The sequence below is a fragment of the Macadamia integrifolia genome, chromosome 5 (assembly GCF_013358625.1).
Source record: "Macadamia integrifolia cultivar HAES 741 chromosome 5, SCU_Mint_v3, whole genome shotgun sequence".
In the NCBI taxonomy this organism is placed as follows: Eukaryota; Viridiplantae; Streptophyta; class Magnoliopsida; order Proteales; family Proteaceae; genus Macadamia; species Macadamia integrifolia.
The window spans coordinates 43,741,973-43,805,961 of NC_056561.1; the positions used below are offsets into that span (position 1 = coordinate 43,741,973).

Here is a 63,989-nt window from a genome sequence, read left to right on the forward strand (position 1 = left end):
GTTTTCGTATAAGTTTGTATAAATAATTTGATTATATATTTTTGGTAGATTTAGTAGTTAATTCAGGTCAAACCCTTAAAGCATATCAGTTTGAAGATTTCCTCGTATCTAATCTCTGGGATCCACCACCGCCCAGATGAGACTTGCAGGGATGGGATCAATGGAGACATGAAACAAGATCTTTCTTTCTTAAGAAAGTGTTTTCTCTCACCTTTCACACATGAAACTTCGATCAAGTACCCAATGATTAGGTTTATATACATCAATAAGTGGGTGTGAATCATGAATCCATTTCACATGCATAAATAAATCTTACATCCTCCTTAATTTCCGCGTAGTTCTTGGACTCTCTCTCTCTCTCTCTCTCTCTCTCTCTCTCTTCTGTGTGAAGTCTTAAAGGTGATTATCCACAGATCAACAAAGTTGTGGATTCCTTTGTTTATGCCAACTTTGTTATACATGAAGTCTATTGACTTTGATCTCTAGAACATTTTCAACTTTGATTATATAGGCCCAGTTAAAACTCATTAACATATAAAAAAAGAAGGAAATATGAGACTGAGACAATCCTCAATTCCAAACCTGAGGGCCCACACACATGTCCATCCTCTTTTCTCTCTACACCCATCTACATTCTCTCTCTCTCTCTCTAAAACTATTTTGCTCACGACGAACACTTTAGTAGTGGAAGGCATGAGAGGATAAGTCTATCTCCAACAAAAGCATATCAAGAATGTAGCTGGTCAGGAGGAGAAACCAGAGAACACTAGAACCCCCCCCCAAAAATTCATGTTTATACATAAACCCATAATTCTTTTTGTTGATGTGAACAAAGAAATCCATTAAGAAATGAGGTGTTTGAGAGTTGAATTGCTTATCTTGGGTTTAAGGAATTGATAATAAGCACTGTAACAAATCTAGAAATGATATAGGAAATGGTTGACCTCCATATTAATATCTTCAAATAACCAAAAAAAAAAAAAAGAGAGAGAGAGAGAGAGAGAAGAAGACGTGGGGTTGTGACAAAGCATGACTTCAATAATAAACCCATTAAATATATCAATAATCAATAATCAATAATCGAGATAAAACCTACACCGTCGATTTGGTATTATATCAGACGGTGAACACTGGACTAACAAGTAGCAGCGATTTCTAATATCTGGTAACGGATTCAATCTGATATCGATCTGGATTGATCAAAATCGGCCTTTGATTAGATAGATTTATCTCTTTTTTATCCTTAATTCATACCAATCTAGATTATCGATACTGATACTGATACCGATACTAATTCAGTTCGGATCCGATTTTTTAAACCAAGAGTAGCACCCTACCGACCCATCCTTTTTGCATGGCATGTTGATGGCTTGATACCTTTACGTATGTTATATGCGATGTTTATGGATGCACATGCATGGCTTTTGTTTATGTTGGTTGTGGGGTATATGTGATTGACACGTGTGGTTGTGGTTGGAGGGAACAGGTAGAGATAAGATGTAGAGGGCAACAACTGCCACCATTGTTGACATTACAACACGTGAGGGATAACATTTGGAGTAGCACTTCTTCCTCTTCTACTTCTCCTTCAAGGGACGTCGCCGCCGCCGTGACTTTGCTTCCGGACTCCTCAACCACCACCACCACCACCACCCCTACCACCGATCACTTTGTAATGATTCTGCACTACGGTAGGACCGCTTAACCTTTGAAAAACTTTATTAACTTTAAAAGTAAGTAGGTATGTTGACAATTAAATTCCTACTTATTTATTTTATTTCAATACCCCCATGTTGTACAATTTAATTTGTAACCCTCCCTCCTCGATTCCTTTTTCTTTTTCTTTTCATTTTTTTGGGGTTTCATTCTTATTTTTGCCCCTTCATTTTTTTTTTTTAATTCCCCTCACCCCCTCCCTCTCAAAATTGTTGACAATTTTGCTTTGGAATACAGCAAAATTAGCTGATCCTAGGATTAATAACATTCGGTTCAAATGTATTAATTGATACTTTTTAATTCAACTACTTTTCTCGTGGAGATTAATTGTATTAAGTATACTATTCATTAACAAAAAAATTTAATTACATAAGTGTACTATCCTCATCGGGGAATTATTTGAGAATAGAACCATAAGAGCTTATTAAAATAGAAGAAAAATAAAATTGGATTTGATTCAATATGTCATGTGGTAGATAAATTAATCACCATGGATAGAGAAGCCTAGGAAGACCATATGAAATAATTACACGTTACTATGCCTAATGATGTGTTACGTTGTTCAACCATGAGGCATATAGTGAAACTAATGCATGATGAAATGTAGGAGTATAGCATCGAAAAACTACAACTTATCATCTACTCCCAAAATCTTATTAGAGAGGGGACCTGATAAAGGGACCCAAAATGGGGTTATCTCTAACGGGAAGGATACATTCGGAGATATCCCTATTATAGATGACTCAAAATGCAAATTCCTTTTTCTTTTTCGTTTTTTTCGGGTGGGAGGGAAAGGAACTGTGCATGTGGATTTCTTTTCAGATCTCTATCAATCAAATCAGTCAAAGGTGGGTGTCGGTTGGGTGGTTGTGCTGTGCTTGTAGAATCTACTCCCAGCATATTGACACCTCTTTTCAATTTCATGGGTGCCAAAGTATCCCAACCACAAAATTCTTTTTTTTTGGTAGAACAACCACTAAATTCAGGTCTTAGCAAGACTGCTCATAATTTCTTAATCAAGACTATGAAATAACCCAATGACTAAGAAGTTTCCCTTCACCAAACACCCATGAATTTACAATTTTATTATTCTCCTTATTTGTATGAAGTTTAAAATGCCCTTCATTATTCCTTAACACTCATCCAAGCACAATGATGGTCATCCATAAAAAAATTCACGATTCATTGCTCAAGGAAAATTTGTTTCAACAATTAAAAAATAAATAAATAAATCACCCAAAAACAAAACAATTTTCAGTGGGAATAAGTGTTTTTAAGAAATCTTGGAGAGAGAGAGAAGATCTGAGCATATTGAAATATCATGAAAGAATTGTGAACTACAAATAAACATTGAACGTAAAGGTCATGACATGCTCATAAGTTCTCACAACTCATACTTTTATCATTTTCTTTATCTTTCTAAGCAAACGAAAATGAAAGTGCCCTAATCACACGACCCTATACCTATACACGGGGTAAAATGACTACTTACCCCTATTGATGCCCATGTAAACCCTCTCCTTGACCCCCACATTTAGGGACAATGTGGTCAAAGAGCATTCTTCTCTTCTTTATACTAATCTACATGGAGAAATAGACACAAAGTAGATACCATGAATCATCATGATGTCAATAATGAAAAATGTTCCTCCCCTGCAGGTCACAACCCGTCAACCCCACCTCATCTCACACCATCCTTAGGATGTGGTCCCCACAAGCCATGGACCGTGTGAGATGTGATTGGATGGTTACCTGTAGGGAGGGGGATCCAGACTCGTCAATAATTTCTTAAAAAAAAAAAAACGTAATATACATTTTGTTTTCTTAATCCACCATTTAACGAATCAGCATGCTCAAAACCACGGTTGTATTAAGGTCACTACGTTAATTAAGTTTATCGTAACCTCAGCAAATCCCAATATAATGCTTCATCATTTTTTTTTTAGGTTAAAACAAAACGAGTATAAGATCATTTGTAACGTAATGTCACCGATATCCTTTGTTGGTGATAATTTCACTACCGTTCCAACTGAGTGGCTCTGGATTTGCATTACCTTCAGCATCATAAAGTGACTCTTACCCGAGTTGATACCAGATGTTCACCTTAAGAAGCACATGGTTCTGAGTTTGACTCGTCTTATTTCCTTGAGGCTACTCACACAGGGGGCGTATAATACTCTCCACTACTTTCAATGAAAGTCGAATGATTCTCAATCAACCCTAATACAACCCAATCCATGTAGTTGTAGAATCAATTTGAACCCAAAGGACTAATGGCCGAAAGTCGAATGATTCTCAATCAACCCTGATATAACCCAATCCATCTGATTGTAGAATCATTATGAACCCAAAGGATTAATGGCCTTGATACCCATCGTTAACAAAATCAAAAAGCAAAAAAATGACTGCCCTTAAGACTCAAAACCCAGGCATTTGCCCTAGCAACCCGAATATTTTACAGTGCTCCAAGCAATGGATCATGCATGTCAAATACACTACCACGACCGTCCAAAAAAATGAAAGGAAAAAAAACGAAGTGACTCCAAGCAAAGGATCATGTCATACATTACCACACCCTTACCTGAAAGGGTGTAACCTTACCGATCCATTACAGGTTCAGCAGTAAAACTACATGCTTTAACCAACCCCATTGTTGTCCTTGATCACAGGTTCAAGGCTTTCTATGCCTGCCTCAGCTATCCGCACTGAATTAAGGTTCCCCAAAACCCAATAGGGCAAGGGTATGGGTAAGGCCATTACACAACCCAACCTTCCTGTTGGCCAATCCTGATGAAATTATTCTCCTCAAGATACAGTGCTTCCCACCACAAAATCCAGGACAATTCTACCTTCGGTCATCGGAAATCATGATTTAACAGCCAAGGAAAACTATACAGGAATGGCCAAACACAAACAATTAACTTCTGAGCTATCGAGAGCACAAATTCAAGCAGTAAAGGAACCTAATTCGCGAATCCATCAACCATTGGATGGCAGGTGAGCAAGTTAAAGAGGGTCACCTAAAAGAAACAAAAACTGATGGGAAAGCATGAGATCTTGTAGTAATGAAAAGCGAATTAAGCAAATGAAAATCATAATAAAATACATCTGCATCCAATTCAACTGAAAGCAATACAGAGGCTACACTACTAATTGTTTGTCACACTACCTTCCTCGCGTATGTTCAAGACCCAATTCATTTGAGAAATCCTTCATCAGTGGTTGTGAATGAATGTTTCAATCTTTTCAACCTTGTTCTGTAGGAGCAAGTCAGAAAGATAGAGAAACAGATTTAATTCATTCTCAATAGCTTATTTCGAGTTCAAACATTTGTACAGGTAGGCCTAATGAGGCCGTAGGCAACCATCTAGAAAAAAATAATTTTACTACAGGCCTCCAGCAGGATAAGAACTAAGAATTTATAACATATCAGCATGAAAAATAAGATTTAACAGAAACATAATGAGAATTACCTGGTTGGTATGTCATAGTTGACGACCTATTGATTCTAACAACTGATTGCAGAGTTGATCATTCGGACCTTTCAATTCATAGATATGGATCTCGGACCTATGCCTTAGACAAAAAGAGAAGTGACATGGACAAATCTTCTTTGTCGATAACCTCAGACCAATCAATCGAATATTGATTAATAAGTAATCAATAACTGTTCAAAAACCAAACTGATCACTTCCAATGATCTTTATTAGTGAGAATACCACCTAGACTTCATTTCACACTGCCAGCTTTAGACCTGCTTGGTTGAAAATGACAAAAATGATTAAAAATGTCCCAAAACTATACATGCAACCAGAAACCCTTCACACCCATACTTGGACAGGACAGAGCAAAATAGCTGTGATAAAATTAAAACGTTGTGAAAATATAATCCAATTTGTAACCATGTATGACATGCAACGAGAAATTGTGATTCAACCAAGCAATGTGGAGCAGGTGTCATTATGCAGGTAGAATTGTCCCTGATTAGTCACACACTCAATTTATATTTCTAGTAAGCTACATGTGCATAAATGTTAATGATGCAATTGATTAATTCAACAAGGGTACCTGCAAATGTTAATTAAAAGATCGGCTAGAATTTACACTCTTTGCTTCCAGGTGCAAGGGATGTTGAAGTTAGACGCCCAACTTTCTGTATTGACTTGACTAGCAAATTGTCCTTTTCTATGGCTCTTGAAACATAGGAGTTGAATTATGTAGATGAAAAGGCTGAGTATGCAATGATTAAGAAATGCATGTGAGCAATTAGTCAGAGACATGAGGTTGTATGTTAACAAATGGGAAAAGTTCACTTACCATTTAAGGAAGTCAAAAGGGAAAATAGGATGAGCTGCAGAAGAGTTGGAACAGTTTCTAAAAATAGGATGAGCTGCAGAAGAGTTAGAACAGTTTCTGGAGTTGAATTATGTAGATGAAAAGGCTGAGTATGCAATGATTAAGAAATGCATGTGAGCAATTAGTCAGAGACATGAGGTTGTATGTTAACAAATGGGAAAAGTTCACTTACCATTTAAGGAAGTCAAAAGGGAAAATAGGATGAGCTGCAGAAGAGTTGGAACAGTTTCTAAAAATAGGATGAGCTGCAGAAGAGTTAGAACAGTTTCTGGAGTTGAATTATGTAGATGAAAAGGCTGAGTATGCAATGATTAAGAAATGCATGTGAGCAATTAGTCAGAGACATGAGGTTGTATGTTAACAAATGGGAAAAGTTCACTTACCATTTAAGGAAGTCAAAAGGGAAAATAGGATGAGCTGCAGAAGAGTTGGAACAGTTTCTAAAAATAGGATGAGCTGCAGAAGAGTTAGAACAGTTTCTAACTTTGGATACAATTTTCATTGTACAGATTCTTTGCAATCTACAGATTTCTATACGCCATGGCCATGCATGATTCACATAAGGGAGTAGCACCTTCTAATTGGATGATATAAAATTTTCATCATCAAATAACGGCATCACCCACTATGCTTCAATATTTCATGTGAAATAAGCCATAAAAATGACAGTAAACTCTAGTTTTTGAGTGCCACAATCTTCTTTTGCTTCAACTAAGGATTAAAATGACAAACTAATGAATCCAAGGGAATTCAGTTACAGCCTCAGTGGGTAGCAGAATAGAAGAGAGAGCTGAACAGGTTCAGTCACATGCAACAGGCCAATACACAAGAACAATGGTACCAGTGAGCGATGTAGTGCAAGGCCCTAAAAGGAAATAGGACCAGAAGAACATGGACGGAGTAGTCCGACAAGTTAGCAAGACATCAAATCTTAGGGCTTCACACAAAAGTAATATGGACCTTTGTTAACCGGAGTAGGGGGGATAAAATTAGCGAAGCTAACCCAAACTGCAACTGCTAACACTTCTAGTAATTGCACAATCAAAAGATGAAAATTTCAACACACTCCAAAATGTTTGTTACAAAATGAATGATCAAAATTATAGCAATGACTGATAATCACAATAACTTCATCTGCAAATATTTTCTCCTATTATCCAACTAGTGCTACTTACCTCCCACCTCTCCCCAAAAAAAACTCTACAGCAACTAGAACTGTCACAATCACTCTGTTATCCTCTCATATAACAAGGTTTTCACTTTCACATTTACTCCAAACAGAAACACGACTGTCTACTCCCTTCTGTCACTTATCCTGTGCGTGCATTGGCACCTATCTTCTGGTTTAACAAATAATGAAGTACTGAGAACATTTTCATTAGAATAACCAATCAAATAATCTGAATTCTAAAGCCTAGTCCCAGACTCCCCACAGTTCCACATTTGGCCAGTCAATCACCCTGTTCTTAGCTGGTACTGGCCTTCAAACAAAAGCTACATTTATGGGCAGACTGGAGGATATATCCCCAGCTTCTCTGAATATGCTATAATACGAATTCATCCAATGAAATCTACTGTACAAGACAAAAAAAAAAATTAAAAAAAACAGGGGATTTCCTCTAGGTGTATAAAGCCAATGTTCTGCAGATGAATTCCTCATCCAAACTCAACATTTGGAGAGTCACCCACTCACATCACACGGACACATCCTTCACTAATCAACAGGTACACCCCACCTTTAGATCCATAAATTCTGCCCTTATTGAGTCACCTCCTCCAATAAGTGAAAAACACCAAAAAAGAAAACATTGATAAATCTAAGTAACACTTAACACCTCCTATACCTGATGAGATTGGCTTCCAAAAGATCACCCACTCAGTGCACTCACATACAATTTTGCAAACCCTTCAGGAAATCAGAAGTTTCCAATCCCTAAAATCTGACATCTAGGAGTACCCTTTAAACAACTCCACGGCATGTTCTTGACTTTATCAACAACCTCATCATTCACAGAAATATTGGACATGAAAAGACCCTGGCAGTTTGCATTTCCATAAAGGAATTAAGCAATACAACTCTCCACAAATTTCTCCCTTCTTGCCAAATGGAGCCCAAAGTCAATTCAATGCCAGAACTTCCCCAGTTTACAAGGTAACCTAGGTGAGCCCCTAAGGGGTAGGGTCTGTGCTCTTTGGATTCCACATCCAGCTCTATTTGGTTAACGTTCATACAAACACAAACCAATAGGGGCTCAATAAATGGTCACTATCATCTACTTGGGGTAACTTCAGGCCAAAAACACCATGCATTATGGCAAAAAAAAACTCGTTCAGGAGGCTATCTTATGACTAGAAACCTTAAAATGTAAATGACAAAACTGAATACAGAAAGGCTAAATAAATGGCAAGCCATAGAGTTGAGGTGGCAAAAAAAATTGGCACATGGCCAATCAAGAAAGTCTCCTCGCATTTAATACCACTCAGGTTGTCCACCTCACTCTTCTCTCTCTGAGGTTGTCTATGTAATGGCATTGCCCTTCCTTGACCTTGTGATTTACAATACCATATTATAACAGAGAAGGTATAGCCTAAATACAACTACGGTTGGTGAATGTTGCATAGTTCACAAGTTGCCACAGGGCAGTAAGAGGAAGATATAGATGTGTCCATGTTATAGAGGATCCCAAGCCCATCTCACTAGTCAATTTTCACCCAATAAGAGTATGTTGACACATTAAGGAGAGAGAAAAAACAATGGTAAATTTTTCAGGTTCAGGAAAAATACAGAGCAACATACATTCAGGTAAAATTTAGAACAAAAATATGATCATTGAAAAATGCATGAAAATCACAGCATACATATAAATTATTAATTTTTCTTACACATTATTACTGCAAATAAGGCAGAAGATCTCCTGGTCTGCCAGTCCATGAAAAGAATCCACGGTCGCACGCATGGTTCTGCTATGTGGCAGATGGGATCAGGCTGAAATTTGTCGACTGAAAGTTGTCGACAGATAGACCCATATGTATTGCAAGAAAGAGGTATTTCACTGAACAGGTAGCCGGCGAATGCAACTAAAATAGGGAGAATCAAACAATATTGGTGGAAGGTAAAGTAGGAGTATCAGCAGAGCCAAAAAAAAAAGCTGATCTATGACCACCCTGGGCTACATAAGCTGATGATTTAACGAAGCCCCTTGGGCTACAAGTGTGAAGGTAGGGAGGGTACCATTGCTTTTTCTTTGCTTTTAAACCAGTGCCTGGAAGATCTCCTTCCCAGTTGGAGGAATCTAGGCAATTTGATGGTCGTTGCGGATTTTTTCACAAGGAAAAGAAAGCAAGAACTTACTAGTAGCTTTACTAGCAAGAGGTAAGCATCCCAAAATATAACCCTAAAATAGCCGGACAATCATAGCAACTGTATCCAAGCTACAAAGCAGTAGCAAGAGCACCAAAAGAAGTATCTGAAGCCTTCATAGAGCAGATCTACATCCAAGCTCTTGCTTTACGATTGAAATAGCTAAGGAAGATGACCATACGTATAACAGTATTCCCCCATTAATAGGGGAATCTCCTTTTTCAGCTTCTTGAGATTCTCGGAATTTCCCTAGGCCGATTGACACCCAAATGTACTTATCAAGGTTTTAGAGTGGGGATCAGGGTTTCAAAGCAAATCTCCCTCTAAATCTTTAACCCTTTTCCTGGAATAAAGGGTGCACCATAAACAAGGAAGGATTTCTATGTTTTCGAGATTCAATCACATATTGTTTATATACAAAATGAAAAGCCCTATGTTCTTCGTTCGTCGCCCGGCTGCACATCTCAAGTTTCAGCCCAAAAAGAGTTCGCAATGTGCCAAAACAAGTCATGGAAAAAACTAGGAGTTTGGCATGGGTGCATAGAACCATGGTTCAAGATTTCCACCGAAACCGTTGCAATTTCCCACATTTCGACAGTATCCCATGACTCCGATACCAAATACCATGTGACTTTTAAAAGTCCGTGGTTCGACCAGTATTGACCAAAATTCCCACATTTCGACTGAAATGTGAGAATTTTCGAGTGGACCAATGGGTTCGACCTTTTGGGTTGAACCAACCTTTATAAAACCTTCTTAAATGGGAAACCAAGCCTTCTTATTTCGAAATTTTGATCATCTCCCCTATTTCTTCTCTATGAAGCGGGAAACTTTGGAAAACACTTAAGATTTTTCCCTTGTGTCATCATATCTTCATTTTAAGCTTGGATCTTGCACATTCATAGTAAATCTACCTAAGGAAGGGACTAGAACCACTTAGGCATTCAGAGGAGTGGCTACGACATCTATAGTGGTACGCAGCTCGTGGACCAGAACTGCCTAGACACTCTCATTGAAATTGACTGTTGAGTGTTGATTGTTAAGTGTTGAGTGTTGAATGTTGAATGTTGAACGTTAAGTATTGAGTGTTGAGACTTGAGACTTGAGACTTGATGAGAGATAACTCACAATTATGCAATATTATTATTTAATTTGGATCATTTACATTATGTTTTGTTTGTTTTAAACTTTTAATTATATGTTTCACATTTTTAGTCAGTAACTTATATATGTACTTACGTAGTATAGTTTCAATGACTCAATGTACATCAACAAATTTTGGTCAACACCACAAGTATGACTTGGGGTATTTTTTTCCATAAAACTAATTATGTAAATGAGTTATGTCTAAAATAGGATGGACACAAAAAATTAGGCAAAAAAAAACACATTTTGGGGGTCAAAACTAAATTTTCCACCAAACCGGAAAATTTTCCCAGGCTTCCTTTAAATTTTCCAGATTTCGACTTAAATTTTGGTCTCCCGAAGGGTCGAAACCATATATTTTGAACCTTAGTAGCGACGCCCCATTAAGAAGGAGTGATAGGAGAGCTACGGGCAGACCTAAAATGACCATGGGAGAAGTTGTGAGGAATGATATGTGCAATTTAGGCCTTGTCCAAGTATGATATCGGATAGAGCCTATTGGAGAGCACGGATCCATGTGGCCGACCCTATTTACCTGAGATTCTTCTGTCTTGCTGGTTGTGTTCTCTCTCCTCTTACTTTGCTACTTTCCTTTTTCACCTCTCACTCTCCATATTGCTTTTTTCATCATTTATCTATCATTGTTATCAATGTGTCTGGATCCATATAGCCGACCTCATTAAGTTGGGATGAAGCTCACTTTGTTGTGGTTGTAATGCCACAAAACCAAGTTGGAAATGAAAATCCTTCCAATTTGCATCTGATTGATTTGCCAACACATTGTCCAATCAGATAAACCACCAAAAATACATCCAGATTTTAAAATATGAACTGCTAGTACCAAGGCACTTTTCCAAAATCTCTTAACAAATCATGAACTCGCACAAAAGCAATGAGCCAACCTTGTGAAAATATAAAGAATATAAATGCCCCAATATTCAGCTGCAGCCCATATCACTATTAAGTCAATGCTTCAATGAAAAGTGAAGCTTCCAAGAAAGCATCATTCATTTCCATATACAGTTGTCACCACTGGTTTTAAAGGGTATGGCATTTCACCAACCATATCACTTATAGCCAATGCACTCCAAATCATTTTCACTGCAAGTCCAATGACTCCATTTCAGAGAACTTGGTTGTGAGGAATGACATATAGTCTAGGCCTTGCCCCAAGTATGGCCTCAGATAGAGCCTATTGGAGGGCAAGATCCATGTAGCCGATCCCATTTAGAGAAATGTTTCCTATTCTGCTAGGTTGTGCCTCTTTCCTCTTACTTTCACCTCTCTGTCATTTATCTGTATCTTTTCTTTTTTTTCTTGTTTTCTTCATTTCTTTTCATGTTTGGACCTCAGTTTTCCCTTCTTTGCTTTGCATGAATCTGTAGCCGACACTATTAAGTTGGGATAAAGCTGAGTTTGTTGTTTGTTGTTGACTCTCCATTTCAGTGAACTTATAACCTACAATTCTCATCTGCACTTCAGATCGTTCTAACTTCTGAGTCACTGCTCCAAGGAAGACTTCAGCTATGCAAAAAACATCATCCACACAAATACCCAGAACAGATCAATACCTCCAAATAGTATTGCTATTTCACCAGATTGTACCAAGCCTTCGTAGCAAGGGCCCTATGTTTCTTCAAATTGACCACCAAGTAATTACTAATTTCCCAATAAGTGGTCTTTTCTTCTTTTTTGGGGGGTGGAGGGGGGGAGGGTGATGCAGAATTGAGGCTGAACCGAGTTGACCCTTCAGGCAATCTCAACTGAGATGATCTGAATCTAATTGGATTTTTGGATTTAGGATCTTTAGGATTTTATTTTATTTGGGAAATATTTGCAATCTTCTATTTTTGGGTGGTTGTTAGTCAATTAGCGAGTTATCAATTTGAGTTTATTTTATTTCTAATTTCATTAGTTAGAATTCATGAAGTAATTAAAGGTTGCTAATTTTAGTCTTAAATTTTTATTAGGCAAGTTTTAATTTCAATTTATTATATAAAGGCATGTAACCCAAGTAATTAGACAGATTTTGAATCACGAATTGAATTAAACGTTTTTAGTGCCGGGTATAGCGCAAGACGTGTGACCCCTTCCCCCCCGCTTTGTGCTATTCTTCTCTTCTCCTCTACAACTCTAAGTTCGCTCAGGGATTTCTTCCCTTTCTCTATAGGCCCTCCATCAGGGGGGGTTACAATCCATAAGTGTTTCACATGGCAACTTAACATCACTTAGGCTCTGTACTGTAACGATTCTGTTTTTTTAACATGATTTTAGGGCTAACACACTTTTTTGCATTTTTATTTTTTTGGAGTGATTCTGCATCTTAAATGTTGTATGGTAATCGCAAAAAAAAAATTGATTTTGTAACCTGAAAGAAACATAAACATGTATGGTTCGTACTTAACAGAATCGTTTCTGTTAGAAACCAATATTTACATAAAGTGCCATCTTCACCATGGGTGTCAAAGTTGTGATTTTTAAATAAAATCTAAGGATAGTCAATGGTTTTTTAATAAATTCTAAGTTATGAAAATCATTATTACCCAAATAACTTAAATTGAATGAGACAAATAAGAATATCTCCACACACAGCATTGCAACATAGAAGACATGCATCACCTCATGTAGAGGAACTGAGGAGAGTCTAGGATCAAGGATCTTTAGGACTCCTTCCTTGTTTGAATCAGTCATCTTTCTCACCCACTGCACAATGTCTACCCCATCCCCAAACTCACCCACTGGTTTTCTACCACTCACCAACTCCAACAGAACCACCCCAAAGCTGTACACATCACTTTTCTCATCAACCTTCAGTGTGTAGGCATACTCTGCACAACCCCACATCAGTTTTTAAATAAATCATCAACCAAACCTCATAAAATTTCAACCTCCATAATCTAAAGGAACATAATTATGTCAAAATTAGTAAACTCAAAATAAATTCTAGAACCCACTCCCTGTAAGAACTTAACAGAGCAAATGCTCAGAATGAATCATGAGACGATCCTCGGCTCATCACCGGCAGCCTTTTCACGGCAACCTGGTCGCCATTAGGCATGATGCCCTTGTACACAATACCAGCACCTCCCTTCCCTATGATGTTGTCTTCCTTCAAGCTTTCCAAGACGTCGTCACAAGTGAAATCCAAACGCTGGAAAGCCGTTAGTTTCCACGCCCTGGACTCATTAGCTTTCTTCAGTGACCGAGCTTTGAAGATGGCAGCGACTGCAAATGCTATCGAGCAGACAAGAAGGCCAATGACTAGGAGGAGCTTTATCGAAGCAAAGAGTGGGCCTTTCACATGGGTTTGTTGGTCGCCGTCACCAGATTTGCAAGGCCGCAAGTATGGACCACAGAGTTCGGGGTTGCCAACGAAGGAAGTGGAATTGAAGTAACTGAACTGACCGGTGCCTGAAACCAAACCAGACAGATTGTTGTAGGAGAAATCCACTGAAGTCAAGCTTTGCATTGTTGAGATTGACGGAGGAATGCCCCCAACGAGATGATTGCTTGAGAGATTCAGGTAGTTTAAGATCCGCATACTCTCGTCTCCTTCTCGCCTCTCGCCTCCTGCAAGTGAAAATGGGGTTAGGGTTCCTTGAAACATAACTTTGTTATGTTTTGAGGGTAATTTCCCCATTTACCCTTCATAACTTATAAGTGATACCTATTTCAACGCCTTTTGCTCAGAATGAATTCTAAAAGTGAAAAGCAAGTATTTTATGCTCCAAAAAATGGATTCAAAAGTCTCATAAGTGTCCGGTTCATTTCAAAAAAACAAGAAATTGAACCGGGCTTTCCATACAGGTTTTACCTCATTTCTATTTCAAAAAAATAAAAAAATATCAGAACCCATTTTTTAGAATGTTACAGTACAGAGCCTTATTAACTAAAAAACCTAGGGTTTGCTACTAAAGACATGCTACTGTATGTATCAAGTGTAGCAGTGGGCACCAGTACTATGCAGTTAACATTCATTAAAAATCCAGATCCATAATTAGATGACACTGATTCATTCATCACACTTTCCTATGCTAGACTATTAGATGAACCAAAGATCCTAGAAAAATGAGGCCAACTACTTGGGGTCGACCACATGATCTTACTACACCATTCCAGCATTCCACGCTATTGAGGACCAAATAATTCAGTATCATCAATTAAAACCATTGAGACCTTCCACACACACCAATATATATATATATATATATTTCAAGCTGAGATGTTTTTTTTTTCCCTTACTTCGTATCACCTATACAACAAAAAATCAACAACTTATGTCATCAAATCCAATTTATCACACATCAACCAAGCAACTGACCTTGGAGGGGGAAGGGGGGTGTTAGGCTGATTGTCTCAATTATCACCCCAAGGCTGAGTTCTCTCTGGAAAATGATGTGATCAGTGGAATCTCCATGGAATCTGATCACCTGGAGCTCTAAACCTTAATCTGTAAAACCATGAAGTCATAAACCATTAAACCTTAACTGTGGACCTAAAATCTAAACCTTACTCTCAAATGAATGAACCCAGTGAATGGAGAACTTAAAACAGTAAAACTGTCTGCTGAAAAGAGGAAGATTGCTAGAATCTCCACCTTCCGCCTGGGTAAAATGACAAATTTACCTGATGCATATCGTAGAAGAGGAAAAGGGTCTGGTTCCTTATTGAACCACTTTTTACTGATACCAGGCTAGATAAGTGATCGGAATTCATTGTAATTTTAATTATCTTTTTATGAGAGATTTAGATAAGAGTTAGATATGAGTCTTACTTCAGTTTCCTTGTTTGATGTTATTTCCAATTTTATGTATCATTGTTGGAGTTGATTTCTATTTTATACTGGGCTCTTTAGTTTTATAAATATATTCGTAAACTTGCTACAAACATAAAATTGAATGGAATAGAAATTTGATTTGAAAGTTGCCTGCATGGCCAGAACAGCCTGTTGTCTGAGTGTGCTTCTCTCTGTTCCGCATATCCGAGATTCCCTCTTCATTGAGTTCTCTTCCTTTCCTCTGTTCATCAGCCTCTTCTCGCCCCTCCTTGTCCCTCTTGTTCTTCTATTCTTTTTCTTTCTGTTCTCATGATACTGCTGAACCAGTAGGGTTGGGAGGGATTTGTTCGATCTCCCTTATCCCTAATTCTTCCACTTCCTTACTTTATATGCTGATATACATCCCAGGGGCGATCCTACATGTGAAACTTGCTGGAAAGGTGAGACAGTCCCATGAGATCAGAACTGCTCTATTTTCTGGCTTCAATGCAAGTGACCTGTTCTAGTATTTCAAATCCTTTTTTTTTTAGATAATGGCTGGCTTTGGACTGGTTGTTAGGGCTAGGTGATTACATACCAGAAGTTGCACCTCCATTCGATCTTCCCTTGAGCAGCTACAGCTCCTTCGGTTGCCGCTGGTCTCTTCCTCCCATCATGAGGAAGAAGATAGGTTCTTTGCAGTACTTACAATTAAACCTATTTGCTATTATTATCCTTTAATAATTTGTTCCCATCTAATCCTCTCCTAAGTAATTCATCGAGATGCAATTCATCCCATTGAATTTACAGGCGAAAGATTTATCATCTCTATGGGATTAGATCCCGAGTTATTGCGAAGGCCCCTTCTTATGCTATTGTTTCCACTCAAGTCCTAAGCTATTTCCTCCTTCCAAATGACCCAACACTGTTCACATTAATTTTGCCACTCAACCAGTAATTGGGATATTTGACAACTGGGTGGGCCCATAGCGAACCCAAACAGGGTTTTCAAACCCCATTATTCCTTAATTCTAGGCTAGGTGACAACTACTTTGGTCAGCCTGCCTGGGTGACAACCAGGTTTTCCCTTTTTTCATAGGCTAGTGACACCAGAAAATATGAAGACACGTGTTACTTTTGCAAACCAAATCAGTGACAAAAGCACTTGCAATAAAACACATTCATTTCTGCAACAAGTTTTTAACATACTGCTGAGTATACACAGCTTGCAAGACAGCATCTAGATGGATGAATTGCATATCTTACAGAATTTTAGGATGCTTATGCATGTTTGTCACTCTTTTGCTCAGCAGCTATATTGAAAATATACAACAGTTTGGGGGAATGTTGTTTATATTGGGTGGTCATAAATAAGCAGCAAAAAGAGTGTAGAAAATCATATATCAATTCTGTACATCGGAGACCGTCATGGAAATAACAGGAATGTTTTATCCATTAGAAACTAAAAAGTACATGATAATTACTATAATCCATCAACCAAAGCATGAAAATATAAGCTGCAGAGATAAGCCAACCTGATACAGCTCATGAATTGCATTTCAAGCTATTCCAGTTCAGGGAACCAAAAGATGCCTGCTAAAAGAGAATTAGAAATAGCCAAATCATTACAACTACAAAGCTATCCTCGAGCAGAAACAGAGCTTCTTCACGATTTTTATAAGATAAAATAAAAAAAAGGGGGAGGGGGGGCAGGAAGAAAAAGGATTTCAGAAAGTAGTTTTACTACAACGGGTCTCCACTGAATACATACCTCTGTGCACTAGTTATGGTTGAGTTTTCTTGGTTTACAAAACGGGAGGTCCCAAGGAATACCTTATTTATGAAGATACTGTTTTCATGGAATAAACCAGAGGAGGTAAGTGCCATGTTACAACCATAACTGGAAGATTTTACAATTAATTCTAATTACAATAAGGTGTAGGACTGATGATGAACAGATACCTCTAAGTGACCACTCCTATTATGGTAATATCTTGGTTCAATCATACATGTGAAGAGGGAGATCATAAAGGATGTTGCACATACACCTAGAATAAGGCCAACAAAACAGAGACGCTCTTTGGATTCCTGTGAGATCAGAGATTCATTCAAAGTAAAGGGGAAAGAAATCACCTCCAATGCATAAGAGACTAACATAATGCATGGAACAGTTGTCATAACATAAGCCACAAAGTGAAAGAAAAAGCTTGTCACATGAGAAACATGTTTCAATGGTTAGCATATGCTCCAGTAAAATATCCAATGAATGTCAACAATAGTTCAATGCATAACAGATAATGAGGAGATGATTAGGAACAGACATAAAAACAAATTTTTCTTTCCAAATTTGGATTATCTTTTACTGTTTCAAATTAACTTGTGCTAACACCACCAAAATGAGTCTTGGTCGACACTTAAGAGGACTGCTTCAGCAAGGCGAAGAGTACATCTATCATTTTACCCAAAAAAATGTACAAAAGATTGTATTAAGAGAAGGAAATGTAAGCTCCAAAACAGTAAGTAACCACTAAAAATATAAGATAGAACCAGGAGCTCAAAACCATCCCAGACATGTATTCTCAAATATGCCATCGCCTGGGTTTTCAGCAATTACATCCACAACATTATAGATTTGAGACTCAAGAAAAGCCCTTTCCGAGCTTCTGTATTGCACAGTACATTTTTCTCCTAGAACCAACGGCATTTATCCCCATATCTTTGAGGTCCTCCAGCGTCAAGAGCGGTAAAACTTCATCATCCACCTCATGAATCTCGAAGACAGGTGCATAGCGACCTAAACCCAATCCATTGAGCCACATCCGCACACCATCTTCCAGAGACCGAGACCGAAACCTCTCCCTCTCCCTCTCCCTCTCCCTCTCGCCTATCCCGTTCCCATCCGCACTAGTGCCGCACTTCCAATCCCTAGCATCAGTATCCGATGGGCCATCCAATTCGACGGCATCATGATCTCTGCTTTCCGAAACCCTAGCCCGATGCAGTCTTCTCGGCCCGGGAAATTGCACCTCCCTTTCATTCCCATGCCCCCTATCAGAAGTTTGTCGCAAATCAACAGCCATATTTTCCAGTGACTGAATCGGGCTTTGTTCTTTCAGGGGGCTTTCCGAACCCTCCGGATCGAAATCTCTGTATCCTTCGCCCCCATCATCTCCACCGCTAAACTTGTCTTCTCCTTCCGTACCATCGTCAACCTTGGAGACCCAATTGGATCTGACCCTCTTCGTGCCTCCTCCCCCAGTCCCGCCTCCCCCTCTCCTCGCTTTCAAATCCTTCCCTTTACGGTTCCCAATCGCCAGCAAATCCAAATTGCCATCCCCGGAGAGATTCTTGTCTTCACCATCTAGGGTTTCATGGCAATCACCGCCATTAACCAAGTTGGTTAGAGGTCGAGTCTTGGAAGTCTTGGCAGCGGTACTCGCGTCCTTCAGAGAGGGGTTCCGATACTTGAACTCGTTGTTTTCGCCTGGAAGCCTCCACTGCTTGGTTCGCCGGACGTACGAATCGTAAGAAAGCGTCGCTGGCTGGTCGCCGATGTCACCTAATCGAACGCTGGGTCGACGTTGCCTCTTGGAGCCCAAAAAAGGGCCCATATTTTCCGATGAAACTCCTACGGTTGCTCCAACAGCTGCTCCGCCGTTCATCGGACCTTCTGCGGGCTGCAACTCTGCCATTGCAAGTGAAAACTAAGAGCGAGAGAGAGAAATAGAGAGATTAAAAGTGGCAGAAGAGAAGGGCTCGTAGGACAAGGAAGTGATCGATGATATGTTGTTGATAGTTGGTAGTTTTAAGTGAGATTTGCTTCGAGGACAAAGTACCAACAGATTAGTGTCACACCACTCTTTCCATTATTATCTCTCACTAAAACTACAATAGTGAAGAGAGAGAGAGAGGAAACGAGGAAGGAAATATTAATTGATGGGAGAAGCCTTGGTTGCTTTTTCTGTAGCACGGGAAGGGAAGAAAGAGTAAACGAGAGAGAGAGGAGAGAGTGACTGAGCGAAAAGAAAAGAGAGAAATGTAAACCTAATACTGCTTTTTTCGCCAAGCCCCTTTGATTAATCACCCCTACTTAGCTATAATTAATGACCACAATAGCCGGGCTTTTGGGTTTTCCGTGGAGAGGGTAGAGAGTCCGACCCGAAGTGAAAACGAAAAATTGCTTTCTCAGTTTCTCGTGTGTTCTGTTGACGGCACGTGTCCTACACAGAAGGATCCGATATTGACATGTGAACTTTGCAAAGAAAAGCACGATAAAATGGTGAACAGCTTGCGTCACACGAGTGCTCATATATTTTTCAACACGTGGGAAAAATCACGGTAACTTGGGATTGGGATTGGGCTTGGGCTTGGGCTTGGGCTTGGGCTTGGGGCCGTGGGCCTTGAAGTCATCTACACCCAGAGTCTAATTTTAGGGTCACAAGACACAACATCATTGGAGAATTGGGGTTAAAGGAAAATTAAATCCTTGTTTTTTACCCTCTAGATTTGAGGTTTGGTTTGCTGAATGATATTTATAGGACTAAATTTTCCTTCAGCATATAGAGAAGGAAGATGTCACGATATCATACATAAATCATATGGGAGGCTGATTCCACATCAGTTAGAAAAGGGATTTGATATGAGTTAACATGATCTTGGACTCTCTCACCTTATGGGGATGAGTTTTTTACAAAGGTTCATGTTAATTGAACTACATCTGGGTCCTGACTTAGTTCCTTCATGGGTCGCCCACTTGGAGTAATCATAGACCCATTAGGATTAAGAATCCTAACTGGCCAATTCTCGCCTCAATCCTTTGTTTGTCACTGTTCGTGCGGATCAACGTATGGTGCAACCCAATCCATTTCGCTGCAAGGAAAACGACATTGAAGTAATCCCCGTTCCTCCATTTGCTTTCCTTATTGACAATTCGCACCAAAAGAACGACATGGTGCCAAAGTGAAACCCCTAGACAAGGGGTACCAGCCACCATCCATGGATCTTGGAGTAAAGTAGAACCACTTAGAAATAGCTATCTAATCCAGTCGGTTGCTGTGGATGTTGATGAGCCGATTTGTGGGGTCAAATTCTTTACATGTTCATATTAGATCACCTCCTATCGATGAATTTGAAACTATCCCTTCCCATGCCAATCTCATGATACCGATGGTCATGGTAAGGGGAATCCTCTTTCACCATAGGTGAAGAGAATCTCGGTCCTTATTTTATATACTAGATGTCTGAGTCAATGTTGATACACCGATTCCTCCATGATCACATTGTAGGATTCAGAGCTCTGTTGGTTGAACTTTAACCGAACCTTGATTGATGGCAGACGTGATGGGCAATGGTTCTGTAACTTCTGTTAATAATAAAGAGCTCGGACAAGAAAAAAAAAAGCACAGGTTGGGAGTTAGGAATTGGGACAGATTGGTTCAGGTGGCTGTGTTTTCGGCCCAAATATGAAATACCATCGCCCCATGATTGAACGCTCCCCCCCTCTAGACCAATTTCTCAAGAAATCAATCACCGACTTCAGGAAAGGAGAGAGAACCAAATGGTTATTGTTTCAGCGGCACAACCAATCCAGGAACAGTAAAAATTTTAACAATAAGTATGCTACTGTGACATCAAGGATAATCCAACTAGGCAAGAATAGCAGTAAAGGCTCGATTACAATTTACAACAATCTTGTAGCAGTACAATGACATGTCAAGTATTTCGGTTTGACACTTTGGGGACCAAAGAAAAGAAGCTAGTTACAATGAAGCAAAATTCATAGGTGGAGATTTGGTTATTTCCCATGCATCATACAGTAGCTTTCCTAGAATGGTAGGAGCACTACTAATGGGTGGAATGGAAGCTCACCGGGCTGAATGACTCAAACTGTTAGGAATGACCAAGTTGATGATGAATGCTTTAGCGTGAGTACAGAATGCTTCACTGGGCAGATACATCTCTCAGTCCGGAACATTCCAAATATCTCTTGTACAGAGCATACCATGTCCAGGACTATGTTCCATGGGGTACATGGTTGTTCCTTTCACATATTTCTGATGCTCCATAGCAGCCTTTCTGAGGCTAAATATCTTCTTGGTCTTTCCCTCGCGCCACTGGGTGATCAAACATGCCCCTAGTGGGTCTCTTGATCCTGCCCCAGCCATCCTTCCCAAAAAAAGAAAAGAAAAGGATTTCAAGATATGCCCAAGAACTCTCTCCCCACCATTTTATCATTTCCTTGCCAAAATTAAAATACTTGGAATATGTCAAATAGAAGGTAGATAGTATTGCATAAAAAATCAGGAATATTTTGTAGTGGATAGAGTGACATTACAAGTAAGCTTCCATTCATCATTCATAATTTAAAGTGGTCATGCACACCACGCGTAAAATTACATTTTCATCTGAATCAACAAAAAAGGGGCTGGTGTGCAGCTTAGTAAAACCATTCCACAATATTTAGAATGAGTCTGATTGACCATGGTTTTCCCTTTTCCCTGTGTGTGTGTGTGTGTGTGTGTGTGTGTGTGTGTGTGTGTGTGTGTGTGTGTGTGTGTGTGTTGTGTTGTGTGTGTGTGTGTGTGTGTGTGTGTGTGTGTGTGTGTGTGTGTGTGTGTGTGTGTTTGTGTCTGTGTCTGTGTGTGTGTGTGTGTCTTGTGTGTGTGTGTGTGTGTTTTAGGTGACTGGGGGGAGGAAGGGTTGTTTAAATTAGCAGTCACTGACTAATAACATAAAAACCACACAGTAAACAGGAACCATACCCTCTCCCCCCAATTACATCACCAGTGTCTTCCAAGCCCCATCAGAATGTAAGAACCTCCATTGAGTCAAAAATATTTTCCCACCATTTACAACAACAAAGTCTTATCCCAACTTAATGGGGTAGGCTACATGGATCCAAGAAATGACTGAAAAGAGAAAAGGTAAAAGTGAAGGGACACTAAAGACAAAAATAGTAACGAAGTAGAACACAGCTAGATGGGGTCCGCTACATGGATCCTAGCCATCCAAGGCCATACTTGAAACAAGACCTAATTTGAGCATATCTTTCCTCACAACTTCCCCCAATGGTCATTTTTGGCCTACCCCTAGCTCTTTTAGACCCTTCTATCTGGATCAGATCACTCCTCCTTACTAGGGCATCCATAGGCCTCCGATGGACATGGCCACCACCTCAAACAACTTTTCAAAGCTTAAAACCAGGTAGCCCACAAAGATGTTCTAATAATTTCATACCCTTAAGTGGCTCAGCAGAAGGAATCTAGGTATGTCTGCTTAAAAGATCTCTGAAAATATTAAGGTTCTCTGATAACAGAAAATAGACTTGGCCGCACTGCCCTTCATAGCCCTAATACAAATTAAATTGCCCTTTCTTAGACCACTCACTTTGCTATTCTGGCACGTCAAAAAGGAAGAACAAAAGAGAAGAGGAACAACTGAACAAGGATGCTAACTGGGTATTTTAAGATTTTCAAAGATCTAGGTGAGTTTAGCATAAGATCCACGGTGGACCGCTTAACAGAACAATCACCAGGATCTCTGCCACAGGGTCTAGTACAGTGGAAGGATGATCTAATGGAACACAGATAGTCTACCTGATGATTTCCCTCAACTAGGTTAGTGCCGAGACTCGAACTGTGCACCAGGATGCCTACACAAAAAAGGATAATAGTGCTATTTCTAAAATTGGCAGTCCTAACCATCCTAACTATATCACTTTTATTCCATCAACACTTCAAGATTAAAGAGGGGTCAGGTGCTAGAACTAGTTACCTCAACTGTTTCTCCGATGCAATTCTTGCTGCAGTTAGCGTACTACGGCTGGGTGCCCACTTCACTACACGGTTAGGATCAGTCCGCATCGGGGAGTGGATTTTGACAAGCTTAAGAAAGACCATAAAAAATCCATAAGTACATAATTAGGAGTTAGCTCACGTCGGAGAGTGAATTCTGTGAAACCTAAAACATATCTACATCAGGAATGGCTAAGGAGAGGTAAGAACTCATGTCAAGAAGGGAGAATAGGATCATTGAGACCCTATTTTTGCCATACATGTGGCCACCATGCAAGGGAATGAACCCAATGTTCACTGCATCTCACCTACGTAATCTTCCAGCTAAGATACTTTATTAGATTAGATAATCTAATCAACGGTTAAGTTGCACTATTGCAACATGTTGGTCACAGACCCTACAGTAGCGGGAGCCTCGTGCACTGGGTTGCTCTGAATCTCACCAACCTGATCATGGACAGTTTGAAAATGAATATGAAAGACCATCCTGCAAATGAAGCGACATCAAAAGGGTATGGATAATTGAATCGACTTCTTTTTTTTTTGCCCAGTGTGATCTTCTAACAGAGAAATTGGTGGGTTCTCATCCCTGCACATGCACCACATGTATGGCTAGGTGAGGAGGAAAGCTCCTGGCTGTCCCTTCCTGTGGAACATTTCATAAATACAGAAGGTTCAGGAATGAAATAGATCTCCCAGAACACTTACTCCCAAACATTCCATCATCTGGTAGTATGCCCTGCCATGCAATGGAGTATGCCCCTGACGAGACTCAGAGAAATATCTAGTCCTGAAAGAAAACACAAGGTTCATGATCAGGCAAACATATTAAATAATACTAGCATTTTTTCAGGAGGAAATAAATGCTTGAATGGTCATTTACCATTCTTTATAACCCGGATCCACTGTGAAACCATACATATCAACGGATTCACAAACGGAGAGAGCAAATTCGAGAGCCTTGAGACCTGTTCCTTTTGCAGCTGAACCAAAAGATGTACCTAACATGAGATATACGGGGTTGCGTATTGGAACCTCCTGCAGAACGCATAATAATCAATAAGTTGCTAAAAGAAAGAGCATAAGGTGGAAATATATTGAAATGAAAAATCATCCCAAGAAATTCATGATTTATCTTTTTCACTCTATAACTCGTTAGTTTGTCAACAATCAAAGGTGATAAAGAATAGAAGGCAAATGGAAGTAATCAAAGTTAGCAAAACAAGATGGGAGGCACAACTTCAAGCTTGATATTAGCCAAGATGGGAAGCACAACTTCAAGCTTCACATATATAGCCATTTAAGTACGGGAAACCAGAAGTAAAACTGATGTATTAGTGAGCAAACTCTATGTAACGGACAGAAACCATAACCTACCCATGATGTTTCATCTGCAACTTAAGGACTCGATACAAACAAGACTTGCGTTGCTAATTTCTTAACCAGAACAAGGGCAAACAGAACAAAAATTAGACATTCAGCTATTTTTTGAGCTGTAAGAAATTTTTCTGAACCTATGTCAAAGTCTTAAGGTCATAAAAGTGTGTTAGATTCCAAAATAGAGAAAACTAACACATCTTCCGCAGGTAAACCCACTAATGGCAACAAAAAGAGCTATATAATGATAAATAAACAAAACATAAAACCATGCAAGTATAAAACCATTCAGATAAGGAATAAACCCTAATATCCTGTAAAACCAAGCAAGTAGAATAAAACGAGATACAAACCCGAATCATTTTGCTCATGATGTCGTGAATTGTGGTTTTAATGATCAAGACCTCCTTCCCAGTTTCTGTAAAACACAATCTTTAGCATGCCTCTACTAGTGTACGATGGGTCAAAGAACTGTTTAAGTGTTAGTTCCTACCATCTAACTCTGCAACTTTATCAAGTGCCTTGGCAGATCCCCTATTAAGAAGGCGAAATGTGCTTTTCCTACCTACATACTCTGTATAATTCTGTAATACAAGAAAGCACACAAAAGTACAAATGTATAATTCAATAGCACAAGAAGGCAGAGAAAGTATGTAAAATAGTTGAGAAGCGAGTAAAATAGCAGGAAATATCTAAGTAATGGAAATGAAACCTGGACTGGAGCTCCATTTTCTCTGACAACAGCATCATAAGCATCTATCTCCTTGCCAAACTTTGTTTTCAGAAGATCTCCAGAGTTGCCAACCACAGCACATCGACGGAATTGCCTTGGAACAAATGGCGGTGTTTCAGGGAGTACCAAAGCAAGTTTCTCCATGCATAGTGTCCTATTCTCACAGTGATTGCTGGATTTTTTTTTTCCCCATTGGTGGGGAGGGGAGGGGGAAGAGAGAGAGGTCAGACCATATACGACTTTAAAATATCTCCATAGCAAAAAAAATCCAAGTCTTTATAAGTACCTCAACATTGCCTTCCTACTATATCCCAAGACTATCCCACAAATACAGATGTCAAGGTCGCATGAAAACTAAACAATACTTGACAAGATCTTTAACGCACAATAGATATAATTCCTTGACAGATTACTTACTAATTCTTGGACAGGTTTTGAGGTTTTCATATATCTTTTGAAGTGATTGGAAAGTGCCACAAGGTTTTCGGAGAAAAACTGATAGAACTAGCTCTTTCTCTATTTAATTTTCGGTTACTAAATAATTCTGTCTATGTTTTACTATTTTTAAAAATTTTATAACACCAAATCATAAATACTTACAGAAGATTGCCCTTATTGATCCTACGCCACGCATATTCCTCCCATCCATTTGGTAGAGCATTAATAAATTCCCTTGTCAGTATTGTTGTACTATTCCTGACCTGCACAATTCAGAGTAGACCACAGCAATAAGCAACAAACTGAATCCAGACCATAAGCAGTACCTTCAGGTGGGGAGGAGGGGGTTACCAACACTCAAATGGGGGGAAATAATCTTAAAGAATGTGATACTAATCAAATTTAAGACCAAAGAAACAAACAAAAAAGAAAAAAAAAAGAAAAACATTAACCTTGTTAGTGAATTGTGAAACAATATCTTACCCGTTCCCATGTAGCAACAGCTTCGCAGAGATTAAAATTGAATGACAAGCCTTCAAGTTCTCCTGATTTAGGATCCCTCTGCGGATATAATGTGTACAAAAACAAATGAGGTGAATGAGAGGATACTATGTCCTAAAATTAATCGTGGGAGAGAGAATCCTATAACAAGATAATTTTCTTCGTAATGGTTTCACTATGATAACCTTCCGTTTGGCTTCCCAGGCCTGTCATGTTGGACAACCTACGTTTGTCCAAAACAATGACAAGCTTTTCCCTGTACAAACCACATAAGAACCATGCAACAAAAATATTTAATTTTTCAAAATTTTACCATGTTGGATACCAATCAGACTTCTGTTTCCTGTGTAAGACCATATAATTTTCCCATAAGGTGCCATGTTGAACAGCAATCATGCTTGTGTCCATGTCCATGTTAACTAGGAAAGTGTTCATGATCCATAAACAAACTAAAGTACCTACCCACTTGGGAATAGTGTCATCAGGAAACTGGATTGTAACTTGGCAATAATCTCTACCATCCAAAGCTTGTAATCCCAAGCCATTTGCACTCTGCAGCATTAGGTCACGATGTAAATCCATTGAAGCATTTTCTTGTCCAGAATAAAACAATAAGAATCATAACGAAGAGCACAAGTTACTGTCTTAAATAAATAGATGAAATAAATAATGAAAATGAGAAGAAAAAAAAAAGCTCACTACTGACTGATACTACTACTAGCCATATTACCCTAAGTCCCAAGTTTATATATTCAAAAAGGCTACCAGAAATTGACCACCAGGGGATAGGATTACAGACCATCAGCCTATTCTCCTGGGTTGACCCTCCACTAGCAACACTCCTAATAAATATTTAATGTAAAATGCAATTGTGACAAACCCAAGATCTGTAACCCATAACTGCAAGAGAGAGATTGATGGAGAAGAATCGAAGGGACTGCCAAAGAGACTAACAGCCGATGGCTTGGCAGTCCCCCTTATTGAGTATTTATGATAATCAAAACCAATAACATTACAAATAGAGACCTTGTGGAATTAAGAAATAGGAATCCTAATCTAACTAATTCAGGAAACAAAGTACTAGCCTAAGTGTAGCCCAACAAGGAAATGATAAACTAAAAGTAAGAGATAATCCAGCCACGGTAGGGACACTCCCCCTATGCTGGTATACATCAAACACCCCTTGGTTTATATCTTTATCAGCAGTATAAGTATTGGACTCCACTGATCCAATCCAAGTTTGGCTTAATTTGCAAGGAGTAGAATGGATTCAGCTGATCCAGGCATCCAGCCAATTCGATCCCAATATTTAAAACCTAATTTTCAGGTACATCTGACCATTATCTTCAGCTTGAGAGAAGGACTCTAGCAGAAAGACAGCCGCACTAGTAGTGGCCCAACACAAGCTGACTGCTGTGCTTGAACAGTTTTTGTTTTGAACCCCCTAATTTCTTCCTTCAAAGGAACACCGCACAAAACATCAAAGAACAGTGGGATGCTTAGCACTGTGGAAAGCATCACCATGGAAATGATGAAGAATAAATCTCCTGCACAACCTAAAGGCTCCCATGAATTATTAGTTTTGCACATGGCATGCAGTATGCTTGTTTTTGTTTGTTATGGATTGAACCCTTAAATAGCTAATTTGGATGCTGTCGGCTGCTAGCTGATATATATATATATATATATATACACACACACACATAGCTTGTAGCTATTTGGCCCCGATTACTACACATATGCAAGTCAAATGAGGGCTTTACGCTACAATTACTTAGATTTCAAATGTACCTCTCAAGGCAGAAGCAGGAGAGAATGAATGGTGCACTCCAAAATCAAAGCTCAAGCAACCGAAGGTACAGATAGTATATCTTCTGTGAGGTGCAATTTTAAAGACTGAATACATGTGACTATTCATTTCCATTTAGTGGTCTTCCATACCTGCATCTGGATGGTGCACTTGGTGTGCATAGAGTATAATGGATCTCAGCCACTAATTGTCATAAAAAATTGAAAGTCACTCTCTCTTTAAAGATGCAGAATATGCAAATCAGATGAGGAGCGTTCTAGACAACATAGTAACTCAAATTTGAAATGCATGTTTCAATGGAAGAGAAAGAGAACAGACAGAGCCTCCAAAGCCTCAGATCATGTACATGGCATGTACAAATAGAATATTGCATTTCTTCTAGTGTTATTAATTTATTAGAGTTTTATTTGGAATCCAATCCACCTGACTAGCATCTGCAATTTGTCTAAACATTGCGCTTGATTTACATAGATAAGAGAGAACCTTACAACGATTGAATATAAATTTTTTTTAAAAAAAAATTACAACACAACATGGTGTGACACAATGCAAATTACAACAAAACATAATTTGAAAAGGCTGAGCAACAATTCATGAGTATCAATAGTAATACTCACCACACACTTCTTGAACCCGCTCTGCAAGGCTAGCAATGCACTCAAATCTTCATCCGATATGCTAGATTTCTCATCTGTAGAAAAAGAAATCCGCCATTAAGATAGAGGTTTAATAAATGGGAAAAAAAAGGATAAAGAAACATCAAATCTTGCCTGTGATGTTGAAAACGAGTCTAGAAATTCTATAGAAATCAAAAGGCCAACCGCAAAGGTTTAAGTCTACCGAAGCTTAACCAAGAATATGCAAGATTTAAAAGTAAGGCAAATGGAGAAGTTACAGAAAGACTTTACCAAACAAATTCGAGACTCCTGCAATGTAGATGAGAGTCGCCCCTAAACCTGACGTCAAAGCAATTGCGAGACCCAACTGTAAGATCCTCATCTATTGAAGTCTGGGAAATGGAACGACTATACCAAAAGCTTCTCACTCGAGAAACCCTAATTACGTTCCAGAATCTGAATAAGCAGACGCTGAACAATGGATTTCTACTTTGAATCTTTGATCGAGCTCTACGACTGAAGCTTGATCTGCTCGAAGTCTGTAATACTTCGCGGGCAATTTCTGTCACTCCGCTATAGTCATCTTATATTTACTCAAATTCTCCTACTAGAAGTTCTTTTCAAGATTCCCCTACAAAACCAAAGTTTTACCTCTCCTTCACCCCTCACCCTGATATTTCAAAATTTCCAAATTATACCCCTCAGACTTTCTACTCCGTATTTATAAGGCAGCTCTTTCTAGTAAGAGTTCTTTGTTTTTGTCTTTACCTTTTATATCCTCTTACAAAGTGGAAGTGATTTTTTTTTTTTTTTATTTAGATAAAGAGTGGAAATAGATAACAAACTCCAGACCTCCTACCTCCTAGTGAGCATATAGACTTTTTTACCCACCATAACTCTCAACTACACCAGGCAAATTTGGAAAGCTAAGAAGTACTCATTTATTTTCTATCATACTAACTTGTCTCTTCTTAGCATCAGTAGGGTTTTTGTAGGAATAGGAATACCCCGAAAATCGCTATTTCTTTACGCTCTCCCCTTCCTTCTCGATCTCCTCTTCATCTCATCGTCTTTTGAGATGGTGCTTGGAATTCTAACCCTTTTCATGGTGGCAGAGGAGTAATGACAAGGAAACACAATGGTTGTTGCTACAAAGTGTAAGCATAACTATGCATTTTTGCATATGTGATGGAAGCCAAAGCAATTAGAGATGGGCTATTGTTAGCCTAAAGTATTCAAATCAAGAACATCTGTGTCCTTCTAATTGCAAAGCTCTTGTAGCTTTGATCAACTCTTCTATTAGTTCTATTGATATACAAATCCTTATGGGTTAAGGTTGAGTTAGATCGGATCGATGTACAAACCTTTCTAGGTTAGGGTTGAACTAAGCCGGATTGTTGTATAAACCATTCTAGGTTGGGGTTGAACTGAACCAGATGTACAAATCTCTCCGGATTGGTGAATTGGATTGGATTGATGCACGAATCTATCAAAGTCAAGTTGAATTGGACCGAATCAATGTACAAGTCTCCCAAGTTGGTATGAATCTCTATGGATTGGTTGAACTGGACCTGAATTGATGTACGAATCTCTTCAAGTTGAATGAGCTAGACCTAACCAATATACAAATATATATGGGTTTGATGAGCTAGATAGGTTCCTCCAAGGGATGCGATCGTTTTCTTTCACGATAGATTTAGTATTTGGTCAAGAAGTCACTAGGATTCTCCATAACTATTTCACGGACCTCCTTTTGTTCTAAATTTCGAATTTCACTCTACTGTCAAAACTAGGGGTGCAACAGGGCCAGGTTGGGCCAGGCTTCTTAAAACACTATCCCAACTCTAAGTCCCCTTAGCTGGGCCCAAACCCACCTTGACCTTAACTCAGGGCCACAAAACTTCAATCCAAGCCCAACCCGTACCTGCCCTTATTGGCCCTAATTTTTCAGGGCCTGGCCGAACCGAGATTACCCTGTTGGCCCTGTCCCTGACCTTGACCTTGGTTTACCATCAAGGGCCGAGATGACCCTGATTGATCCTGACCCTCATTTGCCATCAAGAGTTGTGTATATCCTAACCCTATAAAATATGAAATAACTAAAAAATAAAAAATATTAATAATAAAGACGAGATAAAAAAACAGTCACAAATTACTTGTCATGAGGAGAATATTCTAAAGCAAACCTTCAAATAATACAAATAACTCTAACTATTATGGTAAAAAAAGAGGAAATCATCTTAAGAAAGCAAACAATTCAAAAGATTTCAACTATTTATCATAATAAACAAAGAGATCATTCTAATAAGGCAAACAATTCAAAGATCTCAAATTACATGTTATGTTAAACAAAGAGGAGAACATTACGGATGATTTCTCGAACGATGCAGTGATGTCTGTTAAGGGACGAAGGAATGACACAATGTGCACTCATGTGGTGGGATATTGAAACTCTAACGTCCGAGAGTGATCAGTGAAGCGATTATTAAACGTAGAACTTTTGCAGCAAAAGGAAAGCGAGAGAGATTGGTGAGAGGACATATTAGGGTTTTTTTATATGTCAATGTCAAAAAATATCTAAAATTAGGTTAAAATCAGGATTAACATCAGGGTCACAACCAGGGTCAACATCAGGGCCAAAAACCAGGGTCGGGCTCAAGGCGGGTTGGCGGGCCAAAGACATCAACTCTTACCCGCCCTGACCCTGACTCAAGGCCAAATTTTCAGGGTCGGTCTGACCTCAGGGCCAAATTATTCGGGTCAGTCCTTATTCCGGATCAGGGCAGGTTCGGGCCGTCAAGGCCAAGCTTGCACCCCTAGTCAAAACAAAAAATATTTGAATGAAATTTCGAGTCATTTTATTTCATTTATGTGAAATTCCTACAAAATTTTAAACCTTAGTCGTGACATGTACCCAAGCTGACACCAAAAAAAAAAAAAGAGACAAGTATCCAAGCCTACGAGGGAGCCCTTTGAATCAATGTGGAGCTATTAAACGTTTTTATTTTTTATTAAAATCTCAAAAAATACAGCAACATCACTTTATCTCAACTTAATGACGTCACTACATCCTACATGGACCCAAACAAGGACAAGAATAAAAAAGAAAGTAAAAGGAAAAGAAATAGATCATTAAAATAATAACAACGTAGAACACAGCTGATGAGATCTAATACCTATATCCTGGCCCTCGAATTTGTTGTATTAGAAGAAAAACAATGAAAGGAATAAGAGAAAGCTGAAGAAGCATATGGGTACGGATTCTTTGCCTAGACTCAAATGATATAAAACCTAATTCAACCTGGACTAGTCCAACTGACCTTACACTGAAAAGCTTGGGATTTCTCAACTAAAGCATTGTCCCATATGTTAGAAATCCTAGCCCAAGCCCCCCCCCCCCAAAAAAAAGGTATCCCCCGCCCCTTTTTTTTCAAGCTCAAACTAACACCACTAAAGCCTAGTATTCCTCGAACAGATGTAAATTGGTCAATCATGCTCATGTATGATGGAAATAGAATTTTTATTAGCTCAAACCCATTTGAAATATTATTATTATTATTATTATTATTATTATTATTATTATTATTATTATTATTATTATTTTGGTAAAAGAAGAATTATATATTAACTCTAGTAACAAAATAAGGATGAATTGTACATATTAAGTTAAACACGGAAAAGAGGAAATAAGAGGGGGAGGCCGATTCTACCACAAAATAGAAAGTCAATTATGAGTTCTGAACGCAACGAGAGCATTAGTGATCAAATTTCATTGTCTATATACATGATGGGAAGAGAAAGTTGAGGCTGACCATACATGAAAATTGGTTGCCAAGCTTTGATGATTAAACCTACAATTTCAAAACTAGGCTTAAAATGAAATGGAATGATTATGTAGCCTCACAAAACACCTGTGAAGGTGACAAATCTTTCAAGCAATAAGATATTTTTCCTAAATTATTTTTGGAGATGGTTGGGCATGGCTCCAGCTTTCATTATGTTTAACAGTATACATTAATCACAAGGCTGAACATAGGAGGGAAAGAGAATCTTTTCCGAAAAAGAAAGAAGAAAGGATGACACATAAGTTGGGCATCTGACGTAAAACCTTAAGCAACATAGCTCAAATAAACATAGCACTTTTCACCCAAGAAAAAGGGATTAATATAGCATTCTCTTATATTATTTGCCCCCTAAAGCTTCAAATCGAATCAGATCAATCGATTAGGAATCGACTTGAGGCTGATCCTAACTTCTCTTGATCTGACAATTGATTTCAAAAAAAAAAAAAAAAAACCTAAATGCCTTAGAATATACCAATTTCGAGGTCAGTTCGAACCAATCTAATCTAAATTAGAATCGACTGGACTGATCTGATCCCAATGCCAAGTTTCTTAACTCTACCCTTAATCTAGCTTCTTTCATTAATAAAGCAATTGAAATCCATGTAGGCGTGTCAAAAGTTAGCCCACACTTATTTGAACTGGTCAGTTGATCAAGCTCAACATTGGTCCAGTTGATTGCTTAAATGTGTCAAGTTCAAGCATCAAAAAATTAATAATTGTATAGTCCAGATACAAGGGTGGCCCGATCAGGACCGATCAATAATCAAATATTGTCAAATGTTTATAGCATAATTAACCAGTTTAAGCTGATTATACCCGTTTAAGGACCATTTATTCCCAATCAATAAATTCATCCATTTAAATCCTAATTAGTCCAATTACAGACAAGAAACCGACCGACTAAATAGAAACATATCCATGCCCTGGCCTACGAGGCCTAATTACCTAAATAGACGTAAATTGATGAAAATAATGCAGATTTACTGTTGGAATAAAATTAACCATTATTCAATGAAGAGAAATTACAAGTAGAAATTCTCTTATCCTATTAGGAAGGATCTCAATTCATAATTATCCATGACTGTTTATGTCTCTGATATGATCACTTAATGAATTGCAGAGGGAAGTGAAACTGGTGTGGACCGATTAAGACTAACCAAAAACTGGTCCGGCCGACCGGTTGACACCCTACATCCATGAACGGCAACATCACAATTCTATTTCTTAGCATACAAGCAATAACAAATCAACATTCTCCTTTTTATTCCATTAAATAAACAATACTAGTTATGTTTGGAAGGCAAGAATTGAAAAGAATAGAAAAACATAATAAGGAAGAAAAAAAATTTTAATGGCAGCCATTGAAGAACTAGCTTGGATAGATAAGGGCTCTAAGAGGAAGGAGGCCGCCGCTTCAATGGACCTTCATTATTATTATTGATTAGAAATAACAGAAGTTGTTGGAGCCAGATGATGATTGATTTATAAGCATTTGCTTCTGGTCCTCTATATCCCCAGTGAATAGATCTTCATTATCCTGAAAAATGAAGATGATATTCTATTTAAGATATTGGTTTTGTTAATCTTATATATCTTTCACTCTAAAAATCTTGGGAAATTACTGGGTTTATTCTGATCATTTATACCTTGCAGAAGACAATGGGCCTCTGCCCTTGTTGCAGCTGTGTCAAGCAAACTGAACTGTCCATAGTAGGGTAGTTATGTAATATGGTGGTGAAGGTAGTTGCTGCTTCAGGTAAACTACCCAGTTTCTGGAATTGCATAATTATGGAAGTTAATTATCATAATTAATGGTCCAAAGGAAAAGAATATGGAAAAGGATTTCATGACATTACCATGAAATGAGCCAAGTCCTCCTCAAATCCATATGACATGTGATTCACAGAAGAAAGCTTCATAGAGAGGGTCTGCAAGAAGGAATTGAAACACCATTAATGATTTCCTTACTTCTCATTTATTTAAACAAAAATAACTAAGAAAATAGTTGAATTATGGAATTATAACCTCAACTTGATTCTGTAGGGACTGGACATAGTTGATTATTGAATCCAATACAAAGGCCTTGCTGTTTATCTATTAGCAATCAAACCACATTAATGATCAAAACATCAAAAAGAAAAGAAAAGAAAAAAAAGCTTCCTAGGTGTCACTTTACCTATTTAATACCCTTCACTATTTGCCACTTTGCAATATGTGGATTAGTCATTATGATAGAGGACCCCGCATACATTTCAATGATCAAATTTTAGTCCACAGTAAATGAGGAAAGTTTCTCAAACTCTAATTCAAAGTTTTAGTAAAATTACCAAAATTTCATCAAATGGAAATGAAACATAAAATACAAAATGGCATCTTTTGTAATTTTAGCTACCTCTTCCAGAGAGTGGATTAAGTCATCGTACGGTCTGGTCCATATAAATAGAACCCATTCAAAGACAAACTCTGAGGTGGATTCCATCAGTTTGGATCAAAACGTACATGAATGGTTCGAACTTATACGAGAACTTGATCTCAATCCCTCTTCTACTCATTTTAAGTTGAAATTGTACCAATGACATGTTTGTCCGGTTCACCAATCCATGTTTTGCCATGTGGCAAATAGTGAAATTATACTTAGGGAAAGAAAACCGAAAAATAATCCCCCTCAAGCTTGAAGAGAAAGAAAACTGAAATCTCAACCTGTTCACAACCAGGAACAAGAGCTTGCAACTGCTTCATCTTCTTACTAATTTTCTCTCTTCTTACCTGAAAACCCAGAAAAGAAAAATCATTATAAAGCTCTCATAGTGTGGAGGCTCAGTGGGGTATATGAATTTATTGTTTTTATTAATTACCCTTTCTGCAAGGCTGTGGCGGTCTGTTGCTTGCCCTCTCCTCGCTCTTACATGAACATAGTCTGTAGGGGACCCCTCATTATCTTTCTTCTCATTCGTACGATCACATTTCTTTCTTTTCTTGTCTTTACCTTGTGTCACATCCTAATCAAGCAAATCTTAGAAATGAAACTACTAAAGCAAAAAATTAAGACTACTCAGAAAGGAAGAACAATAACAACTTACTTTGGAGTGGCCCTTCTTCCCCTTATCCATTTGGGTTTTCTTCAGAGTTACTAGATCACAAGTTTGAGGCTCAATCACTGAAGGTTCTTTATCAACATTACAGAAAATTCTGTCTTTGTTTTCCAAGCAACTTTCTTCATGAACTGTTACATCAAGAGCAACATTTTGATGAGGATGAGACGAGTAACATGAGAAAAAACTATCCTCGATGTCTCCAAAGTCTGATAAGTTTGGTGGGATCCAAATGGGAGATTTTGGAAACCAATAGGAGTGGAGAAGAGAAGAAGAGCATTGGTCTGAAAAGTCTTCCATTGTTCTTGAGAACGAAAGATAATAAAGACTAGATAGACAGAGAACTGGAGAAGTAGCAGTCAAGGAAGATGTGGGGTGAGACAAATAAGACGAGCCCAGGTTTATATAATAAAGACCTCTAGAGAGAGACAGAGAGAGAGAGAGAGAGTTTGTTGCTAGATTCTTTGCATTCATGGTCTTATCAGTGAGTCTCTCCGCCCTTTCTCTCAGTCAAGCTTTGTTTTGGACTGGAATGTTGCCCTTGTTTTATTTCCTTTGCTTTGTCTCTTTTCAATTTTAGAAGTTGTGAAAGGATAAAATGTAGTTTGGCTCCCCAGAAAAGAAACGTGAAATGTTTGGCATACCGTGGGAAGATTTCCATTAATTATAAGGAAACTAGATAAATGGTTGTATATATCCTTCTAGGCAACCAGAACCAGATAGATTTGAGGAAACCTTGTTCAACGTACGCAACTCTCTCTTTCTGTAGCTTTGCCAGCCAACAGATCAACCATGGCCTACTGAATAGATGGCCCACACAAGCAACACGTGTTTTTAAAAAAAATTGAATCAGGCTCGGAATCGAATTTTGATATCAATATGGATCCCTGAAACTTTTCTCATAGTTGTTAGAATGTTTATCAAAATTAGCAAGTTGATTATGTTGCCTGGAACTTGAGCTTGACACCTAAACATGAAATTTTTGCTCACCACAACTCACCAGTTGCGCACGCTAGGCAATTGTTAAAAAACATGAAGCAAGAATGATTACATTTAAAACGGTATATCTTGCCTTCTTCACGCCTTTGAACCCGGACTTCATACGTGTAACCATATTAATACCAATTAATTAAGGATAGAAGGTAAAAGAATAGCTCTATCCCCTATGGGTTTGGCGCCCCTTGGATGTTTAGTGATAGTAGTGTGGTAAGAAGGTTGAAGCACGGCTCTTATCCCATATGGGTAGGCCCTAGCTAGCTTGGCCATTTTGTGGCAGAAGGCAGAAGTCGCCAGTTATACTATGCTATTTATGGCATTCAAGGCAGCATGGAATAGTGGAAAGCAGATAAAAGAAGCTTCATCAAATTATATACCGTTTTGGCTATCAATTGAAATAAGATGCTGGACAGGACTTTCACATGATCGCTATCCTTGAGAATCCAATGTCCAGTAAGGCATCCCCCCGGCCCCACTCTTTTCTCTCTCCCCAAGTATGGTATGAGGAATCGGACCTGTCAGAATGGATTGGATTAGTATTGCCTTTGTTCGATCCCAATTCTCAGCTGATAATGTATCATTGGATCGATATGGACAAAGGGTAATAAGGTAAAAAAAAAAATAATGAAAATTATAGGTGTTATAGCAAACACCAACAAATACGAAAATAAATCAAGATAGATTCGCACAACACAGATTTAACGAAATTCACACACCAATGTAGTGTGCTGCGTCCTTGGGCGAAGAAGATGTTTCACTATGTAGAAGAGAGTTTACACCCAAACAATGGCGAGAAAACTCGCTCTGAAATTCTAGCTCGAAAAACCCCTCAAATTACAATGACTTGCTTAACCAGACGATAGTACAGTATATATTCCTCCAAGTCACAGATAGATCCATCAGGTCACAATCGATCAGGTTGAACCGTATCGCCCCCCGCACCCCATACAAGATCAGTGTTGGGCTCCGAGCTTGGGCCTATCGGCCCAACCCCTCTGCTTCCATCACAGATCTTAACAAATTTCCTGTTCGGATCACCACCAAAATATGTGGAAATGGATCAAGAATTCGAGACAAACTTAAAAATAAGCAATTTTGTCTAACTTAGGCCAATCTATGTGCCCGTTTGATAACGTTTCTGCCGTTTCTGTTTCAAGAAACGACAGAAACATAAATTTCCGTTTCTAAAAACAAAAATGGAATTGAAGGTGTTTGATAAGTCATGTTTCTGGAAGTCGATAGTAGCCAGCGAAAGAATGGCCACGAGTCGTTTCCAAAAATGACGAAACAAGTTTTACTTGTTTCTCCTGGGTCATTTCTTGAACCATAAATAGGTAGAAATTTCAATTTCTATTTTTGAAAACAAGTAAAACGAAACAGTTTTATCAAACGTTTTTTGTTTCGTGTCTGCCTTTTCTGTATTTTCTGCCATTTCTGAATACAGAAACACGTTTCTTGAAACGTTATCAAACGGGCCCTATATCGACCCTATCCCATCAATGGGTACTTTCGTTGAATGATCATCATAATAAAATGACTCGTGAAGCATATGCAATTATGTCTACAGCCATAAATGGATATATGGACGGACGAATTGAGGTAGCAACAACAAGTAGCTTTCGGGCTTGTCATAGCCAGTTTTGCATTCATACCTCCCCTTGGTGAATTGATATGAATCTTCCTTTTTCAATGATCCTAATTGGAAAATCAGGTTTTTACTTGGTAGAATGAGTGAAAAAATTGACAAAACATGATCAAGTTGATTCTTTCAGTATGAATCATAATTAGAAAATCAAGTTTTCTGCAATCAAGGGGAAAGCCATCACGATCTCTACCAATATGCCGTTGTGCCTGATACACCAGGTTTTGATGATACGCCGAGTTGGAAACCTAATTTTTTCAATTATGTTTATGACAAATAGAAAATTGAGCTTCTTTCCGCCATGGTGAAGGAAAATCCCCTAACCGCAGCCTACGGATGGGCAAGAGAGGGTATCACGCAACAAGGGGAGGGTTCCACTTCATCCAATAGTGGCAATGCATGTTTTAGGAACTGAGGATGATGGCTGATTACACCAACAGGTGTACCAAAACTTTCTCTAGAAAGAGTGTATATAGATTCGAACAAAAGGAAAATTAAGTTTTGATTTCCTCCCAAACATAATGGAATTTGCAATGCCGAAAAATGCTTTTGTATAGCAATCCTAACCCCTATGGGATGTTTATTGGTTGTTCATAACCTTAACAAAATCGAACAAAGCTCAAGCAAACAAAGTGGAATCTAGTCATACGTAAAGTGACATGTATTTCCACTTTTACGGACACTTTTGGATCAACTCCTAGTATGGGAACCATTATCGTACAATGTTTGATCCACACTTGGAATCCGCTTTATGTGAAAACCTATTATAAGAAAAAAAATATTGAGTGAATTCCATGTGTAGATCAAACGACCTGATCTAAAATCTGCCATTAATAGTGCATAGACTTTAGAGAGACAATTTCTGGAAACAAAATAACATATATATGTCTTTTTTTTTGGTGGAAATAACATGTCATCATGGAAACTATACACAAAGCCTTCAAGTATGGATAGATAAACCATATGGACCACATTAGGTAGGTCAATAAATAATCATAATCTCCTGAACTTTTGGTAGAGAAAAACTTATGAAATAGTATTCGTACTAGGGCTATTGCTTGTGTTTGGATACGAAGTCTTGTATCCTTTTTTTTTTCCTAGTTGAAACGATGTCTTATATTCTATTGTTTGTGCGCAAAGGTGGGATTATTCTTAATTTCAATTTTATCTAAGAAGTACTGGTGATTTTTCTCAAATTATGACAATTTTGGGTAAATTGGTTGGAAGCCTTGCCCCCACTTTTTTTTTTTTTGGGGGGGGGATTTGGGATTAGGGTTTTCAGTAAATTTTATGTATAGGGTTCGGTCTGCTATACATTTTTAGTGATGATTCTTTCTCTATAAACAATCTTAGATAGATTTGAGAATGAACGGTTGTAAGTCTATTCTCCATTGATAGTGAAGTATGATCTCATCTCATAGTGGACAGAGTCAATCTTGCCGAATTATGTAAATCTTACAGTTCTTTGTGTGATCATTGTTTGTAATTTTCATTTATTTTCTGCATCGTTTTAGGATTTTGTTTCTACAATTACTAAGTCGTTTAGCCTTGTTTGTGGGACCAATGAAAGGGTAGTGTGGTTTCTTAACCACCCCATATGTCTAGGGTAGAGGAGAATGAAGTATGAAGTCTGTTTACCAAAAAACAAAAGTATGAAGTCTGAAACTGTGTAAAGTTTGTGGTGCCATGGATGTCGATGAATGCACATTGAATGCGAGACAGAGGAGTTTGCTTCCTTGCTACGTGCATATGGAAAACGTTTGCAAATTAATGACCGACCAGGTACATCTTAGAACAGGTAGAGAGCATATGCCTCCAAAGTCTAAAGTTGATGGTGGACCAATCAACCGTCTTTTCCCATTATAATAACTTCGATGGATCATATCATGTGATGAAAACAACATTGATACGTCTCCCAATATGTACAAATGATATGGCCCATCAATATTAAAGATCTACCATGAGTAGATAGACGGATTTACATAATTTGATATTGCCACGTTCTGATTTCTCTTTTTTTTTTTTTTTTTTTTTTTTTTTTTTTTTTTTTTTTTTGAAAATTAATGTTCTTTGATCACTTTTTTTTGGTAAAGAATGTTCTTTCATCACGCAACTCTTATGCCTAGAGTCTGGACACAATGGGTGACAAAGTCAAACCCCCACCATCTAAAACCCTAAAAATTCATCACTCTTGATGTCCATGTGTGCCCTAATTAACCTCCGTATTAACTTAGGACACTGCGGAATGTCTCCTACCCACTCTTTCTTTGGGTGTAATGTTTTCCTCCATTTTTTTTTTCTTTTTGTCTCCTTGCATAGTTTTCGGTATCAGTCAATTCCTATCGACATCAACTGACATTAATACAATGATATCTAATCAATATTGGATAGATAAATAATATGAACATGAGGATATAATTACCAAATACCCCTAAATGTATGTATCCTTGAGCGTAAAACTATCCAGTACAAATCAATACTATCCCTGTATCAAAAACTATTTAGTACAAATCAATACTATCCCCGTATCAATCTAATACCAATACCTAATATTTAGACCATGTCTCCAGGACCATGATCCCACCTATTTCTTGGCCTTTTCAAACCACAAGTTGGGTTAGGATTGAGATTTCGCGTTCAAGGTAGACAAGATCTGGTTTGAGGTAGATAACAATATCATACCGTCAGTTGAAAAAAAGAGGACTAGCCCAACCTTGCGTGGCCTTGAAATGACAAAAAAATAGGGTTAGACCATCTTGACCCAATGAAGGTCAATCATGGCTATGCTGGGTTGGGCTGGATTGAGCGTGATAGGGCTGGGCCCCAACTGCGATACCCCAGCCTGATCTCGAGTTGGGTTGGCTTAAGTTGTGTTAAGGGGATCTATGGTTGGCTTGGGGTTTTACAAAATCTGACCCAGATTATCCCCTGATTCATACTGTCATTGACCGATATAATACCCGATACCATGTTTTATAACCCTCTCTATTCTTGGATTTCAAGGATCCACATATATCACCGTCGGAATTCTGTGGTACAATTTTCAAGCATCACTGTTTGCCGATTGGGTTCCGCAGAGTTTGATCCAACTATGATACTAGGATCTAGAATTGTTTCTTCGGCCCATTAATATTACAATTGCCATGGAAGGGCCCTGGGCTGAACCAGGTAAGCTCAAACCTGGCTCTAATGGTAAGTTAGGGTAAGATCCCAGTTAGTGAGTACACAACTATGAGGAGGTTTGGCGAAGAGGGGCGATCCGAACCAAACTGGCTTAATTGAAAAGGAAGTGGTGCAATGCATGGTCCAATGGTTCAATTGAGTACAGAGCAGATCAGGTTTTCATACGGGACTGATCAACACAGATGGAATCCATCCAAAGAAAAATCCTATGGTGGATTCCATCTTTATGGATCAGACCGTACGAGAACCTGATCCACACTCAACTAACTATAGGGCTCCAAAGCACTTAGGCCAGATACTCAAAGAGTCAAAGTCAAGTCCGCCACATGGCAAATTAATATATTGAAAGAAAAAAAAAATTGATAAAGAAGATATTGAAAATTCAGGACTACCAAATGATGTATAGACCATGAGAAAGTGTATCGACGTATATAGGAGGGTAAGCCATTACGTAAGGCATAATATTTTAAAAACAACAGGCATAGATGCAATTTGAGTTGGGCCAACAAATCAAGATCCCATGTCTCTTTCTGAAATTTAAGTCAGATTGGATTGGGTTCGAGTGGATCGGGATCCTCTCTAGTGCCTAGTGCATCCAACACGCATTGAATGGCTGGCAGTATCTAAACATGCATCCTTGGCCATCGAATACGCACTGATGCACTTGAAAGAATCTGATTCCAATTTGAGTTCACTTGATCCCTGGTCTGGTAACCATAGGGGAAGGCCCATATCAATTGATCCAACTAGAGGCCTTGTATCAATTTTTTTTTTTTTTTTTGGTGCGAGGTAATCACTAAGAGTTTATAGTGCCCCACAAGGAGGCAAGAAGCCTCACAGGACGAATTTCAAAATGCCCTTTTCTATCTGTTTGAGGAGTTTAGGAATGTCAAAATAGAGGCCACACGAGATGAATGAAACAATCAGACCTAACTCCTATTCAATTAGTGGGGGTGTCAAATTCCAGTTCAGACCGACTGGGCCAACCAAATATGATTGGTCAACCCAAAGTGAACCGAATAAGTTCTTGTTTGAACTATATAAAAATCAATAAAAATGAACTGACCAGATCAAATGGACCAATCGAAAATGAAAAATCAAATCGAACGATAAAAACCAATAGAGCAATAAAATTGTTGTTTATTATAATTCTATGTGAAATATCAAAGCCGAACCTGACTAAAACGAAATCGGATCAATGTGAGCTTGTTAAGGGAACCGAAACAAACTACATAACCTGATCAAAAAATGAAACGGAAACTATTAGATCGAAATGGATTTAACTCAACCGATAACTTGATAAAAATTAAATTTTTAGTACTTTTTCTTTTTAAATTTATGAAAAACACGACCGAGTAGGTAATAAAAATAGCAAGGGACCAATTAGAATGTTAAAGAACCAAAACCGACCGAATCGATAACTATCAGTCTGAAATCAAACCAAACCAATATTTGTTAAATTGCAGAAAAGAATATGTGACCGAACCGAACCGGCCGTTGACACCCTATGAGCCGAGGAGGCAAGGAGTCTCAGACTCTCACTCCCATCATCCCATCTAGGGGTGTCAACCGGTCGGGCCGGTCCGGTTTCGATTGGGTTTAATCGGGCTTGAAGACTTTCAAAGGCTATACCGTGTCCGCCCATTTAACTAATCGGGCTTAGTTATTGAGAGCATGGTACACTTTATATTCGGTCGGTCGGTCTCGGGCTATAATCGGGCTACTTTAATCGGGCTTTAGTCGGACCTTAATTGGGCTACGGACATGTTTAATGTTAAACGGACCCTCTTTAAAATGTGCACTTATATTCCGGCCCATTCATGCAAGCCCAAAAAAATGAAAATGAATCAATAAATGATACCAAATATAACCATTATTTAAAATGTGAACATGTCTTTACTTTTTACTTTTTATTCTTTAATTTGGGGGGGTAAAATAGGTATTCTACAATCATTAAATGGTCGGGCCAAGTTGGTGCACAATAGGCTGGTCTCGGTCGGGCGTTATTCGGTCTGTCTTGATCAGGCGCCCGACGGTCTAAATTGCAAAACCGAGACCGACCATTTATAAACGAGCCGGGCTCAAGCCCGACACATTTAATAAATGGTCTGAGCCAGGCTGGTCTATAAACGGTCGGTCCCGATCAATTTAGTCGGGTCGGGCCACGAGTTGACACCCCTAATCCCATCCAACCCAAAAAATCCATCAAAAGTGGTGGGTGAAGAGAAAACACCCAATCAGAGAGTATCAGTGTTGATCGGGACTGTCCAACATCATACCATGGCCGCCGACTTAGGGCAAATTTGAAAATAAATAATTCGTAAGGAGCTCTCGACGATTTTATCTTTTCGGTTCTTCACTTCTGAAACATCCATCTTGGTATGGTGAAAGCTCCAACTGTAAATGGCTGTCGCGGGGTTGGGTTTTGCGTGCCGAAGCCATTTGCCTCTCCATCGTCCTCTCTTTTGCTGTGTTGCCAAGGTTTCTTATTGATGCCGAAGAACCTAGTTTACTCATTAATGGTGAATTCCGCTATTTGAGCTCTCTTTCTCGACTATCACTCCTCTTCTTTGCAGGTTCGTAGAAGCTCGGCTGCAGCAGTTGAAACTGTCGTCGTACCGGAAGGTCTCAAGGATGAAGGTCACGGCATTGTTTCTCCTCTTGGAAAAGGTGAGTCTTTTACAGGAATGTGAATGTAGGATTTTCAGGCTAGAACTTCTTATTTGGAGCTTGAGCTTTATAATGTTTTCCAACTTACTATAGCTTTGACGCCTTTGAATTTTTCGGTTGAATAGTAAATGGTGATGCCAAGGCACCGGAATGGAAGAAATTGAGTTCTAAGGATCTCGGAATCACGACGTCCATGATTGCAAAGCCGATTAGATTGGTTCTAAATGGACTCAGAAAAAAAGGTATTGAATGCAAATCCACATGGTTAAGCAGGTAAATGATGCTTGACAATCCGTAATTTTACTCAAGTTTTATGTTTTGGGGGAATTTGCTCCCTGAAGAACCTGTAGGAATCAATTTAAAAACCTATCAATGCCTGCGCTATTGCTAATGAGACAGTCATAAATGAACCAGTGAGAATTATAACTTCAAATTAGATGCATATGTAGCATCATAAAAAAGACAACTTTGAACCTTGATACCCTCTGTTTTGAGTGGAGAGCATTCAGAGATCTAATTGTTCGATAGCACACGTTTTGGATGGTTTTCTTTCCCCTTTGCATCCTCTCATTGTGTCTGGTGCATTTGTTTTCACGTGTACTAAGTACTAAAAGAATCAGTTTCTTTTCTGTAGGATATGAGGTCTATCTTGTTGGAGGTTGTGTGCGGGATCTCATTCTTAGGAGAACACCTAAAGACTTTGATGTTATAACTTCGGCTGAACTTAAAGAGGTATCATCCTTCTTTATCAGGTTTTTCTTTCCTTGATGACTATTGCGCAATGTTGTGCGATGTCAAATTTGGTACTATTAATGTCTAAATGCTTTAGTTTTTTCTATTTATAGGCTAGCTATTGGTTTTGTTAATATATATGGCCCACATTTATTTATCATATTTTGATCCAGTGAGGGTCCTTGTGCCCTGTAAGGTGGGGGTTGCCTCGCTATATTGGATTAGATACCACTTAAGAGTTGAGACTAATTTGGCATAGAAATTTACCTCCTAATGATGTAACATCGAATCACAAGTGATCCAATCCCAGGCAAGATCTTTACTGAATCTAATAAAAAACAAATTCATGGACAGAAAGAATGAATAAGAAGAGATCACACAATTGCATAAATCCAATCAGAGGGAGAGATTGCATAAAGAAAGAGGGGGGAGAATCACACACACCCTAAGGCTCTCAAACATTAACTCAATTCATATTAATAAATTAAACTACTATCAACCCACTCTAACTAAGCTAATGAATTAAATCTCGTTTTTTTACTTTCTACCGATATTTTAGGCCCATTAAAGTGGTCCATTACAAAGAAAACCCATGGGAACAAAGGCCCAACACATACATAACTCAACCCAAGGCTTATTTGCAATAAATTAAACCCATTAACTAACTTATCTACATCAATTCCTCCGATGTTGAGAAAAACCCGTCCACGAACTTTGTAGAACGGGAGAATCAAAACCAATAGACAATATCCATCTTTACCTGTATAAAGTCACCATCAAAACCATGATCGAATGCTATGAAATCCACGATGCAAAGTTCATTGGTGAAGTAGTGACTCGGAAAAATAAAATCGATTGGTTCACTGAAGAGTTCAATCAATTTAAATTTTCTCACAAGTTGATCTTCAACTTCCAATGGTGTCATCTCATCTTCTACCACTGGTGATTCATCTTCTAGTTCGTCTATCTGTTGTTCAACGGCTGAGATCACATAGTTGAAGGTAGAGTGTACTATGGTTTTGAAGTCTATGCAATGTCGTTAAGTCTCATTGAGCTTTTCTTGCATCAATTGCATTTGTTGATAGATATCTTGCATTTGTTGACGGATATCCAATAAAAGGTCTAGATCCATAGTGGGAGAGAAAGGGAGTCGCATCGCTACTGTGGGAGGTGAAGGGAGTTGTGTTTTAGTAGAGCAAGGGATTCAGTTCTGATACCAATTAATGTAAGATCGAATCACAAGTGATCAAATCCCAGGCAGAATCTTTACTAAATCCAATATAAACCAAATTCAGAGACAAAGAATGAATAAGAAGGGATCGTACAATTGCACAAATCCAACCAGGGGGAGAGAAATCGCATAAAGATAGAGGGGGGAGAATCACACACAGCCCTAAGGCTCTCAAACATTAACTCAATTCTTCATTCTTCAAATTTGTCCTAAACATTGAGTTGATGCAAGTATTTAAAAGAAAATAATAAAACTCCTACTTAGACTCTAAACTGAAACAGAAACCCTACTTCTCTTACGTATCGTATCTTATCCCAAAACAAATATGATTAAATAAAAGACATATTAATAAACTAAACTACTACCAGCCCACTCTAACTAAGCTAATGAATTAAATCCCATTTTCCTATTTTCTACTCATATTTTAGGCCCATTACAAAAAAAACCCATGGGAACAAAGGCTCAACACATACATAACCCAACCCGAGGTTTATTTGCAATAAAATAAGGCCATTAACTAACTTATCTACATCACCTTCCCCCAGAGGAGATGCCCCTCATTGTCATCAATTCATAATCAAATAGCCGACGAATCAAATAGCCCACCATGCGTTGGCTTGAATACCGTATGGCTCCAACTTGGCACTTACCTAACACCCTCACACCTGAGGGCCCCCTCAATTTCCATATTTAGTGTGTTTCAATAGTTTAAAGAGAAAATTTCTTTCGGTAAGGCAAAATATATCGACTTTAAGGCCTCAATCCCAGAACAGATTTGCCTCAATATCAAAATAGATTCTTCAGATTTATGCCTTCTTGATAAGTTCTAGAGCATAGCTGAGGCATGGCCCTTGTTGCTGCAAAGAGATCTTTGACTGAACACTGGCGTTTTTACTCCTGCTCACTTTAAAAGTGTTTTGTCAAACCTTGAAATCATATAGAATAACATAATTCTGTGTTTAGATTTATACTTGTTTGATTTGAGAGACAAACCTATAATTTGTCTTATTTGGGGTTTTTCCTTAAAATCATACCTAGCAAAATTTTGTTTTTTGTGGGCGAATATACCTAGTCAACCTTATTTTTGCTTGGAAACAGCCCTCTTGCAAAGCAAGGGGTAAGGTTGTGTACATTTGCCCTTCCCAGACCCTGCAGTAGCGAGAGCCTCATGCACTGGGTTGTTCTTTTTATACCTAGCAAACCTTATTTTTGTTTAATTCACTTATCTAATTGACGCTGTGGAGTTGAAGTTAAACTAAAGCACAATATGAGATTTTCATGAGGGCTTTTGTGGTGGTTCCATTCCTCCCAAGTCCCCATTTCTTATAAATGTATCGAATTTTAACTAGAAAAGGAAACCCAAGATATGTTCAGAAAAAATTGGGGAGATTATCATTTTTATATTGACATAGGATAAAACTTCTACTTTTATGAAATTTAAGGTTTTAAAGCTGTGATCTTTGTGGCTCATACATGAAGAAATAGGTGTAATTAAGGCATTAGAGCCTAATTTCTCTTTAGGTGAGGGTGTACAAGGCAAGGCGTTTGCCCAAGTGAGGTGCTACTCTTTAAAAAATATGAAACATTTTCTTGAAAATATTCAGATTCATCTATTTGGGATATTATCATTGTCAAGAATTTTAAGTTAATGTTAAAATGTAAAGACAAAAAGTGATTCCAAATATTGTTAGTGAAGCCATTCGATTTCCACTTCCTCTGTTTTTAAGTGTTGGATGAGCTAGTTTCTTTGCTGGTTCAGTAAAACCACCAGAGAAGAGAATGAAGAGGATTCTGAACTCTATGAAAAGCAATAAAGAAAATAAGAATGGAACGATTTCTCTCATATTCAAGCACTGGTTGGTGGGTTCTGAGAAGTTGCAAAAGAAATATTTATCGTCTTGATTGAGCACCAAGGAAAAAATCTTTATCTTTTATATTATGATCTGACAATGAAGAATTGCCTTCCACTATGAGGAATGTGAAGGATTGGATAAAAAGATAAGACCTGAGAAATTAAAAGGAATGTGAAGGATTGGATAAAAAGAGAAGACCTGAGAAATTAAAACCCACTGGAATAGCTATACCAGGTCTATGGTCAGTAAATTTGTGTATTATTTGCATCCCTACCTGACTTGAGAAAAATATACCAAGTGCCATATTCTTTGAAAATGTACAGAATTTGTGTGTTTTGTATCTAGGGCAATTATTTGCAAACCTTTGTCATGTTATTTTGACTTTTTCCTATTTTTTTCGTTTCTATTGTGTATAGTATTATCTTTCAACAATCTTACCTAGTTATATCTGAATTCTACTATATTGTATTTTTCCTGAATCCAAACTCACTATGGCCCAGTCTAATGGTCTCTGAAATCAATTTGGCATTGCCACTCCAACTATGGTAACGAGCTGTCTTTTTTTTTTTTTTTTTTGGAGGGGAGAAGGTCTTGTACGGTCCCTGTGTAGACAGGCTCTCAACATTGTTCTCTTGTTAATTATAACCAATTTTTTGTGTGGTCTTATGTAGGAACCACTTGGGTGAAATTTACTAACAGACTTTTAATGGTTCTTGCAGGTTATGAGATTATTTTCTCACTGTCAAATAGTTGGAAAACGTTTTCCCATCTGTCATGTACATGTTAAGGATACCATTGTGGAGGTTTGTCTTCTCTGATCAATTTTCAAGCACTTATATTATTATTATTTTTTTAATTCTTAAGGAGAAGAAATCAAACTTGGTTCATTTTTCTTTATAGGGATTTTATCCTCTGCAAATCCAATCTTCTTTCCATGATCTATGTCAATTTCTAAGGAGTTGAATTCTTTTTAAAATAGGTGTCAAGTTTTAGCACATCTGAAAGAAAGTCTTGGCGGAGCTTGGGGAATTTTTCCAGAAGACCCCCTGGTTGTGACGAGCATGACTATGTTCGCTGGAGAAATTGTTTGCAACGGGATTTCACAATTAATGGGTTTGATTTGGCTTTTGTTGCTTGGATGTCAGAGATCTTATAGTTTTTCTTCTATTGTCTTTCTTGGTCATTTACATTTATGATTTCCTTCTGTATATTTTCTAAATACTCTTCTCTTTTCAGGATGATGTTTGATCCATATGCAAATCTAGTATATGATTACATGGGAGGCATGGAAGATATTAAAAAAGCTAAAGTGTGCATGTATCTCTTGTCAGTTTGACTTCCATTGAAACGCTAAAGGCATGTTGAGTATAGTTTGTGCTAAGTTTCTCTTTGCTTTGCAGGTTCGGACTGTAATACCTGCTGGTACGTCTTTCCAAGAGGACTGTGGTGAGTATATGTTTGCCATTTAGCATGGTTGCTCACTCATTAGTTTGTGCAATACAGTAGTTGATACCTTCATAATATTGCAATCGGTGTTCTAATAGGTGAAAGTGCTAACATGAAATAGGACCTAGAAAGGTTTAGAACATGCAATAAGACAACAAACAAAGCCCCAGTCTAGGCATGTCTTTTATTTATAAGTTTACTTTAAGAAGTTATTCTTTTATTTGCACCCATATTGCTTTCCAAAACAATATCTTTGAAATCTCAAATATATGACAAAGAACCATGCTTTTCATTAAGATTTGGGGCAAAGTCTTCAGAACGGGACTCAATCCTCGGTTGTGCGTTAAGTGGTTGCCTCATCTTTAGCCTCAAGCTCAATGAATTTTAAAAGCTGCTTGCCATTATTTACCCATATATTCCAAGATTGGCATCTGATCTCTATATATACTAATTTCACAGCTCGAATTCTACGTGCGATCAGAATTGCAGCTCGTCTAGGGTTCTGTTTTTCAAGGGAGACAGCTCATTGTGTGAAGAACTTATCGTGCTTGGTTTTAAAACTTGACAAGGTGTTGGAAATTTTTTAATTTACCTTTACAGTTTAATGTTGCACCCTGAATCTTAAATCCGTGCCTAACCATGTTTCGTGGCTTCAAATTCTGCAGGGAAGGCTTCTCATGGAAATGAATTATATGATGGCCTTTGGGTCTGCAGAAGCTTCTTTGAGATTATTATGGAAATTTGGGCTCCTAGAGATACTTCTACCAATTCAAGTAAGACCTCTTTTTTCTATCGGTGTGATTTCTGTTTTGGAGTAATTAGAATCCACACTACAGCGTTTTCAGAAGATCATGTGATGTAGCTGAACCACAGGCATCATATTTTGTTTCTCAAGGTTTTCGGAGACGTGATAAGAGAACCAACATGCTTCTGGTAGGTGCAAATTACCTACTGTTTTTGATTGCTTTCATTTTCGTTTTGTTATTTTTCTGTATGCTGTCTGCTATTTGCTTGCAATCTTTTATATAACTTACGGCCAAAAATTGTAATTTAAATTCTTAGAAGGTATAAGCTTTGAGAATTCTGTTCTTTTTAGCAATTTTCAATTGCCAAAAATTGAATACCTTATATTTGAAACTCGTGCTGGGCAGATGGGTCCACCATCTGATAGGTTTCATATAATCTGGTACTGCTAATATCAACTATGTATTGTTTTTCTGATATGCATTTTTTTGTTGGATTAGTATCATCTAACTGTTTGTGTTTTTGGTCTCTTAACTCACCTTTGGCCATGGTCATTGGTCATCACACAAAGACTCGCCTTTTAACTCTCCTTTGACCTTGGTTATACTATAGGGCCAATAAATGGAAAGGCAGACTCTTTTGCCATGACTCTGTTAGATTTCAGTTCTATAGAAGGTTGGCTGAATATGTTGCTTTCGTGCCCATCAGAATATTAACTGAATTAATAATTATGGATGAAGTTTTCTCATTGAATGTAATATTTGCCCTTTAGAATGTTGCAAAAGATTTTTCCTTGACAAATAAAATGGTGAGGGTATTATCTTATTTATTTCTGATGCAACTAACCTTGGTCCCCATCCCCTCTCTGATAAGTTCTTGGTTCAAGTTCTTTTATTACAATTTGTTTTTTTGGTATGTTGAATGTCACTGTTTCTCCATGTATACGTGCACCATTTTTCACTGCTAATGTTCCATTTTGTATTGCGTATTTCATATTTATGTGAAGTAAATTATGTTAGAAACAAATCACATGTCACTAATTATGAAATCCACTACATAGAGTAGTTTTATTTATTTATTTATTTATTATTATTATTATTTTTTTTTTTTTTTTAATGTTGCTATTTCAGATATGTCCTTTGTTACTGAGCCTATGTTTACTTAACTAGAAGAGGGAGATTGCTTAGATCATAACTATTTGTACCTACTCAAGCTGCAGTAATCTGTATTTTGTAGTTGAATCCACTAACCAGATCTGTAAAAAAACATTGTTGATACTCACATTTTTTTTCCCACTCATAGCACTCGAGAAGGTTCTTTAGTTTCATCTGTCATTGATATTGCTGCCTCCTGGATGACCAATCACTGTTATTTCATAAAATGCTTTGATCCTATGTAATGTTCTATTGTCCTATCACATGGGGGGAAGGTTTCATGTTTTCTTTGCTTTATGGATTGTGTTTAGGCTTTAGTAATAGTGAGCTTCTTATGAAAGGCAGCAAGATGAAGCATATTTTTAGTTAGCCCAGTGGATATTTACTCATTTATTTTTTTGTCTGCAGTCTTTGTTATTAAACCTGGATAGACTTCTGGCACCTGACAGACCATGCCATAGTAGCTTATGGTAAGAACTTTGTCAATGGTCTTATGCTTACTTTCCTTTATGTGTTACATTATTACTATGCATTTTCTTTTCTCGATTTAATTTTGGGAGCATGTTTTATGGGTGGCCACCTAGTTCTGCCTGACTGAAATTTTGTGGACCACTTGTCCCTCCCAGTTCACTTGTCAAGTTTCAGCCGAAATAGAGTTGGTGATGTGGTAAGAACAAATTATTGAATAATACAGGACTGCTGAGAGGTGCATGCCATTACATGGTTGTTTATATGATATTGATGAGTATGTTATCAAATTGAGTATGAAATTTGGTGTTTCTAATCTAATTCATTCGCTAGATATCCAACCATGCAAATTGCCACATCATCCTTCTCTTAAATTGTTTTGCACAGGTCCATATTTTTCTTCTTTTCTTTTTTGGCCAGTAGTGATACATGGGAATATGGGTGAACGCTTGCAGGGTTGGAGTCTTAGCATTTCATAAAGCACTGGTGGACCAAACAAGGGATCCTTTAGCAGTTGCAACCTTTGCCCTTGCTGTTCACAATGGTGGAGACCTTTTAGAAGCTGTAAACATAGCAAGGAGGATCTCTCTACCACATGACCCAAGGTTCAGTGAACTACTTGAAGATCAGAATCTGGGCACTGATGAAGCATTGATGGGTGAAGTTAAGGATCTTGCAAAATCAGTGAAAGCATCTATGAGTATGATGACTGATGAGTTGTTTGTCTCCCAAGCAATGGCAAGGTATCCTCAGGCACCATACTCTGATCTGGTAAGCACCTAATTCCACATTCAGACAATTTTATTTTCTGCACATTCCCTCCCCCATGGTTGCACTTTTCATTTAGTACTCTACTCAGTCCAGTCAGCCCTATCCCAACTAAAAGGACTCAGCTACATGGATCTTCTTTCTCCAATCAGCCGTATTCAAAAGACATACTTATTACCAGTCCTGAGCTATGCATGTCTTTCCTCACCAGTTCCCCTAAGGTCATTTTAGGCTGGCCCTTAGTTTTTTGGCTCCTTCAATCCGAATCATCACTACTACCTCAAAAGCTCAAACGACATTCTATCCACTTGTCATTTGTCGTAGCTACTCATAGATCAGCCTAATTGTCATTATTTTTCATTTTACCATTCACCCATCTCAACATCCCCATTTCAGCTACACTAAATTTGCATATATGTTATTTCTTCACCGCCCAGCATTCAGCTCCATACATCATCGCTGCTATGAAGCGCAGATTATTGTTGAAAAAAAGAAAATTCTTCCAAACCAGTTCTCTGATCGCGTTTAATTTGCATTCTATAGCTTTTGCAGTCCCAAAATGAGAGTTTCCCATACTTGTAAAAGCAAACCTAGGTTGGTTACACTTTTATTGGATTTCCTCGGTGGTTCTTCTCAGTAACCTGTAACTGTTATCATGTTTGGCCCTATTGGAATTCTGTATAATTTTTTGTGTGCATTTATTTGGGTGTGATGGATGGTTCTAAACGGTAGGGCTAATTTTTGTGTCTTGATTTTCAGGTATTTATCCCACTGGCATTGTATTTAAGAGTATGCAGGATTTTTGAGTGTGTCAGAGGCGGTAAGGAGAAGGGGTTTGTACCAAAACGAGGGAAGAAGATTGATTATGATAGCTTAGTCTCGGGAAACCTGCAAGAAACCCGGCATGTGTTTGCAAGGGTTGTTTTTGACACTGTTTACCCTCCAAACCTAAACCAAGAGCATACATGCTGAGGAAAGGAAGGGCTTTAATTACACATTGGGGAAGCAGAAGAAATGGGTAATGTCATATCAAGAACATTCATTGGAAAATACATTTTTTTTCTCCAAAACAATAATTTGATAGCCAAACCCAACGAAGGGGTAGCACAAGCACAATTGTGCATGTGCTAACCCAGCTTCAGGAGGAAACAATGAAGAATAACATTAATTAGCAAAACCTATACATTGGCAAATAATTGTTATTTCTTGTAAACCATTGGTATCTAACACCGATTCGTAAAATTTTCACACGATTAAACCAGCTATTGTCTCAACATTAGAAGCATCTCGAGGGGTCGGGGGATCTGATTAGTTGAGGTGCCTCAGCTGTCCAAGTAGATGAGGTGGCCACAGTAGGTTGCTGGGACGAATGAGACGAGCTACAGTTAGGAACTTTCATGTTGGAGAGGGTTGGGTGGCAAAACTTAGAGAAGTTGGGATTCAGATAGGGTAGAAGTCTATGAAATAAGATTTTTCACCCTTGTTTTGACTTTGACATAGAATAAAGGTTCCATGTAAACAAATTAGGGGAAGGGTTTTGTGCATGGTCTACATTGTACCCCTCTCAACTTCAGCAATGGTTTTGTGCATACTCATGCACCATTTAAACCACGGTCCACAATTTCTTGCAAAAAATGTATTTGGGAGAAAAATTTCATGTAGAAACAAGAGAAGACCTTTATTATTATTAAAAAATAAATAAATAAATAAAAAATAAAGTGAAGTGTACATTAGTTAGTTTATCTTTCCAGGTTCGTGCTTATATATTTGAATATTAATATTTATTTTTGAAATAGGTCAGAATTTCACTTTTTCTCCCTAGCATCAACTTCCTACTCAGTTTGTATCTCAAGCCTCCCAGACAACGTCCATATAGAGGCTCCATTTGTACTGTCTTAAAAAGTGCAGACATTAGAACACGACTTTTGGAGACTATAATATAAATAAGCTTCAGAGATTGTCCCTCAATCAAGGAAGCCAATTTCTGTGGGCACGTCGCATAATGTTCCTGAAGAAACTTTTTATCATTTACCGATGGTCAAAACAAATGACATGGGTACTAACTCTATCCAACTGACACTTGCCAAATCGTCAGTCTTTTGGAAAAGTGCAAGGCCTCATAGAGGGACTTCTTAGCAAAAAGGTTCGATGGTAAGATTTGGCACAGAACAATACAATTACGTCAAAATATTAGAAAAAAAAAATGAAGAACGAAGCACCAGGATCTGTGCCTGTGTGGCATGGAAAAGCTTTCTGGGTGGGGGTCACTTAGAAATTAGAAGACAAACATACAAAACGTTTCTGGAGTATAGATGGGCCTGATAAAATCAACATGCCCACCTTTCTAACCATTATTACCATTACCGTATGGGAACTACTGCAACTATATCCTCAAGATTTTGAGGATGAATTCAAAACCATCCTCACAAAATAAATATAGCTAAAAAAATCTTCTGAATGGGAAAAGAATACAACTTTGCCGCTGATCACAATTTTCAGCAACAAAAACCTCTAGTTCTCAATCCCTAAATGAACCACTTCAGTCTGCAATCTGGGAAAGAAACGCATTTCAAGGCTCAGGTGCGGTGGCTGGGGGTGGAGCAGCACCACCAGTGGTTGGCCTGAAAACCACAACCAAATCCAATATCAATAACTAATTTAAAAGGCAAACATGAAGAGATAAAGTACCCCGGAAGGCACTAGTTAGTAGTTTGGATAACTAACTGACCTGGGAGGCTGGGAACAGACACTACTAAAAGAGATCCTGCTTGGGTCCATGCAGGAATGGACCTTTTTTTCAGGCACAGAAAAAATAGGGAGTGAAACAAATATGGCAAAGGTTGGCAGGTCTGCCAATCCACCCACTGCTGGTAGGATGGACAGCCATAACTGCCATGTAGCAATTTACAAGGCAAATTCCAAATTTTGGTGCACAGGTAGACCTTGCTTCCAAATCATGGTATCAAGTTCGAATCCTAAATTCTAATAAATAACGACAAATTGAAGGCTGATAGTACAAGGTTACATGATTGCGTCTGACGCAGGTCAAAGAATGAGAAGCTCCAGCATAAAAGAAAAAAATGCTGAACTTTACTTGTACAGCAACTATATCTACACTCACAAGGAAACAAAGGCAAGACCCTTTGTTTTTCCACACACCAAATCACCTTCATAAAGGTTAGATACCAAACCCCAGGGGCAAGGCATGGCAGTGCCGACATTTAATCTACCAGATGGCCAATTCCAGACATGAAACTACAGGGGTCCATGTAGAGGAAGGGTGATGGCAATCCTCAAGTCACAAATTAAACAATAGGAATTCAATGAGGCAAAAAAGATTGGCATTTGATGGAGGAAAACTTACAGCCCAACAAAAACTTTGAAAGCGTCGTAGATGACCCATTGAGCTCCAGTAAGGGTGCCGATCATCACAATACGAAGAGGAAGACCACGGGTAAAGAGACCCCACACCCCTAGCTTCTTCACAGCCTGGAACAAAGGAAAATTTATTAGGGGGAAGAAAAAACTGGGGAAGTTGATGGTAGAAATACAGATCCCAATTGAATCCAGGCTACTGTCGCTACTCACATCACCCACAGAGGCCCCCTGGGAATTGTTGAGGAAGGAGACAAGATTGTCAGCTGGGTGAGAGACAACAGCACAGAAAACACCAGCCACATATCCACCAGCAAAGCTAACACCCAGCTGTAAAGATTTGCTGCATTGCTCCTTTGGGGTGGGAATGGCGTACTTGTACATCATCTCCACAACAGTCTCAAAGGTTGCAAACTTCATCATGGTATCTGCAAACATTAAAGGAAAATTCCTTGATATTACAACAAAAATATAAGTAGACATAAAGCTTTAACACCATGACATCTGCAATCCAATTAGTGGCTGTTAGGACCTTCCAGAATCCAAGGTACCTTGAACTGGAACAAACTGGGAACCATAAGGGATTCTGTTATACCACTGTTTGATCCTCATGTATGAAAAGGATACAAAACTACACCTTAATTTGAAGTTTGAATTCTGATGAAGCATGGAAATTCCATTAAGTAGTGGCACTACAGTAGTCCAATCAGACAGTTCATATAAACAGGTAAGAGGTTTTAATTATCCGACCAGGCACTTACTGAAGCCGTAAATGCTATTTACATTGACAGAAACTTTTAGCCAGCTCACACTGATCCCGGCAACAAATGTAACTATGGCCGTAAGGACTTATATCAACAACTTTATGAACCACAACATGCAACACAACAAACATGAAGTAGAGGAACAACTCTGAAGGATATAAACATAGGGCCCGTTTGATAACGATTCAAGAAACGCGTTTCTGCCGTTTCTGGATGTAACGGAACAAAAAGCGTTTGATAAAACTGTTTCGTTTCACTTGTTTTCAGAAATAGAAATTAAAAATTCTACCTATTTATGGTTCAAGAAACGACCCAGGCCATTCTTTCGCTTGTTACTATCGACTTCCAGAAACATGACTTATCAAACACCTTCAATTCCGTTTCTGTTTCTAGAAACGGAAATTTATGTTTCTGTCATTTCTGAGAAACGGCAAAAACGTTATCAAACAGGCCCATAGTCACAAAACTAAGAACCAGAAACCCTTCCAGCTCAGGTCACTCAGGTTGGAGAAGAGAAATCATTCATCTATGATGCCATGCTAAGTAAAATCACTAAGATTAGATCTGGTGGCAAGTAAAGGGGAATGACGGGAAGTGAAACTAGTCTAGAAAATAAAATGAAAAATATTCTAATCATAATCTAAAAACAAACTAAATATCTTTTCAAATATGGTAATAAAACTTTTTAAATGGGATCCTTATATTCCTATTCAAATCCAAGGAATTTGGTTGCAAAGTAAAATAAAAATTAATTACTAGATTTGGAATGTTTTTGGGTTAGTTACAGATACATTTTCTGTAATGATTATAAAAGCTTCCATTCTAGTTTTGTTTTAATTTTATTTTCGAGCCTAAGAAAACCAACTCACTGAAGCACTCACTTTCTCACATTTTTTACTTTAGATCAACATATCTGATTCCCAGGATGATCCAAACCAGAAAGTTAGTAACAATAAATGGATCAGGGTGGGATACGCTGAATATATCACATGAAATTACAAGCAAGCCAAGTTTGACCTCACTGCAACCATTTTCTACAATAAATGTTGCAAACCTAAAAAATCTAAAATGCACCATAATTTTTCTAATCTTATACAATAAACCAACCATTAGAAATATCTTTAGGCAAAGCCCATTTTGCATGATAATCACTGGCACTGTATGTACAGATCAGACCATCGACAATGGAAAACATATATTCTGATGAGTAAGATGAATAACATGAAGTATAAGAGAAAATGTATCAGCTTACATGGAATTTGACGCCCCCATAGTGGAACAAGCCCTTTGTACAACCTGTAAAGATTTCATAGAGTTAAAAAAACAACACATAGCATTCAGCCACTCACCATGTATTCAGTTCTGTATAAAGTACAAATCTTAATTCATACAGAATCATATGCATTATGCATGTGTTGATGAATGAAGACATTACCCACTATATCCTTGTGCTTTGACAAACTTGGGGAACCCATCAGACAGACCCTTGGCAAACCCAGGCTGGGTTTGGACACGGACCTTCACCGCCTCCATAGGGCACAGGGCAATATCGGCAATCACTTCAGCAGATGCAGAACCAGCAAGGTAGATCAAGGTTTTGTACTTGGCTGCATACTCAGGCCCAGCAATGTCTGAGTAGTACTTCTTAAAGAACTCATAGAATCCAAATTTGCAGGCACCCTGCATGCTATACCCAAGCAGGGTTGGCACCCAACCCCTGAAGAAACCTTTAACCCCCTGCTCTTTAAGCAAAACTCCAAACCCAGAACTGATGCTCTTGTACTTTGCGGGGTCGATCTGAGGAAATGACAACAAACAATGTTAATTAATATCATCCAATAAGAGTAACACAAACACGATTAAAATCCAAGATCACAAAGTAGTATATCACACACACAAATTCATAAAACAACAATAGGGGAAAATGAAGAAAGAACTCCAAAAGGAGTTAAATCCTCCACCTGCCAATGGAAGGTGACAGATCTGAAGCTCGACAAAGATGAACAAGACAAAACTATGACATTGTAAGCATATGAGAGTCAAAACCAAATTAGTCAAGCACAGATTCAAATTATAACCGGGATAAACCAGTCGCATCAGAACCTCTCCACCCCTCTCTGCTTACAAAATCATTCTCCAAAATTATATTAACAGAAATAAGAGATTCGATTCAAATCTCATATCGACATACTAGAAACCAATTCCAAAAGAAAAAGGTCATAGAGAAATCCATTACAATAGATTCCAGGCAGCTCCACTCGATTCAAAACGTTCCAAATTAGAATGGTCATAACTCAATGTCTAAAGGAACTCAAGACAGAAAGATGAAGATATAACAACACTGAAAGATAAAACTAAGATCAGAATCGATAGACAAATGATGGATCGAAATCAGACCTGCATATTACATTTAACCAGATCCAGAGGAGTAACGGCCATATGAGTAAGTCCACAACTCAATATTCCACCAGCAGTACAAGCTGCGTAAAAAGCAGGGGAATACATAGCGATCTTCCCAGGCTCGCTGGGAGCAGGAATTACGAAACTTTTTGAAACTCCATTTGTAGTTGACAGGGATGATGGAGTTGATACCGATGGCGAGCTCTGTCTTCGGTTCAACAACTTCTCAAAATCTAGGGTTTTATTCGACGGAGATGTCGAATAGAGAAAGCTTGGGACGAGAGATTGGCGAGCGTTATCGGAGAAAGCCATGTGTAGTATAAGGAAGGGAAGAACAGAAAAGGAGAAGGGTTGAGAAACTTCTTCCCCCGAGCTTTTATGTGAATAAAAGCTCCGCCGCAACTTCTCTCCTTCTATTGAGGGTAGAAAGAGAAAAAGTGAAGCGAAAAGCTCGGAATCAACTCTCTACAGACCGAGGGTGAGAAACTTCTTCCCCCGATCTCTCTCACTTTCCGCCTCCGGCTGAAAACGTGATTTCTTCCCCGATTTCGTTGACACAGCTACCTCGCTTCGTTTATTTATAGAGTTCTCTATATCTAAATGACCTCCAATTTGCATAAATTTACGAATTCTGCCATTTACCCCCTTTTTTAATTTTTTTTGGTTTGGCAGAGCCGTGGCGTGTGGAGTTGTGCTCCCTGCAGACCATACTGTTGGAATACAATCACCTCCGTCATGTATGCTTCATTTATGTTAAGAGTCTTCATTTGTTCCAAAAACAACTTTGCCATAGATTAATCATTTTTAAATATTTATTTTGCCAAAAAAAAAATATAATGGTATACAGATGTGAGATAGCATGGAAAAATGTTCATAACATTTTAGCAACTAAAATTCCAATAATACTAAAATAGTTTTTAGGTCTCTCATTTTTTATTTTTTTTGAATAAACATTAATATGATCAATAAATTAAACTTTAAGATGCAAAACGAGAGGGGAAATCCAAAATGGATTGTTACACTAGACAATTACTAGTGTTGGTCAGTTTCCTAACAATAGAGTACATTATGAGCATGGTTTCAAGTATCCATATTGTATCTATTATATCATATTGATATCTGTTAAGATCAATACCTGATACTTGATCAATTTGAATTGATTATCTATATTATTTTATAGGTAAAATAATTAAAAAAATTAATTAATTAATTACAGAAAAATGACTGATACACTCCAATCTGACTTGATCTAAATCCATACTAAATCCATCTTAAGAGGTCAAGGGATATCTACTTTTTGTATGAGTAAGGGAAAATAAATAAATTCATGGGTGAGAAAAAAAATAACTGGATTGTTATGACTTGGGTGAAGGAACAAAAAAAAAAAACATAATGATGGTGGGCTTGTAATTATGTGGCCAAGTAAGGGCACTTGTAGAGGGAAAAACCGTATATTCCATGACATTTTTTTGTTTCGTCATGCGCCTCTCGCCATGCTTTGGTTTCTTGACATTTTTTTATATAAAAAAATGGGATTCTTGTTCTTCCATTGGTTAGGAACGGCCACGAAATAGGGCGGAGGCAGTCTTTCAACGACTTTAGACCGCAAAAGTTGAAGATGGGCCCACAGAGAAGCCACGGTGATTGAGTCAACTCGGGCTGGTGGTGACGTTTGCCCTTATTTCATAGGGCGTGGAAAAGTGCGGGAGGAATTGAGGATACGCTTCTGTTATATCTAGGTCTGCCACGTGTGTGTCATGTTGGTTTTCAATGGCAAGAATCAGGCAATGACCGTGACGCTCTCACCGTTTACAACCAAATACACGCACCAAATATGTCACGCAATATGTAATGTGCCCAACCCAGCACGGGTATTTTGGTCAATTGATTCCTTGGAACTTTCTATTGGACTGTTCCATGATTTTCCGGTTAAGACATAGAGACCAAGTCTACACGTGAAAACATCTTTCGTAATGAGTGCGGAGGTGAGCATTAGATGATTGAGACGGTCTTGGCCCACATATTTGGATGTTCTTGGTCATTTAATGTTTACTGCACCACTATACTCCTTGCAGCCAATTACCGCTCGGTCTAGACAGCATACAAACCCCCCAAGGAACATATGGGTCATTTTACATTCCCTATGTTTCGGTGCCGAAAGGATTTAGTTGATGGTATCGTACTAATATAGGTCACTTACCAGCAATATCAATAGCAATATTGATTTTATTGTTGGGGATATGATGTCTTTAATTCCATCTGTGACAAAAATGGATCGAAATTCCGAAGGACAAGGTTTTTGTAAATTCTTATATGGGCATATCTGCAAATTTCCTATACATGATTTTGCTATATATTTGTAGCGATGTTTTTTTTTCCTGTAAGTAAACTGAGAGAGATGTGAGAATGGGCATTGTAACCCTATTCTCACATTGATAGTGAAGTAGGATTTCATATCACGGAAGACGTAGACAATCTAGCTGAAACTCGTAAATCTATGTGCATTATGTGATTACTTATTTTCTACATTGTTTTAAGGTTGTATTTCTACACGAATCATATCGACCAATAATCAATATTGATCACAAGATATAAATCGAGTGATATGATTGATCTAAGAATGTTGATACCTAATGAACTCGGGCTAATCTATATTAAAAATCAGCATAGGCCTTCCATGATCATGCCCAATTTGAATTGTACCAATTCTTGTATGGAAACAAGGTTACAGATCTACAACCCGATTCTAGAGTCCGAGTTCTAGACCTTTCGGGGAATCCATTAAGCCGATCCAAATCCCGATTTCATGTTTTTAAACCCTAAAAGAGAATGGCAACACAACCACACAAGTGTGACTAAAAATGAGTCTGAAATTTGACATAGGTGTGAAATCATCTATCATTTCTTGTCTTTGCAGAAGTGGATAATAGGTGCTCCGATTGGCCTTGTTTTAAAAAGAAAAAAAAAAATAAAAATTGTATCATAGTATTGGGAAAATTTTTTGTTTGTTTAATCCAATTCTATGTTTTAGCAACTAATGTGAGCACATCTCGCAAGTTTTTGGGAATAGCTATTCCATGGATGACTTTCCAAGTGGCATATGATGAAAATTGCCACATCAGCATTAGGTACCCATATGATAGAAATTGTCATATCAGCCCTGGAGATATCCTCTATTTTTGGAAACTGAAGCCTTTTTTGCTTTACCCCATATTTTGTATAAAGACTAAGAGGCCGTTTGGTATAGTTCATAAAAAACGTTTCTAGCGTTTTTTCGTGTTAATAGAATGAAAAAACTTTGAAAACCGTTTGGCATGTTTAGGCTCCGTTCCAGTTTTTTCGAAACTGTCAGTGTGGTAAGAAACGAAAATTGCCCAATTTGACGAAACGCTTGGAGGCTGTTCCGTCGGCCACGTTTCGTTCCAAATTAATAGAGGGAGGAACTTTCGTTCCTGATTGTCCGCGATAGAGAGAGGATAGCAAAGAGGAAAGAAGAGAGTGGCCAGCTGAATCTTCACCTCAGGTTTGTGCTTCGCCTCTCCTCCTTCTTCTCCTTCTTCTCCTTCTTCTTCTTCATTTCTTCTTTTCTTCTTCTATTCAACCTCTTCTTCTTCATCATCTATTGTAACCACAGAGAGGGTTTGTGTGAAATTTAGGGGTTTTTTTCTCCTTCTTCTTCTTCATTTTTTCTTTTCTACCAGAGACAAAGATCGATTAGCTTAACAAAGTTCTGGTTTCGAATAGTCTGGAACTCGCACAGAGAGAGGAGAGAAGAAGAAACAGGAGCTCGCCCCCTTGTGAAATTTCCTCTGCAGGTAATTTCGATTTCGGCTCTTCTTCTCCTTCTTCTTTTTCATCTCTTTTAACCTCTTTCTTCTTGTATTCTAACCTCTTCTCCTTCTTGTTCATCTATTGTAATCACAGAGCAAGTATTGGGACAAATTTTAGGGTTTTTCTAGACCCCCTATACAGAGAGGTAACGTCTTCTTCTTCTCTTCTATTTCGTCTTCTTCTCTTCTATTTCTTCTTCTTCTCCTTTGCTTCCTGAATCCATACACCTCTTGTAATATTCTTCTTCCCCATTTCTTATTGTTTCTCTGTTATTTTAATTTCCCTGTTGTTAACGAGTCAACCTAGTGGTGAGAGATTTGTTGAATCTCTTTCATACCTTTCCCACTCATTATCAAATTTAGGGATTAGAATTGCTATTTCTGGATGACCCTCCCTGAAGAATCCCAACCCAAAACCCTACTGCAATAACTGAAAATCTGGCCTTTTCTCTCTCCTACGGCAGACATAATTGCAGAATTTGTTTTTCTTCAATCTTCGACTTTTGGGTCTCTTATTGGGTTGGATTTGATAGGGTTGGGAATTACAAACATGTTCTTAATTTCTCCTGAGATTTGGAGCCCTGTTTGAGGGGCTGGGTTGATTGCAAGGAGTCTCGTTACCACTGGTTTCTTGTTATCTATTGTGTAGTTAAAGAGGATATAAACTTCCCTTATTTATGAGTAAGATCCTCTACTTCACATATTATACTCAAGCCATGGTTTCTAAATTTTAATTTGGTTTATCTCCATTTCCCTTTTAAATACCAGAAACATGTCCCCATATTCCTTTTTATCTGAGTAGGGGATGCCCTATTTATGTGTAATCTGATATTTTTCTTTTCATTTTAGTGCTATTTGATCCTTTGAATAATTTCCTTTTAGGAGATATATGCAAAAGATGAGACTTATTGGTGACCATTTTATCCCTTTCTCGTGTGACTTGTTAAATTTAATTCAACAACAACAACTCAGGCTTGTTAAATTTAATAATATGGTCAATAGTGCATCTTGGTATGGGGGCTGTGGTGATTCTGAGTAATGGTGCCTGATTTATGGAAGTAGGGACTATATTTCTTGTTGGTAGAGAAATCTGGAGACAGTTTCAGGCACCACATTTTGATATCTTAAGTGGAGATTGACACCAAGGATACTCTAGTGAATGATGGTGCTATGCACAAACAATTTCTACCCA

The 63,989-nt window shown here is 38.2% G+C and overlaps 6 protein-coding genes across 10 annotated transcripts in view; 2 read left to right on the plus strand and 4 right to left on the minus strand.

Annotated features, from left to right (window-relative positions):
* Window positions 1-1,998, plus strand: part of LOC122079155 (protein LAX PANICLE 2-like) — a 6,098-nt gene extending 4,100 nt beyond the window's left edge. Inside the window, exon 4 of the mRNA XM_042645414.1 lies at window positions 1,487-1,998. Coding sequence (XP_042501348.1) covers window positions 1,487-1,705 — 219 coding nt within the window. The 3' untranslated portion in view covers window positions 1,706-1,998. The remainder of the gene's footprint in view (window positions 1-1,486) is intronic.
* A 15,764-nt stretch (window positions 1,999-17,762) lies between these two features.
* LOC122079881 (ankyrin repeat and SAM domain-containing protein 6-like) lies at window positions 17,763-19,395 on the minus strand. The gene has a single exon (XM_042646645.1). The coding sequence runs from the start codon at window positions 19,025-19,027 to the stop codon at window positions 17,975-17,977; it is 1,053 nt and encodes a 350-aa protein (XP_042502579.1). The 5' UTR covers window positions 19,028-19,395; the 3' UTR covers window positions 17,763-17,974.
* A 1,577-nt stretch (window positions 19,396-20,972) lies between these two features.
* Window positions 20,973-29,260, minus strand: LOC122078152 (sialyltransferase-like protein 2). 5 transcript variants are annotated; one of them, XM_042644015.1, is made up of 13 exons: window positions 28,896-29,260; window positions 28,605-28,678; window positions 26,640-26,729; window positions 26,160-26,237; window positions 25,839-25,939; window positions 25,218-25,410; window positions 24,999-25,089; window positions 24,859-24,923; window positions 24,012-24,166; window positions 23,837-23,918; window positions 23,109-23,218; window positions 22,931-22,986; window positions 21,364-21,500 (listed from the first exon to the last, which is right to left on the minus strand). In XM_042644015.1, the coding sequence occupies exons 1-12, from the start codon at window positions 28,984-28,986 to the stop codon at window positions 22,953-22,955; spliced, it is 1,164 nt and encodes a 387-aa protein (XP_042499949.1). In that variant the 5' UTR covers window positions 28,987-29,260; the 3' UTR covers window positions 21,364-21,500; window positions 22,931-22,952. The 5 variants fall into 5 exon arrangements, with proteins under 5 accessions (XP_042499946.1, XP_042499947.1, XP_042499949.1 ...); XM_042644016.1 differs by lacking the exon at window positions 21,364-21,500 and adding an exon at window positions 22,141-22,683; XM_042644012.1 differs by lacking the exon at window positions 22,931-22,986 and having other exon boundaries at window positions 20,973-21,500; window positions 28,896-29,258.
* Window positions 29,261-33,688: 4,428 nt separating this feature from the next.
* Window positions 33,689-36,087, minus strand: LOC122080408 (transcription factor bHLH137-like). The gene is made up of 7 exons (XM_042647371.1): window positions 35,530-36,087; window positions 35,305-35,448; window positions 35,150-35,215; window positions 34,475-34,543; window positions 34,306-34,377; window positions 34,096-34,221; window positions 33,689-33,986 (listed from the first exon to the last, which is right to left on the minus strand). The coding sequence occupies exons 1-7, from the start codon at window positions 36,013-36,015 to the stop codon at window positions 33,891-33,893; spliced, it is 1,059 nt and encodes a 352-aa protein (XP_042503305.1). The 5' UTR covers window positions 36,016-36,087; the 3' UTR covers window positions 33,689-33,890.
* Window positions 36,088-43,554: 7,467 nt separating this feature from the next.
* Window positions 43,555-53,641, plus strand: LOC122078662. The gene is made up of 14 exons (XM_042644748.1): window positions 43,555-43,843; window positions 43,939-44,032; window positions 44,158-44,274; window positions 44,667-44,764; window positions 48,568-48,651; window positions 48,828-48,961; window positions 49,085-49,157; window positions 49,249-49,294; window positions 49,754-49,863; window positions 49,960-50,067; window positions 50,168-50,227; window positions 51,601-51,662; window positions 52,116-52,431; window positions 53,188-53,641. Exons 1-14 carry the CDS (start codon window positions 43,766-43,768, stop codon window positions 53,398-53,400), a joined length of 1,593 nt encoding a protein of 530 aa, XP_042500682.1. The 5' UTR covers window positions 43,555-43,765; the 3' UTR covers window positions 53,401-53,641.
* A 1,013-nt stretch (window positions 53,642-54,654) lies between these two features.
* Window positions 54,655-59,523, minus strand: LOC122080205 (mitochondrial phosphate carrier protein 3, mitochondrial-like). The gene is made up of 6 exons (XM_042647120.1): window positions 58,965-59,523; window positions 58,003-58,364; window positions 57,820-57,863; window positions 56,017-56,231; window positions 55,793-55,917; window positions 54,655-55,049 (listed from the first exon to the last, which is right to left on the minus strand). The coding sequence occupies exons 1-6, from the start codon at window positions 59,277-59,279 to the stop codon at window positions 54,998-55,000; spliced, it is 1,113 nt and encodes a 370-aa protein (XP_042503054.1). The 5' UTR covers window positions 59,280-59,523; the 3' UTR covers window positions 54,655-54,997.
* Window positions 59,524-63,989: the final 4,466 nt, after the last annotated feature.

Excerpts from the sequence above, each read along its gene's own strand:
- LOC122080408 (XM_042647371.1), bottom strand. The coding sequence starts at position 36,015 with ATGAATGCAAAGAATCTAGCAACAAACTCTCTCTCTCTCTCTCTGTCT. Across the intron at positions 35,449-35,529 it reads GGAAGAAGGGCCACTCCAAA|GATGTGACACAAGGTAAAGA; the intron begins GTAAGTTGTTAT and ends TTGCTTGATTAG. Across the intron at positions 34,544-35,149 it reads TTGTTCCTGGTTGTGAACAG|ATAAACAGCAAGGCCTTTGT; the intron begins GTTGAGATTTCA and ends GATTGCTAATAG.
- LOC122078152 (XM_042644012.1), bottom strand. The coding sequence starts at position 28,986 with ATGAGGATCTTACAGTTGGGTCTCGCAATTGCTTTGACGTCAGGTTTA. Across the intron at positions 25,940-26,159 it reads CTGTTGCTACATGGGAACGG|GTCAGGAATAGTACAACAAT; the intron begins GTAAGATATTGT and ends TGAATTGTGCAG. Across the intron at positions 25,411-25,838 it reads ATCAATAAGGGCAATCTTCT|CAATCACTGTGAGAATAGGA; the intron begins GTAAGTATTTAT and ends AAAAAAATCCAG.
- LOC122079881 (XM_042646645.1), bottom strand. The coding sequence starts at position 19,027 with ATGGCAGAGTTGCAGCCCGCAGAAGGTCCGATGAACGGCGGAGCAGCT.
- LOC122078662 (XM_042644748.1), top strand. The coding sequence starts at position 43,766 with ATGGCTGTCGCGGGGTTGGGTTTTGCGTGCCGAAGCCATTTGCCTCTC. Across the intron at positions 48,652-48,827 it reads TTAAGGATACCATTGTGGAG|GTGTCAAGTTTTAGCACATC; the intron begins GTTTGTCTTCTC and ends TTTTTAAAATAG. Across the intron at positions 49,864-49,959 it reads TGGTTTTAAAACTTGACAAG|GGAAGGCTTCTCATGGAAAT; the intron begins GTGTTGGAAATT and ends CAAATTCTGCAG.
- LOC122080205 (XM_042647120.1), bottom strand. The coding sequence starts at position 59,279 with ATGGCTTTCTCCGATAACGCTCGCCAATCTCTCGTCCCAAGCTTTCTC. Across the intron at positions 57,864-58,002 it reads AAAGCACAAGGATATAGTGG|GTTGTACAAAGGGCTTGTTC; the intron begins GTAATGTCTTCA and ends AAATCTTTACAG. Across the intron at positions 56,232-57,819 it reads ATGGGGGCGTCAAATTCCAT|ATACCATGATGAAGTTTGCA; the intron begins GTAAGCTGATAC and ends TAATGTTTGCAG.